This window comes from Balaenoptera acutorostrata, chromosome 17 (genome assembly GCF_949987535.1).
Source record: "Balaenoptera acutorostrata chromosome 17, mBalAcu1.1, whole genome shotgun sequence".
In the NCBI taxonomy this organism is placed as follows: Eukaryota; Metazoa; Chordata; class Mammalia; order Artiodactyla; family Balaenopteridae; genus Balaenoptera; species Balaenoptera acutorostrata.
This window is the reverse complement of record NC_080080.1, coordinates 50,158,226-50,230,314: the sequence shown is the minus strand read 5'-3', so window position 1 is coordinate 50,230,314 and position 72,089 is coordinate 50,158,226.

Genomic DNA, 72,089 nt, shown 5'->3' with positions numbered 1-72,089 from the left:
CTAAAAGTTGGTTCTTTGAGAAGATAAACAAAATTGATAAGCCATTAGCCAGACTCATCAAGAAAAAGAGGGAGAGGACTCAAATCAATAAAATCAGAAATGAAAAAGGAGAAGTTACAAAAGACACCACAGAAATACAAAGCATCCTAAGAGACTACTACAAGCAACTTTATGCCAATAAAATGGACAACCTGGAAGAAATGGACAAATTCTTAGAAAGGTATAACCTTCCAAGACTGAACCAGGAAGAAACAGAAAATATGAACAGACCAATCACAAGTAATGAAATTGAAACTGTGATTAAAAATCTTCCAACAAACAAAAGTCCAGGACCAGATGGCTTCACAGGTGAATTCTATCAAACATTTAGAGAAGAGATAACACCCATCCTTCTCAAACTCTTCCAAAAAATTGCAGAGGAAGGAACACTCCCAAACTCATTCTATGAGGCCACCATCACCCTGATACCAAAACCAGACAAAGACCCTACAAAAAAAGAAAATTACAGACCAATATCACTGATGAATATAGATGCAAAAATGCTCAACAAAATACTAGCAAACAGAATCCAACAACACATTAAAAGGATCATACACCACGATCAAGTGGGATTTATCCCAGGGATGCAAGGATTCTTCAATATACACAAATCAATCAATGTGGTACACCATATTAACAAATTGAAGAATAAAAACCAAATGATCATCTCAATAGATGCAGAAAAAGTTTTTGAGAAAATTCAACACCCATTTATGATAAAAACTCTCCAGAAAGTGGGCATAGAGGGAACCTACCGCAACATAATAAAGGCCATATATGACAAACCCACAGCAAACATCATTCTCAATGGTGAAAAACTGAAAGCATTTCCTCTAAGATCAGGAACGAGACAAGGATGTCCACTCTCACCACTATTATTCAACATAGTTCTGGAAGTCCTAGCCACGGCAATCAGAGAAGAAAAAAAAATAAAATAAAAGGAATACAAATTGGAAAAGAAGAAGTAAAACTGTCACTGTTTGCAGATGACATGATACTATACATAGAGAATCCTAAAACTGCCACCAGAAACTGCTATAGCTAATTAATGAATATGGTAAAGTTGCAGGATACAAAATTAATGCACAGAAATCTCTTGCATTCCTATACACTAATGATGAAAATTCTGAAAGAGAAATTATGGAAACACTCCCATTTACCATTGCAACAAAAAGAATAAAATACCTAGGAATAAACCTACCTAGGGAGACAAAAGACCTGTATGCAGAAAACTATAAGACACTGATGAAAGAAATTAAAGATGATACCAACAGATGGAGAGATATACCATGTTCTTGGATTGGAAGAATCAACATTGTGAAAATGAGTATACTACCCAAAGCAATCTACAGATTCAATGCAATCCCTATCAAATTACCAATGGCATATTTTATGGAGCTAGAACAAATCATCTTAAAATTTGTATGGAGACACAAAAGACCCCGAATAGCCAAAGCCGTCTTGAGGGAAAAAAATGGAGCTGGAGGAATCAGACTCCCTGACTTCAGACTATACTACAAAGCTACAGTAATCAAGACAATATGGTACTGGCACAAAAACAGAAACATAGATCAATGGAACAAGATAGAAAGCCCAGGGATTAACCCAAGCACCTATGGTCAACTAATCTATGACAAAGGAGGCAAAGATATAAAATGGAGAAAAGACAGTCTCTTCAATAAGTGGTGCTGGGAAAACTGGACAGCTACATGTAAAAGAATGAAATTAGAATACTCCCTAACACCATACACAAAAATAAACTCAAAATGGATTAGAGACCTAAATATAAGACTGGACACTGTAAAACTCTTAGAGGAAAACATAGGAAGAACACTCTTTGACATAAATCACAGCAAGATCTTTTTTGATCCACCTCCTAGAGTAATGAAAATAAAAACAAAAATAAACAAGTGGGACCTAATGAAACTTCAAAGCTTTTGCACAGCAAAGGAAACCATAAACAAGACGAAAAGACAACCCTCAGAATAAGAGAAAATATTTGCAAATATTTGCAAATGAATCAACGGACAGAGGATTAATCTCCAAAATATATAAACAGCTCATTCAGCTCAATATTAAAGAAACAAACACCCCAATCCAAAAATGGGCAGAAGACCTAAATAGACATTTCTCCAAAGAAGACATACAGACGGCCACAAAGCACATGAAAAGATGTTCAACATCACTAATTATTAGAGAAATGCAAATCAAAACTACAGTGAGGTATCACCTCACTCCTGTTAGAATGGGCATCATCAGAAAATCTACAAACAACAAATGCTGGAGAGGGTGTGGAGAAAAGGGAAACCTCTTTCACTGTTGGTGGGAATGTAAATTGATACAGCCACTATGGAGAACAATATGGAGGTTCCTTAAAGAACTAAAAATAGAATTACCATATGACCCAGCAATCCCACTACTGGGCATATACCCAGAGAAAACCGTAATTCAAAAAGACACATGGGGCTTCCCTGGTGGCGCAGTGGTTGAGAATCTGCCTGCCGGTGCAGGGGACACAGGTTCGAGCCCTGGTCTGGGAGGATCCCACATGCCACGGAGCAACTGGGCCCGTGAGCCACAACTACTGAGCCTGAGCGTCTGGAGCCTGTGCTCTGCAACAAGAGAGGCCGCGATGGTGAGAGGCCCGCGCACCGTGATGAAGAGTGGACCCCGCTTGCCGCAATTAGAGAAAGCCCTCGCACAGAAACAAAGACCCAACACAGCCAAAAATAAATAAATAAATAAATTTATAAAAATAACAAAAAAAAACAAAAAAACCCCAAACAATTCTCAGGAAATAAAAATAGAACCTGGGTAATAAAATAAGACCTGACCTTTAAAAAAAAAAAAAAAAAAAAAGACACATGCACCTGAGTGTTCATTGCAGCACTATTTACAATAGCCAGGTCATGGAAGCAACCTAAATGCCCATCAACAGACGAATGGATAAAGAAGATGTGGTACATATATACAGTGGAATATTACTCAGCCATAAAAAGGAACGAAAATGAGTCATTTGTTGAGACGTGGATGGATCTAGAGACTGTCATACAGAGTGAAGTAAGTCAGAAAGAGAAAAACAAATATCGTATATTAATGCATGTATGTGGAACCTAGAAAAATGGTACAGATGAGCCAGTTTGCAGGGCAGAAGTTGAGACACAGATGTAGAGAATGGACATATGGACACCAAGGGGGGAAAACTGCGGTGGGGTGGGGATGGTGGTGTGCTGAATTGGGCGATTGGGATTGACATGTATACACTGATGTGTATAAAATTGATGCCTAATAAGAACCTGCAGTATAAAAAAACAAAGAAAACAACTAATACTAAACTTTCATTGGGTTATTTGTATGGAAATATGTTAATATAAATGTTTCAGACATTACATGAAATTTCTAAAAATCTTATATTTGTATTTGTATGGAAATATGTATGGAAATATGTTAATATAAATGTTTCAGACATTACATGAAATTTCTAAAAATCTTATATGTTCTGGTATAATGTTATAAGTAATAATCCTAGTTATTACTTTAAAATGTATACCTCAGAAATATAGAAAAAAAAACAAAAAAAAAACACAATGAGGTATCACCTTACACCAGTCAACGTGGTATCATCAAAAAGTCTACAGATACTAAATTCTGGAGAGATATACATATACATACATATACATACATATATATATATATGTATATATACATACATATATATATATATATGTATGTATATACAATGGACTATTACCCGGCCATAAAAAGAAGGAAATATTTCCAATTGCATAAACATGAGTGGACCTGGAGAATATTATGCTTAGTGAAATAAGTCAGAGAAAGACAAATACTATATGGTATCACTTGTATGTGAAATCTAAAAATAATAAAAATGCAACTATATACAAAACAGAAACAGACTCACAGAGATAGAAAACAAACTCATGGTTACCAAAGGTGAAAGGGTGGTGGTAAGGACAAATTAGGAGTATGGGATTAACAGGTACAAACTACTATACATAAAATAGATAATCAACAAGGATTTACTGCATAGCACAGGGAATTATATCCAATATCTTGTAATAACTTATAATGGAATATAATCTGAAAAAATAAAACTGAATCACTATGTTGTATACCTGAAACTAATGCCAATAATGTAAATCGACTATAGTTCAATTATAAATCTTAAAATTTATGAAATGCAAATACCCAAAATAGCAGATATAATCCTGCAAAAGAACAAAGCTGGAGTCATTAAACTTCCAGATTTCAAAGTATACTACAAAGCTACAGTTATATAAACAGTATGGTATGGACAGAAAAACACACATAGACAAATAGCACACAATCGATAGCCTAAAAATAAATGCATACCTGTACAGTCAACTAATATTTAACAAGGAAGCCAATACTACTTAATGGGGAAAAGATAGTCTCTTTAAAAAATGGCATTGGGAAAACTGGGTATTCACTTGCAAAGAATGATATTGGACACCTACCTTACACCACTCACAAAAATTAACTCAAAATGGATTAAATACTCAAATGTAAGAATCAGACTGTAAAACTCCTAGAAAAAAAATAAAGAAAAAGCTTCTTGACATTGATTTTGAAAGTAAGTTTGTGGATATAACATCAAGAGCAACAAAGATAAAAATAAACTGGTGGAAATACATCAAAATAAGAAGCTTCTCAACAGCAAAAGAAATGATCAACCAAATGAAAAGCCAACCTGCACAATGAAATATATATATATTTGCAAACTACATACTTGATAAGGGGCTAATATCCAAAACATAAGGAACTCATACAACACAGACTTGACACCAATAGCATAATGCTAAGAGGAAACATTGTGATCAAAACATCTACTAAGAGAATGAAAAGATAAGCTGTAGACTAGTATACATTTATTACAAACCACATACCTGATGAAAGGCAAACGTGATAGTTAATTTTACATGTCAACTTAATTGAGCCACGGGGTGCCCAGATATTTGGTCAAACATTATTCTGGGTGTTTCTGTGACAATGTTTTTGGATGAGATTAATATTAAATTGGTAGAATGAGTAAAGCAAATTTTCTTCCCTAAGGTGGCCTCACTCAATCAGTTGTAGATCTGAACAGAACCAAAAGCCTGACCCCTTCCCCATGTAAGAGAGAATTCCTCCTGTTTGACTGATTTTGAAATGGGACATCTGTATATTTCTGCATTTGGGCTTGAGCTGAAACATTGTCTCTTCCCAGATCTAGAAACTGCTAACCTTAGGACTGGAATTACAGCATTGATTTTCCTGGGTCTCCAGCTGTTTGTCTCACCCTGCAGATCTTGGGACTTGTTAGCCTCTGTAATCATGTGAGATGATTCCTTTAAATAAACAAACAAACAAACAAACAAATATGTATATATATACACATTCTATTCATTCTATTATTCTAGGGAACCCTAATACAACAAATATATAGAACTTAAAAATAGCTTTCAAACTCAACAATAAAAAAAAAAAAAAAGATGGACAGAGACATGAACAGACTTTTCACCAAAGAGGACATACAGCTTTCCAAGAAGCACATGAAAAGATGTCAACTCATTAGCAATTAATAAATTGCAAATTAAAATCACAGTGAGGTACCACTACATGCCCATCAAAATGGATAAAATAAGAACTAATAACACTAAATGGTGGTGATAATGTGGAGAAACTAGATAACTCATACATTTTTGGGAGAATGTCAAACTCTGAAACAGTTTGGGTGTTTCTTTAAAAAGTAAACCTGCAGCTATCATAAAACCTGGCAATTGCACTGTTGAGCTTGAAAATTATGTTCACACAAAAACCTGTTTAATTACATGAAACAACCTGGATGAATCTCCAGAGAAGTCTCCTAAGAGAGAATACCCAATTCCAAAGGTTACATACTATACGATTCCATCTATATAACAATCTTGAAGTGACAAATTATAGAAATGGAGAATTAATTAGTGGTTGCAAAGAGTTAGGAACACGAGAATGGAGGTAGACATGCAGGGGATGGCTATAACAGGGCAACATGAGGGGTCCCTTTGGTGTGACAAAAGTTCTATATCTTACCTGCATCATTGTTAATATCCTGACTATGATACTGTACTTTAGTTTTGAAAAATGGTTTGAGTTACATGTACACAGGGTCTTATTTCTTACAACTGCATGTGAATCTATAATTATCTTAAAAAAATTAATTTTTAAAAGAAAGTAATTTTGATTTCTAAATCACATGAAAACAAAAAGTTATTTTCAGATGGATTATAGATTTAATGTAAAAAGTAAAACAATAAAACCTCCACAAGATTAATTGCAAAATATTTTTATGTTCTTGAAGTAGGCAAAAAAATTTTAAACAGGCACAAAGAGCAATAATCACCAAGGAAAAATTGAAACTCTAGACTTGTTAAAATGAAAGATTTTTGTTGAGCAAAAGAAGCCACTAAGAGTGAAAACGAAAGCCATGTAGTAGGAGAAAATAGCTGTAGAACATATAGCTGATGAGGATTTTTCTTCAAGAACAGCACTGACCAATTGAAATATAATGTGAAACCTCAGTTCAGAGAAGCCATTTTCAATTGCTCAATAACCACATGTGGTTAGTGTGCACCAAGTCAGACGGCACAGATCCAGAATATAAAAAGAACTCCTCAAGCCAACAAGATAGAGACAGACAATCCTATTTTTAAATACTGATAAAAGAATTTATCAGTACAAAATTTAAACAACAATGAGTTATAACTACCCATGCACCCAAATGGCAAAAGTAAAAACTATGAAAATTATTAAATCTCAGCAAGGCTGTGAAGCAACTGGAGCTCTCAGGCTCTGCTGGCAGAAAAATAAATATTGAGTTGGCCAAAAGTTTCGTTCAGTTTTTTCCGTTAGATGGCTCTGGTAAGCATGTAGTTGTCTTTAACTTCATTCAAAACAATGACAATGTGACAGCTGTCGTATCAGCTGCATTTAAAAAAAGACTTATCAAAATTGGTGAATTTTTGTGTAGCCATTTTAATATTAAAGATGGAAGAAAAAAGCAACATTTTTGGCATATTATGCTTTATTATTTCAAGAAATGTAAACACGCAACTGAAATGCAAAGAAAAAAATTTGTGCAGTGTGTGGAGAAGGTGTTGCGACTGATCAAACATGTCAAAAGTGGTTTGAGGAGTTTTATGCTGGAGATTTCTCGCTGGACGATGCTCCACAGTCAGGTAGATCAGTTGACGTTGATAGTAATCAAATCGAGACATTAATTGAGAACAATCACCATTATGCCAGGCGGGAGATAGCCAACATACTGAAAATATCCAAATCAAGCGTTGAAAATCATTTGCACCAGCTTGGTTGTGTTAATCACTTTGATGTTTGGGTTCCACATAAATTAAGTGAAAAATACCTTCTTGACCATATTTCCACATGAGATTCTCTATTTAAACGTAATGAAAACATTCCGGTTTTAAAACAAATTGTGACAGGTGAGGAAAAGTGGATACTGTACAATAATGTGGAACAGAAGAGATTGTGGGGCAAGCGAAATGAACCACCACCAACCACACCAAAGGTGGTCTTCATCCAAAGAAGGTGATATTGTGTACATGGTGGGATTGGAAGGGAGTCCTCTATTATGAGCTCCTTTCGGAAAACCAAACGATTAATTCCAACAAGTACTGCTCCCAATTAGACCAACTGAAAGCAGCAGTCGACAAAAAGCATCCAGAATTGGTCAACGGAAAACGCATAATCTTCCATCAGGATAGTGCAAAACTGCATGTTTCTTTGATGACCAGGCAAAAACTGTTACAGCTTGGCTGGGAAGTTCTGATTCATCTGCTGTATTCAGCAGACATTGCACCTTTGGATTTCCATTTATTTCTGTCTTTACAAAATTCTCTCAATGGAAAAATTTCAATTCCCTGGAAGACTGCAAAATCACCTGGAACAGTTCTTTGCTCAAAACGATAAAAAGTTTTGGGAAGATGGAATTATGAAGTTGCCTGAAAAATGCCAGAAGGTAGTGGAACAAAACAGTGAATATATTGTTCAATAAAGTTCTTAGTAAAAATGAAAAATGTGTCTTTTATTTTTACTTAAAAAACAAAGGCACTTTTTGGCCAACCCAATAGTATATAATTTTGGAAGTATTATGTGGCAGAATTTCTTAAAACTGAATGTCCTTGTAACCTGTTAAGAAACAATTCTCCTCCTAAAGATGACTAATGTGAGCTGCAAGAGATATATATGAAAAGGTTGATGCCAGTATTTATAATTTCCCCAAATTGAAATAACCAAATAACCTGTATGCCCATTAACTGTAGAATGACTAAATTAATAATGGTATATTCATCCAATTAAACACTACATAGCAATGAAAATAAATTGCTACTATATCATAGCAATTTGTAGCAATTGTTACTATCATCATTTATTGTGCAATAAATTGCACAATATCATAATGTTGAGTGAAACAAGTCAGCAGAATGGTACTTATTATAATTTCCTTTTACACAAAGATCAAAAATGAGCAAACTAATCTATTTTGATATAAAGCACAATGGTAGCTATATTAGGTGGGGATAATAACTGGAAGAGTTCAGGAAAGAGGTTCCTGGGTAGTAGTAGTGTTTTACTACTTGAACAACCTGGTTATTATATAGGTGTATTTACCTGTTAAAATTCATTGAGTTATACAGTATGATTTTTACATGTATTTGTTTTTATGCTGTATTTCAATAAAAGTTAATACAGTTAGAATTTATATGACTTTAATGGATTTCTACAATGGCTTCTTTCTTATATTTCCTAATTTCCAGTGGTATAATTTTCCAAATCACTCAGTCCGTTGTTGCTGGGACTTACTGCACTGACCTGCAATCAAGCTTGTCAGTGTTCAATTAAAACCAACAAAGAATACAATGGCTAAGCAAAAGCAAAATTGCCAAGATCTTATTATTGAAATAAAATACTTTTAAAATTATGTACTAAATCTCCCAGACTGCATTATTGAAATGTTTGCTAATTTTCAGCACAATTTACCAGAAACTGCTGAAGAGGAACTTAATGAAATTGCGGCTGAAGTTAAATCTAAAAATCCAAAGCACTTCTCAGAGTGAAAGAAGAATTCTCCCCAGCTGACAAAGAGCTTTGACCATATTGATGTTCAGAGAATTCTCAAAGCCTAACTTCAATTTATTTTACCACAGGCGTGCCAGAAAATCATCTCTCTCAGACCTCAGCAACTTTAAAGAGACTTAAGACATTAGATCTGGGGCAGGGGAAAGATAAGTATATGTTTTGGTGAGAGAATAAGAAACAGATTTTCTTGAGAAAAAAATTTTAGTCAGCTTTTCAAGTTATATTGCAAATCATAATCATTATATTACACTCTTACCTGCCAGTGCAACTGCAATGTTCTTCCACCTTAATTCTGATGTATTACTCTTTCTATGGTTCTTTGGAATGTATCAAGCAATTCAAATCATGCATTCCTTTGTTCATTCACTCATCAATTTATTGGTGCTTCCTGAGGTATAAATATGTGCCAGATTCTAGAATGTATATCATTATATACATTTGTATAAATGAGCACAGTTATAAGAGAAATAGAGAAAAGAAAGGAGGTGAAATGACAGCTAACAATAGGGTTAGGAAACTGCAGAGTGTCAGAGAAAATTTCACTGAGATGAAATTTAAGTCAGGACATGAAGGATGCCTATGAAGCCATAGATAAGGTGGTAGAAAACAGTAGGAAGACAGAGTTGGAAAGGGAAGGGGGAATATTCCAAGCAGAGAAAACAGACAGGGAAAAAAGTTTTTGCAATGAAGGGAAGCCATAAGAAAAATAGAAGGGAAAATTTAGTAGGAAAATAAAATAAAAACAAAAAAAATCAGAACGAAAAGGTGGAATATAGTCCTAAAATTATAAACATCATACATTAATTTTATGAACAATTGTGGTTGGAGTTATAAATGTGTTGGATGGATGAAGATAGGGAAAGTAGAATGGGGGACTGTAAGTGTTCTAAATCCTGGTGATGGCTCAAGAAAGCAGAACAAATACAATTTTGAAATATGAAATGAAAAGCCTCAAGAAACAGCTTTGAACATGTCAACATAACACACTATTAATGAATTAGATGTGTTTATCAAAACTATTCTGCATCATGCCTCAGAATTATATTATCTGCTTTCTCTCCTAATATTATAATCAGTGATTTCCAATGCTGCTTTTGCAAGTTGATGCCATTTGACTCTTGAATCATTAGGCCATATCTATTAATGCATTTTTAATAGTTATTGATGAGTCTGAATCATACTTCTACCACTTAGTAACTGAGTGACATTGAGCAAAGTATTCAGTTTCTTCAAACCTCAGTACCTCATCTTTAAATTTGATATGATATTACTTCTTAATTCATAAATGTCATTAAAATTATGAAACATGATGCAAAGAACTGTGTTACCTAGTGTATACATATATATATATGTATATATATATATACATATATATATATATATGTATACACTAGGTAACACAGTGTATATATATAAAACTCATATCTTTTCTGATAAAGCATCTACCGATATTTTATAATTTCCCTCCAAGCACTATTTTAGCTAAATCCCACATCCATCTTAGCCTACTCAGCCCTTAATATTACAAATAAATAAAATTTAAAAACCAGTAGTATTGTAAAAACTACAACAAAGGACATACTAAAAAGAAAATTCTAGTTCATAATAATACAGAAAATGATAATGAAATATGAATCTTTGATCAGAAAAATATCTTATTCTCATATGACCAATACTGTTCAGTGACTTAATTAAGACCAACTCTATTATATAACATGGTAAAACAGCTCAGGCTTCATTAAAAACATATCAAGACAAATAAACTAAAGATAATATGGCAAGCCTGAAATTAAACCACAGTTGTTAGTACTGAATCAGCTTGAACAATCTGTGTGCCTATTTCTCAGGAGAGTCTTTTTGTATGTTTCTCTGAAGCTATTCTTCGTATCAAAGTAAGAGCAAATGGAGAACTAGGACTTGTACCACACCGTGGTGTGTGATGTCCATTTGGCCCACATTCTAATAACCCAAGCACTTCAGAGAAAATTCCAAGTCAGCTTATGATCAACACCTGCCGGGAATCCAGCCCAGCTGTGACAGAGCTGCAGATGCTGCCGAGGAGCCACCAAAATATAGAAAAAGGAGCCAGGGGCGGAGAGGAGGTGTTCAAACTTGTTTTACTTAATGTCAAGAGACTATAGATGGAAGGAATATGAAGAAAATTTGAGAATTAAATGAAGAGATCAGTAATATGTTAAACGAATTTTGATAACTGTATATTTAGGAACTGTACAAAACTATATATATGTTTCATGCTTATTTTAGGTGCTTTCTTATTAAACACTTATGAAGCAGTGATTTTAGCAAATACATGATTCACCTGATTACACTGGCAAATAAAATGGAAAGCTGATGTGGTAGTTTAGTTAATAAAGTCTCCAGTAAAGCTAGCAATAGATGTTTTAGGTGAAAATTTGGGGGGGAGTTTTCTTCCCTGGCCAAAATGTTCTCAGCATTATATCAAAGGAAATGAAAGTTGTTCCCAAAGGATAACCTTGCATAACTCAATTAAGATGGAAGATAAAGTATTCTGAAAATTTCAGATAATATCCCCCTTCCTCGGTGCTCTATGTGTACTCTATAGCACACTCTCTTTTGCGATGTGCTGTAGATCTCCCATTTAAGATCACAAATTTCTTTAGGACAAGTGTATGTTTTCTTTGTGTTGATAACCTTAAATTTCCTACCTACCTACTAACCACAGTGCTTAGCTTCCTATAGTATGCTTTCCAAATAACTTACTGAATTGTACTGCTCAATACTGCTGTAGAGCTGGACATCTAAAATACCATTAAAAATATTTACAAACAAATATGTTCAAAAGCACCTATGCTGCTTAAGGGAAAAATAATACTATTACTGGTTAGTTAACCACATTAACCGAGTCCACTATATATAATAAATAGATTCACAGTTTTAGGCTTATACATCATATCACTACAATTATTTGACAGGTTCTTAAAAATCTCTGATAGGTACTTTCTGTTCTGCCTGAAAAGGATTGAATCATACACAAAAAACAAATTCACATCATTTCAACTGTCAAGATAATTTGTTCAAATTATCTTCTCTGTTCAATGACCTCATTATCCAAGAGCTGAAGCTGGCATTTCACTTACCATATCTTCAGAACATTCCCAGTTTTTATGTATAATGTATAATTTAAATGCATGAAGGTATATTATCCTCCTAGAAAGCTTCTGAAGTTGAATATACAAATATTGAAGCATCCTTAAACAATTTTCTTTTACTATATCAACACTCATAAATTGAAGTAGAAACATTTTGTTAAGTGGTCAGCTATGTATATTTTTAATAACATTTAAAAGGACTTTTCAAATGTGGAACAATGTCCTTTATCCCATAAAGTGTTTCTCTAAGAGCAAAGGCTGCCTTTAAGAAAGGATATATATTTTTCTCTAGAACATTTTAGAAAAGTCACCATAACTTCAGTTCAGGGGCTAGCTTTACTGTTTGGGAAAAGATTGTGACTGGAATGTGCAAGTTGTATTCATCTCGAGTGATTTTTATGCTTATAACAAATGACACTTATCTAAATGTGACATAATCTTTCAATGCTAAAACAACTTTACTGTGTGAGTCACTGTCACTACCCCTCAGAGGCAGCTAATTAGAAGCTCAGAAGAAAAGGATGATCTACAAAATGTTCAAAGAGGTAATCAGTCCCCAATAGATTGCACATTGGTTAGTAATTAACAAAGATGTGTTTTCCTTCAGTCTTAAATAAAACTTACCCTAAATTCTCCATTTAATATTGTCTTACACAACTTTTACAGTTGGATTGACACAAATCCTTAAAGAAAAACAATTTTTTAAATGTATCTACCTTTTCAATTGTTTGGGTTGCTGTTGCTCTCATCTGAAAGCAAAGACGGCAAAGTCAAACTGATAATTCTGAAGTACATTATGTATAAGAGTTTGTACTCTATTTGGCATGATTTTTTTTCCTTCCTGCAGGTTCATTAAAATGACCAGTGTCACCAAAACAGCAAATTTGCAGATGCAGCTTTTCTACATAGCAACACAAGTGAGTTTGGAATACTAATAGCCTCTAACCATTGTGGGTAGGATGACATAATCCCAAGAAAACTTTTTTTTTTTCTCCCCATAAGAATGTGGTCTTAGGTTTAGGTCTTTTAAGAAACCTTCAATGTATTCAGGACACCATCAATGGCAAAATGTCAATAGGTGCTTTTTATACTTTTCTAGGACACTTTATTCACCAGGTCAGGTTCTAGTAAGCAAAACTCTATATAGAATGCTTTATGTATCTGGGAGACACAGAAGTGGGAAATGGAATTCTTCTTTTCACTTTATACTCAAGGCAAGTAGAAAAGATCAATACATATGTATCAGAAGTTAGTTATGCAATATTCTTAATATAAAGACCATATTAGCAAGTTCTTGAAGCAACAGGATCTCACAGAGGGAGATTAGCTTCATCATTAACTTCACCAAGTCCTGAGATTTTGTTTAGGATTGCCTGCCATTAATAAAGATGATTAACCATACCTAACCACTGCTTACCTTCCTTGTGTACATACATACAGAGTCAGGCAAGCAGCACTGAAGATTCTCAAAAGGTATAGTGTTGGTCAATTCCTCTAATATACAGATTTCTCTCTAATGACTTTTCTTCACATCCTTTGGTGTGGATGAATATCATTATGTACAACATCACTTTCTTAAAATATTAGAAATCTTTACACATTTTTATATGTTCCAGGGTACAGCCATCAGCCACAATTTTGTAAAGCACAATGTTGAAGTTTAAGATATGTTAGATGAACTGGTAAATCAGGCCTTACAAAAGACCACACAGTTCCTGAAATGACTCCAGAGAAAAGTTGCAAAGTAGCCAGATATAACCTAGGTATGACTGTCAACACTGTCCAACCAAAGTCTCTTTCCAATTTTTTTAGAGGGTGGAGAAGGTTAGGCATGGGATGGAAGGGATTCTTGGGACATAACCATTCATCTTTAAGTAGAAAACGATCCAGACATAAACAGCTTGTCTCAGGAACAAAAAAGAGGAAGTGGAATTCAGAGCCAGAAAGATTCTGTTTACCTAAATCGGTCCCCAGAACTTTGATCTCGACTCTGAGTGTTTTAGGAAACTGCAACACATTGGGGCACGAACTGCCACCTCAAAATCCCTCTAACAAAAGTGGAACTCAAAAGGGAGAAAGTCACTTTTCCAGTCCCAGCACACATCATTATCCAGTACAGCATCCAGAGAGCTCAGCCACCAATACCAACCAGTCTGCTGTGCAGCAGGTGACCTACAGCACCTGGGACAGCACACAGAGAGGCCATGCTTCTGTGACCAGGGCAACAGCCACCAGTAGGCCAAACATTCTGCCCTCAGAACCTCAAAAATAATGTGTCAGCAAAAAAGCTGTGGACCTTAAAAATAATCAGAGTAAGTTTTAAATTTCGCAAGTGATGACACTTTCTTCAGGAGCTGACTGAGACCAATATGTAGGTAGAGTAATAACAACTAATATTATATTGTGTTGTCTACTGTTTCATATTTCACAAAATATTTTTATATGTGCTGTTTTATTAAAACAGTCTATAGAAATGAGCATTGTCACCTTCTCCAGTTTTACCAATGAGTAAGTATTCAGCATGGTATGAGTATGATAGAATTGCCTGGCTTTCTCATTTAAGCCAAGAATCATGAGGCTTCAGAGTGTCTCCCCAGGAACAGAACTGGATTCTCCTGTCTCATGCCTCCCATTCTCTGACACTGCTGCCTGCCCTCTATCCCTGCACTAATCAGGCTCCAGAGATTTGTCTGCCTTTGATGTGAGGACAAAATTCACAGAGATTCAGCCTCAGTGAGTGGGGTATAGGAGACTAATGGAGAACAGCTGCATTCCAAATTTATTTCTTTATGGTGAGCTAATAAAGAATAGATTGTTCACAGGGTGAAATGAAGTGTGAAAACACATCTGCATCTTTGAAACACTGCCACAGATGACAGCAAAACAACACCAATAAGCTTTGGAGACACATTTCAACCTATGCCACTCTGGCCCTCTCTGTATGAAAACAGCACACAATTACAGAAGTTAAATAACATTCATTTAACATTTATTAAACTCTTACTGTGTACCAAGCTCTGTGGTAAACTTTGGAGATTGAAAACAAATAGAGCATGATGCCTCTCCTTCAGGAGCACACATTCCATCAGGGGAAACAGACAATTAAGCAAACAATTACAGTAGTGTGGTAAGTGTTATAATGAAATCATTTACAATGGGTTACAGAAACACAAAGGAGAAAGCCCCCAAATCTGCTTATCTTTCCAAAAACAGAAGAGCCACCTCTAAAAACCCTTCCAAATAAAAATTCATAAAAAATAATTATAAAAAACAATATTAATTTATTGTTTGGTCCACGCACAGTGTTAATCACTTGAGTATTATTTCATTGAATCCTGATGTGTGAGGTCCTACTAGCTCCATTTTGCAATGTAAATAATGTGTTATAAATCACCATAGAGGTTTAAGCAGTGTTAGTATTCCCATGGTCTCATAGCTCTTTTCCTTTTTCTAAAAAAATAGTATAATATTTATCTCAGTATATCTTAAATCAGAGTTTTTATTTTATGATATAACTCCCCATTATAGTTTATACTCCTAGAAGGCGATGACTTGTGTCTAATTTTAAATGAATGCAATGACACAGTAGGCCCTCAATAAATGTTTCAAGTTTAACAGAATCACTTAAAATGGCACAAACCAATGCTGTATATGGTTGTTATATAATCTTAGGTCTGAGATGCTGAAGGAAGAGTGAACAAGGACTAGAGTAATAAAACTTGAGTATAATGTCATTAAGATCCACTCTGACATGGGCATCAGACACTGCAGAGAGACAGTGATAATGAAAGGGGCCTGTCTAATAAAACCTTGTCTGATTTTCTCAGTACTCACATTATTCTCTGGCCTTGCCACACTTCAGCTTTATCCTGGGGATATGTTCATGTATACATATTGTATTTCCCAAATTTACTTTGTGATATCTTGTCTGTGTACATAGACCCCCATCTCAGAACCTAGGTTTACTTCTCTGGACCACAAAATCCCTTTTAGAAATGCTTCTTCTCTCCTACATTTCCATGCCCTGGCCTTGTGTTCATACAAGGTAACCTCAGATAAGCCAGATAAATCGCATTCCTGGGTTTCAGACTCGGAGACCTTTTGACACTTGTACAGCCTGCCCCTGGAAAGTGCCATCCAGGACCTTGAACTTCCTCTCCAGCTCCACAACCCCTGAATTGTTCAAGAAATTAGAATATTAAAGGACAGGGTTGATATCATGACGCTGTTTCCTGTTCTGCTTTCCTGGGAGTGGAGGAGAGCAATGAAAGGAAAAGCAAGAGTCTTTTGACACATCTCTCACTCTTAAGATCAGTTAGAGTCACAAAAGGAAAGCTATTTTTTTAAAATTAGAATTGGTATATATGACTATGCTTACTTTCAATGGAGTTCCAGTTTTAACTATGAGGTTGAAGTTTTTAGAACCAAGAGATTGCTTACTTCTTTCAAACTCTACCCTCCAGTGGGTAGCTGAAGACCATAGGGAAATGGCTAGAGTAATCTTGTCAGAGAAGTACCAGTGCTGAAAGCCTCACAGAGAGCTTCCAGCCAAGCAAAGAAGGATTATTTTGAAAAACTAAATCTCTGAGGAAAGTGGATGACTTGTCCTTGAATGTCCCAGAACAAATAGAAATTATTTGTTCCAGTTTCAAGCATAACTCTTATTTTTTACAGAAAATGCTCTAAGCAATGGTTAATTTCCTTCTTTTTAATGAAAAACATAAGAAAAATATATTAGTTTTATCATTTTTCAAAATAACCTCCATTCCCTTTCTGTATATTTAGTGTTCATTATGCAGAGATTTTTATTTAATTATAAACTCACTTTGTCTCTATGATATCCTATAGCCTCATTTACTCTCTAATAACCTTTTTTTTATACTGATACAGTACTCAGAATCTTAAGTTCTTTTTTTACAGAAGAGTACCAAGTTCTGTGGAAAGTAACGTGCCTAATGTCATACAGACTTAGTGCTCAAGTCAGAAGAAGAATTCAGTAGATGCAAACTATTACATTTAGAATGGATAAACAACAAGGTCTTACTGTATAGCACACGGAACTATATCCAATCTCCTGGGATAAACCATAATGGAAAATAATACTAAAAAAGGAATACATATATGTGTAAAACTGAGTCACTTTTCTGTGTAGCAAAGATTGGCACAACATTGTAAATCAACTATATTTCTATTATAAAAAAAGAAGAATTCAGGTCTGACATTGATTTCTAGCCTTCTCTTCTTCCTATCATACTGATTCACACTGGATAAGATTAAGAACAATGTTTTAATTGAGTAGTTCGGAGTGAACGTATCTGTTATGGACTGCATGTTTTGGTCACCCCCAAAATGTATATGTTGAAACCCTAACACCAAATGGGATGGTATTAGGAGGTGGGACTTTTGGGAGGTAATTGTGTAGACAGCATCATGAGGGTGGAGTCCCTATGATGGGATTAGTGTCCTTATAAGAAGTAAAAGAGACTAGAGCTCCCTCTCTCTGCCATGTGAGGAAACAACTAGAAAGCAGGAAGAGGGCCTTCACCAAGAACCTGATCATGCTGACATCCTGATCTTGGACTTCCAGCCCTCAGAACTGAAATAGAAATGTTTGTTTTTTAAGCTTCCCAGTCTATGATATTTTTGTTATATGAGCCTGAACTAAGACAGTATCTCACAGTGATTAAGGAATGATGGTGGCATAAAGACATGGAATGAACTAGACAAAGTTTGTCATTTGAAAAGTTTATTATAAAAGAAAAAAATTGAACTTAGATTGGTAGCTAGATCAAGTTGTGTGTGTGTGTGTGCACATGCACATTCCCCCCCCCCCATTTTATCCTCAAGAGAAGGTAATTCTTTATAGATTTTATGGCAGAGGGCAATAGGTCAGTGAAGGAGAAGAAAGGTGATAGTTTCTTGAGAAACTACATTGAGGGTAAGGAGTTCGACATAAAGTAGTGAGTATATATAAAAGCACAAGCTTATTTATCAGAATCTGGAGGACAACTGAGGCTTCAAGAAGCCATTCATTTCATCTCTACTTCTTAAGAGCATCTCATACATTTATTAAACAGGACAACAAAACATTTATTACAGTCTCATGTTGGTGGGTCCTTTTCCAAGTCATTAAAAAAAAGAGGTAAGTAAGCAAAAGGGCTCACTGCTGTAATTTATTCCATAGAAATTCACAAACTTATTGGTCAGGACTAACCACCCTAAGCTCATGCATAGTTAAAACAGAATCAGTAGAGTGACTTAATCCTTTAAAACGTTGACAATATTTTCTTTTCCAATATACAAATAAAAGACCATATGTTCTACTCTCTTTTCAAGGATTCCATAATTCCAGGGAGGAGCTGAAAAATTCAAAATGCAAAGAAAAGAACTTTTCTTCTTCTAGCAAAAAAATTCATTTAGATATACTAGATGAACCTCAAATTTAATATATTAAAAATTGAATTTATTTACTTTCAGTTTCAGCTCTGACCTGTAAAGAACTTAGAAGTCATCATTCCCATCATTACATAAGAAAAAGCTAAAAAAACTTGAAAACCAATGATTTTTCTAGTACCCATTAGAAAACTGAGATTATAGGGCAGACCTTCACCCTTAAATCTGAAGAAGAGAAGACAACCCAGAGGGTAATAGCCAAGATTTACTTACATGGAGTACAAGCTACTGGAACCATTAGCTGGTAGGAGCACTTAAATGCTAATTTTGACAAATTCCTGGAGATTGAGTGTGGACTAACATGAGAATGAGAACTTCCTAGGGACAGTCTTACTGAGGAAAAAATATTCATGGGCTTTACATCCAGGAATGCCACAAGATTCTTAAGGTGAATTTCTCAGGCAACCAAAAGATAAGAATAATTTTTGTGGAATAAGTACAGAACAGTTTTCATAACAAGTACCTAGCCTCCAGGAGTAAAGATTTTACCAGAACCTTAACCCACCTGGGGTAAGGTCATTCCTCCTTCTCCAGCCCCCTCTGATCTTCTTGTCTCATCTAAGGGGAGAAAAGCTATGCTACTGGATAAACACTTGTGATTGTCACAGCTCTAAAAACAGGCTCAATCAAATTTAATCTTAAAATTATACAATACTTCCCCTATCTCACACCTTACCAGCATCAAAGAGGGCTCCAGTATAACAACAGTGGATTACAGCTGAAAGAGCTTCAAGATGCAGATTCCTTCTGAGGAGTACAAAGGGAAGTCCAAAGTCAAGAGAGAGACAAAAACAGGACCATAGATGAATTTGAAATCTCCAACATAACAGCTTTAGCAAACATTAAACACAGCCCAACTCCTAGACAGATTAACTTAAACTCTAACACTAAATCCTATTTATCTATTACCCAGCACCACATGACTCACTTTCTGAAACATATTGCAAGGCATGACAAAAGGCAGGAAAAAAAGCAGTCTGAAGAGACAAACCAATCATTAAAACCAGATTCAGATATGAGAGAGAGGTTGGAATTATCAGAGAAGGAAGGTAAGATCACTATGATTAATATGTTAAGAGCTGTAATGAAAATATTTGACAACATGCAGAAATAGATGTGCAATGTAAGCAGAGATTTGGGAACCTTAATAAAGAACCAGAAGGAAATGCTAGGAATCAAAAACACTAACAGAAATGAAGAATGCTTTTCATGTGCTCATCAGTAGACTTGAAATAGCTGAGGAAAGAACCAATGAGCCTGAGGCTATGTCAGCACAAATTTCCCAAAGTGAAATACAAAGAGAAAAAGGAATGAAAAATAAAAAGGCAAAAAACAGAATGTTCAACAACCATGGGAGATTTTCAAAAGGTGTAACATGTGTACAATATGTGGTTTTTGTTTTGTTTTGTTTTTAAATATATGGTCTTATTATTTTCTTTTTTATATATTTATTTTTTATTGGGATATACTTGCTTTACAATCTTGTGCTAGCACCTTCTGCACAGTGAAGTGAACCAGCCATATGTATACATATATCCCCTCCCTTTTGGATTTACCTCCCATCCAGGTCACCACAGAGCACTGAGTAGAGTTCCCCGAGCTATAGAGTAGGTCCTCACTAGTTATCTATTTCATACCCAGTACTGTATATATGTCATTCCCAATCTCCCAATTCATCACACACCCCCTTTCCCCCTCTGGTAGTCACACGTTTGTTCTCTACATCTATGTCTCTATTTCTGCTTTAAAAATAGGTTCATCTGTACAATTTTTCTAGATTCCACATATATGCATTAATATATGATATTTATTTTTTCTCTTCCTGGCTTACTTCACTCTGTATGACAGTATCCAGGTCCATCCATGCCTCTACAAATGACCCAATTTTGTTCCTTTTTATGACTTAATAATATTCCATCATATAAATGTACCACATCTTCTTTACACAGTCATCTGTTGATGGACATTTAGGTTGCTTCCATGTCCTGGTTATTGTAAATAGTTCTGCAATGAACATTGGGGTGCATGTGTCTTTTTGAATTATGGTTTTCCGAAGCAGGATTTTCCAGAAGCAGGATTTCTGGGTCATATGGTAGCCCTATTTTTAGTTTTTAAGGAACTTCTGTAATGTTCTCCATAGTGGCTGCATCAACTTACTTTCCCACTAACAGTGCAAGAGGGCTCCCTTTTATACACACCCTCTCCAGCATTTATTGTTATTAGATTTTTTGATGATGGCCATTCTGACTGGTGTGAGGTGATACCTCATTGTAGTTTTGATTTGCATTTCTCTAGTAATTAGTGATGCTGAGCATCTTTTCACATGCTTCTTTGCCATCCATATGTCTTCTTTGGAGAAATGTCTATTTAGATCTTCTGTCCCTATCTTGATTGGGTTATTTGTTTTTTCATATTGAGCTGCATGAGCTGTTTGTATACTTTGGAGATTAATCTCTGGTCAGCTGCTTCGTTGGCAAATATTTTCTCCCATTCTGAGTGCTTTTTGTCTTGTTTATGGTTTCCTTTGCTGTGCAAAAGCTTTTAAGTTTCACTAGGTCCCATTTGTTTATTTTTGGTTTTATTTTCATTAATCTAGGAGGTGGGTCGAAAAAGGTTTTGCTGTGATTTATGTCAAAGAGTGTTCTGACTATGTTTTCCTCTAAGAGTTTTATAGTGTCCAGTCTTACATTTAGGTCTTTAATCCATTTTGAGTTTATTTTTGTGTATGGTGTTAGGTAGTGTTCTCATTTCATTCTTTTACATGTAGCTGTCCAGTTTTTCTAGCAGCACTGTGGAAGAGACTGTCTTTTCTCCATTGTATATTCCTGCCTCCTTTGTCATAGATTGGTTGACCATAGGTGTGTAGGTTTACCTCAGGGCTTTCTACCCTGTTCCATTGATCTGTATTTCTGTTTCTGTGCCAGTACCATACTGTCTTGATTCTGTATCTTTGTAGTATAGTCTGAAGTCAGGGAGCCTGATTCCTCCAGCTCTGTTTTACTTTCTCAAGATTGCTTTTGCTATTTGGAGTCTTTTGTGTTTCCATACAAATTGTAAAATTTTTTGTTCTAATTCTGTGAAAAATGCCATTGGTAATTTGGGAGGGATTGCATTGAATCTGTAGATTGCTTTGGGTAGTATATTTATTTTCATGATAGTTATACTTCCAATCCAAGAACATGGTATATCTCTCCATCTGTTTGTGTCATCTTTGATTTCTTTCATCAGTATTGTATAGTATTCTGAGTAGAGGTCTATTGCTACCTTAAGTAGTTTTATTCCTGGTATTATATTTTTGTGTTGCAAAGATAAATGGGATTGTTTCCTTAATTTCTCTTTCAATCTTTCATTTTTAGTGTATAGGAATGCAAGAGATTTCTGTGTATTAATTTTATACTCTGCAGCTTTACCAAATTGATTAATTAGCTCTAATATTTGTCTCGTGGCATCTTTAGGATTCTCTATATATACTATCATGTTATCTGCAAACAACGACACTTTTACTTTCTCTTTTCCAATTTGGATACATTTTATTTCTTTTTCTTCTATGATTACTGTGGCTAGGACTTCCAAAACTATATTGAATAATAGTGGTGAGAGTGGACACTCTTGTCTTGCTCCTGATCTTAGAGAAAATGCCTTCAGAATTTCACCATTGGGAATGATGTTTGCAGTGGGTTTGTCATGTTGAGGTAGGTTCCCTATATGTCCACTTACTGGAGAGCTTCTTTCATGAATGGGTGTTGAAATTTCTCAAAACCTTATTCTGCATCTATTGAGATGATCATATCATTTTTATTCTTTAATTTGTTAATATGGTGTCTCACATTGATTTTCATATATTGAAGAATCCTTTCATCCCTGGTATAAATCCCACTTGATCATGGTGCATGATCCTTTAAGTGTGTTGTTGGATTCGTTTTGCTAGTATTTTTTGAGGATTTTTGTGTCATGTTCATCAGTGATATTGGTCTGTAATTTTCTTTTTTTATGATATCTTTGTCTGGTTTTGGTATCAGGGTGAGGGAGGCCTTGTCGAATGAGCTTGGGGGTATTCCTTCCTCTGTAATTTTTGGGAAGAATTTGAGAAGGATAGGTGTTAGCTCTTCTCTAAATGTTTGATAGAATTTGCCTGTGAAGACATCTGGTCCTGGACTTTTGTTTGTTGGAAGATTTTAAATTAAAGTTTCAGTTTCATTACTTGTGATTGACCTGTTCATATTATCTATTTCTTACTGGTTACATCTTGGAAGGTTGTAGCTTTATAAGAATTTGTTCATTTCTTCTAGGTTTTCCTTTTTATTGGCATATAGATGTTTGTAGTAGTCTCTTATGGTCCTTTATATTTCTGCTGTGTCAGTTGTAACTCCTCTTTTTTCATTTCAATTTTTGTTGATTTGAGTCCTCTCCCTTTTTTTTTCTTAATGAGTCTGGCTAAAGGTTTATCAATTTTCTTTATCTTCTCAAAGAACCAGCTTTAATTTTATTGATCTTTGCTATTGTTTTCCTAGTTTCTATTTCATTTATTTCTTCTCTGATCTTTATGATTTCTTTCCTTCTGCTGACTTTGGGTTTTGTTTGTTCTCCTTTCTGTAGTTGCTTTAGGTGTAAGCTTAGGTTGTTTATTTGAGATATTTCTTGTTTCTTGAGGTAGGATTGTATTTCTATACGCTTCCCTCTTAGAACTGCTTTTGCTGCATCTCATAGGTTTTGGGTCATCATGTTTTCATTGTCATTTGTTTCTAAGTATTTTAAAATTAACTCTTTGATTTCTTCAGTGATCTCTTGATTATTTAGTAGCATATTGTTTAGACTCCTTGTGTTTGTTGTTTTCACATATTTTTTTTCCTGTAATTGATTTCTAACCTCATAGCATCATCAGCAGAAAAGATGCTTGATATGATTTCAATTTTCTTCAATTTACCAAGGTTTGATTTGTCATCCAAGATGTGATCTATCCTGGAGAATGTTCCGTGTGCACTAGAGAAGAAAGTGTATTCTGCTGCTTTGGATAGAGTGTCCTATAAATATCAATTAAGTCTGTCTGTTATAATGTGTCATTTAAGGCTTATGTTTCCTTATTAATTTTCTGTCTGGATGATCTATCCATTGGTGTAAGCAGGGTGTTAAAGTCCAGCACTATTATTGTGTTACTGTTGATCTCCCCTTTTATGGCTGTTAGCATTTGCCTTCTGTATTGAGGTGCTCCTATGTTGGGTGCATAAATATTTACAGTTGTTACATCTTCTTTTTGGATTGATCCCTTGTTCATTATGCAATGTCCTTCCTTTTCTCTTGTAACACTCTCTATTTTAAAGTCTATTTTGTCTGATATGAATATAGCTACTCCAGGTTTCTTTTGATTTCCATTTGCATGCAAGAACTTTTTCCATCCCCTCAGTTTCTCTCTGTATGTGTCCCTAGGTCTGAAGTGGATCTTTTGTAGGTGGCATATATATGGGTCTTGTTTTTGTATCCCTTCAGCCAGTCTGTGTCATTTGGTTGGAGCATTTAATCCATTTACATTTAAGGTCATTATCAATATGTGTGTTCCTATTATAATTTTCTTAATTGTTTACCATTTGCTTTTGTAGGCCTTTTTCTTCTCTTGTGTTTCCCACCTACAGGAGTTCCTTTAGCATTTGTTGTAGAGCTGGTTTGGTGGTGCTGAATTCTCTTAGCTTTTGCTTGTCTGTAAAGCTTTTGATTTCTCTGTCAAATAGGAATGAGATCCTGTCTGGCTAGAGTAATCTTGGTTGTAGGTTTTTCCTTTTCATCACTTTAAACATATCCTGCCACTCCCTTCTGGTCTGCAGAGTTTCTGCTGAAAAATCAGCTGCTAACCTTATGGGGTTTTATTGCTTGTATGTTATTTGTTCCTTTTCTCTTGCTGCATTTAATGTTTTTTCTTTGAATTTATTTTTTGTTAGTTTGATTAATATGTGTCTCTGCATGTTTCTCCTTGGGTTTATGCTGCGTGGGACTCTCTATGCTTCCTGGACTTTGGTGGCTATTTCCTTTCTCATGTTAGTGAAGGTTTCAACTATAATCTCTTCAGATATTTTCTCAGACCCTTTCTCTTTCTCTTCTTCTTCTGGGAACCCTATAGTTCGAATGTTGGTGCATTTATTTTTGTTCCAGATGTCTGTGAGACTGTCCTCATTTCTTTTCATTATTTTTTCTTTTTTCTGTTCCATGGCAGTTATTTCCATCATTCTATCTTCCAGCTCATTCATCCATTCTTCTGCCTCAGTTTTTCTCCTATTGATTCTTTCTAGTGTATTTTTCATTTCAGTTATTGTGTTGTTCATCACTGTTTGTTCTTTATTTCTTCTAGGTCCTGGTTAAACATTTTTTGTATATTTCCAATTATGCCTCCATTCTATTTCTGAGATCTTGGATCATCTTTACTATCATTACTCTGAATTCTTTTTCAGGTTGTTTGCCTATTTCCTCTTCATTTATTTGGTATAGTGAGTTTTTACCTTGTTCTTTCATCTGCAATCTATCTCTTTGTCATCTTATTTTGTTTAACTTCCTGTGTTTGAAGTCTCCTTTCCACAGGCTGCAGGTTTTTAGTTCCTCTTGTTTCTGGTGTCTGCCCCCTCATGAGTGAGTTTGATCCAGGGACTTTTGTAGGCTTCCTAGTGGGACGTATTGCTGCCTGTGATCTGGTGGCTGGAGCTGAGTCTTGCTCCTCTGATGGGCCAGGCCACATCTGGTGGTGTGTTTTAGGGTATCTGTGAGCTTAGTACATCTTTAGGCCGTCTGTCTGCTGATGGGTGGGGTTGTATTCCTGTCTTGCTAGTTGTTTGGAGTGAGCCATCCAGTGCTGGAACCTGTAGGAAGATGGATCAAGCTGATCTTGGTGTCGAGATGGAGATTTCTGGGGGAGCTATCACCAATTAATATTCCCTGTGGCTAGAGATTCTCTGGCACCCCAGCATCTTGGACTTGGTGCTCCCAACCGAGACGCTCAGACCTGACCCCTAGCTGCAGAACAAAGATGCTGCAAGCCGCACAGTGAGGAGAAAAAGAAAAAAAAAAAGTGTGTGGGGGGAGGAAAAAACAGACAAATAAAACCCAAGACAAATAACAAGACCCAAACAAACAGAAACAACAACAATAAAAAAGGAAAAGAAAACAAAGAGACAAACAAAACCTAAGACAAATGGTAAAAACAAAGCCAAATAAACCAAAACAAACCAAAACAGAGAAACACACACAGAAAAAAAAGGAAAGAAAAATAAAGAAAACAAAAAACAAGAACACTACCAAACAAACAAATTACCCCAAAACAAAAACAAACAATAAAAAACTAACAAAAGCAAAAAACATAAAAAGCAGAATGCAAATTTTAAAAATGCAAAAAAAAATAAAACAAACACACAAAAATGGTCAAAGAAGAAAAAGGTCAAAACAAAACAAAACAGAGAAAAAAAGGAAAAAACCCAAAGCAATGAGAAAAGTAAAGTAAAAATAGAAAAAAATATTTTACAAAAGAAAAGAAAAAATAAATAATAATAATAAAACAACAACAAAGAAACAAAACAAAACAAAAATAGTAATAATATTTTCCTGGGGCCTCAGTTGTCAGTGTCCTTGCCTCCACAGTGAGTCACGGCCACCTCCTGCCTCCCCAGGAGGCCCTCCAATACCTAGACCTGCTCTGGTCACTGTGGGAGTAGCTCAGACTCTGACCTGGTCCAACTCATGCATGTACTTGCCTCCAAAGTCCACAGCTCTTAAGGCTAGATCGTTTTCAGTTGTGGGGCTTTAATCTGCAGCTTTAGCAGCTGCAAGGAGAGATTTCCATTCCTCTTCCTTAGTCCCACCGCCCCTGGGGCTCAGCTTTGGTTTTGGCCCCACCTCTGTATGCAGGCCATCCTCAGTGTGCCTGTTCCCTGTGCAGGTGAGAGGGGGCTAAAGCAGCAGCTGATTGAGGCACACTTACTCATTCAGGCCAGAGAGGGATAAGGCGGCCACAGTTGGCATATGCTTGTGGCTGCAGAGGCCAGCAGGAAGATGCAACAGACTGGGGTGCATCATGTGCTCTCCCAAGGAAGTTGGCCCCAGATCACAGGACCCTTGGCAGTGGTGGGCCGCACAGGCTCCCGTGAAGGTGTGGGCTGTGACCTGCTCTCACTCACAGGACCCTCAGTGGCAGCAGCAGCAGTGGTAACAGTCCTTGTTAACCTCTGGGGTCCGAGATAGCAGCCGGGGCTCATGCCTGCCACTGAAGCTCCTGTAGGCAGTGCCCTGTCACCTGTGAGCACACAAAGAAGCTTCTATGTCAGGCCAGGGTCTCTCCTTGTGCATCCCCCAACAATGATCCCTTGCCTCTCTGGAGGGCCCAGACTTCTTCTTGGACTCCCTCAGCTGTGGCACACTACACTCTGGTCTCCTCAGGCTGTCTTCACACAGCCAACCCCAATCTCTCCGTGAGGTCTGACCTCCAAAGCCTGAGCCGCAGTACCCAGCGCACACCTGCACTGGCAGTCGAGTGGGCAAGCATCTGAGGCTGGGGAGTGTTCGTCAGCACTGACCTTCTGTGTAGGTCTCTCTCCATTTCACCCTCCACACACCTGCTCTTGTGTTCTCCTCTGAGGCTCTGAAGTTCACCCCTTCCCCATCCCTGACAGTGAGGGGACTTGCTCACTGTGTGGAAACCTTTCCTCCTTCATAGCTCCCTCCCAGAGGGCCAGGTCCTATCCAGGTTCCTCTCTCTCTCTCTCTCTTTCTTTTTCTTTTTTCTTTTACCCTACCCAGTTATGTGAAGATTTTCTTGCCCTTTTGGAAATCTGAAGTCTTCTGCCAGCATTCAGTAGATGTTCTGTGAGAGTCGTTCCACATGTAGACGTATTTTTGATGTATCTGTGGGGAGAAGGTGAACTCCACATCCTACTCCTTCACCATCTTGATCTCTCTACAATATAGTGAGTTTAATTTCTGTTTTGCAGATAAAAAACTGATACTTTAAAAAGTTAGCAACTGGACAAAATTTACAAAGCAAGTGAGTGGTGAGGCCAGGATTTGGGTTCTGACAACCTGTGGAGTCACAGCTCATGGGAGTGCTTTTGCTGGTGGAGAATGCACTTTACAACTCAGATTTCTGACTTTAAAACTTATAAAAACTAGATAACAAAGTAGATATAAAGTAGATTCAATGAAAAAGAACATGAATTATTTCCTGTACACTGATTTTCTAATATTTGCCATCTACAGATCACTTCAATGCAGAAGATATTTCTATGCTTTTTAAAATTCATTCATTCATGCATTTTTTCCAACAAAAATTAATTGAGCACCTATTATACCCCAAGCACTATTATATGTGCTAGAGATAAAGGAGGGAACAAAACAGACAAATAAATCTCTGCTGTTATAGATCTTAAATTGGAAAAACAGATAGTAAAAAGATAAATAACATATACTATATTAGAAAGTAGTAAGAGCTAAAAGAAAAAAATGAGGGTTCTGGTTCAAGAAAGAAACATAGGAGGATGCTGTCTCACATTCTCCCACAAGCACACTGACTCTACAGCTACATATGGAACAATATCCTCTGCAAAACAAAACAAAAGCAGCTAAGTGACTCCTACACATCAAGCACCAAGAAGATCTACATTGAAGTGGATAGGAGAGATTGAAACACAACCTCTTCATCGATCCCACACCCAATGCAGGAATCCACAATTGGGTGGGATCTCAAAACCCCAAGTTTCTCCCTGAGGAGCCAAAGCCTTGAACCTCACAGCTGGAACCCCAACTTTTAAGACTTAAACATGAGAGACGAGCTCCCAAAATATCTAGCTTTGAAAGCCAATGGGGCTTGCATGTAGGAGACCCACAAGGCCATAATAAACCGAGAAATGGTTCTTAAAGGGCTTGGGCATGAGGGAGTTGCTGAGCACAGAGGCAGCTGACAAAAGGGGCCCAGAATTTCTGGGAAATAGGCTTATTTGTTTATCTTAAATCATCTAATTTAATACACATCTAAGGGCCTACTGAAATACTCTCTAAAGAAAGAGGACAGTGGACACCATCTTTGCCTTCTCCCTCTGCCTGGCTCCAAGTCATTGGTATCTCATGGAAAAGAGCTTTTACACTCTCCTGGTACCACAAATTTTGTGGCTGCCACCCAGAGGAAATCTGGATTTTGTAGACAATGGGGCTTATGCTCAAGGGTCCCACAGATATATAACAAAGGAAAAAGTTTTATTAGTTGGCTGTCACCTGCTGGGCATAGCAAAAAATAATCAAGATGAAGTGCCTAGTCTCAAGGAAATAAAAAAAGAACAAATGATGCACAAGTGAGTAGAGGAAATGACAAAGATCAGATGGGAAATAAATGAAATAGAGACTAAAAAGAAATAGAAAAGATCAATGAAACTAAGAGAGGGTTTTCTAAAATGATAAACAAAATTCGCAAACCATTAACTAGACTCACCAAGAAAAAGAAAGAGGACTTGAAATCAGACATGAAAGGGGAGATGTTACAACTGATACAACAGAAATACAAAGTTTCATGATATTACTATGAACAATTGCATATCAACAAATTTGACAGAAGTGGATAGAAGTGGATAAATTTTTAGAAACATACAATCTACCAAGGCTGAATCATGAAGAAATAGAAAATCTGAACAGAACAATTACTAGTGAGGACATTAAATGAGTTATCAAAAGTCCAGGACTAGATGGCTTCACTGGTGAATTCTACCAAACATTTAAAGAAGAATTAATATAATTTCTTCGCAAACTCCAAAATTTGAGAGTTTTTATTTATTCCAAAAAATAAAAGAGGAAGGAATAATTCTACACTCATTTTAAAATGCCAACTTTATCTTGACACCAAAACCAGACAAGGATTCCACAAGAAAAAAAATTACAGGTCAATATTCCTGATGAGCATACATGCAAAAATACTCAACAAAATATTAGCAAACCGATTTTAACAATACCTTAAAAGGATCATACACCATGATCAAGTGGGATTTATTCCAGAGATGCAAGGATGATTCAACATCCAGAAAAATCAATCAGTGTGATAAACCACATTAACAAAATGAAGGATAGAAAATATATGATCATCTCAAAAGATGCAGATAAATGGAAAGATATTCTGTGCTCATGGATTGAAAGAATCAGTATTGTTTAAAATGCCCATACTACCCAAAACAATCTACAGATTCAATGCAATCCCTACCAAAATTCCAATGGCATTTTTCACAGATATGGAACAAATACTTCTAAAATTTGTATGGAATCACATTAGAGCCTTAATAGCCAAAAAAATATCGAGGAAGAAGAAGGTTGGAAACAACACACTCCCTGATTTCAAACTATATTCCAAAGCTATACAAAACAGTAAGGTATTGGCATAAAATCAGACTCATAGGTCAGTGGAACAGAATAGAGAGTCCAGAAATAAACTCATGCATATATGATCAATTAATTTTGACAAAGGATCCAAGAGCATAAAATGGGAAAAGAACAATCTCTTCAATAAATATTTTTGGGAAAACTGGACAGCCAGGGGCAAAAGAATGAAACTGAACCAAAAATTTACTCAAAATAGACTAAAGGCTTGAATGTAAGACTTGAAACCATAAAACTCCTAGAAGTAAACATAAGCAGAGAGCTTCTTGACATCAGTCTTGCTGATAAATTTTTGGATTTGACACCAAAAGCAAAGGCAACAAAAGCAAAAATAAATAAGTGAGACTATATCAAACTAAACATTGTATGCACAGCAAAGGAAACCATCAATAGAATGAAAAGGCAACCTAGTGAATGGGGGAAAATATTTGCAAATCATATCTCTGATAAAACTCAGCTCTGTCAGGGAAAGACTGAAACCTGGAACTGCTCATCACTGCATCTTATAAGACACAGCAGTATATTTGGGGTAAGTGGTGTTTAATTAATCTCTATTTTTATGAAAAAAATGCATAAGTGTATAACTGAAGTGGCTGGTTCTGTTTCTAGAGTATCAGAAATTGGATATGTTGCAAACACAGCCATCAGAATTCAGGAATCATGCCAAGTAATTAGAAAGTTTTCTCTTAGATTTCAACCAAAAGACAAGAAAGACTATGTTATTTAAGGAATAATATATATTCAAATGTGGGGTGATAGTATGATCTTCTAAGGACAATCATGAAATCAATTATTAAACCTATCATGAAATAAATCATTTTTGGAATGATTATTCTTTCAATAAACAGAAATCTGAAGAATCTTATGTAGGTATGTGTGTGTTATTTTTGCTTATAGTATATCAGCTGAGAAAAGCTTGGAGAACAATGAATGAAACTAATACCTGGTTACGTAGTTTTGGGGAGTGTCCCTATGCAATCTGTGTGTGCCCAAAGGCTTTGGTGCAGAACAGAATCTGGAGTGGTCATGGATTACGTCTTCTAATATGTTGTGCTGGCAGCTATCGCCTTGGTGGGAGGTAGGGGTGGAGATGGAATGGCTAGAGCCATATCTAGGTGTGAGTTGGAGCTTCTCCTATGCTCAGTGGCTGTCACCACACTTTTGGGTGTAGAGTTGGTTCCTAAGGCACTGGAGCAGAAGCTCTGAGGTTTGGGTCTGAGCTGTTAATGTCCCCTCTAAGTGTGAGTTTCCCCTTCCCAGAAATGGCACTTTGTCCCACAAGGGAGCAGCATAGAAGCAAGAGAAGCCAGAGAGAATTCCTGCCCTGGCTGGCATGTATGTTGGGAGGGTTCTGTATGTCAGTCAGAGCTCCAGACAGCTCTCAGTCTTCTGCCTCCATGAGCACCTGGTCAGATGAATTGCCAGGTTCTGAGTGTTTTTATCTCCACTGTGTGTGCAGTTTCCTCTGCAATGGTAGCATTTGCCTTAATGGGGAGCTGCACCAGAGCTAGATGGTCTGGATTTGGTGCTTGATGTGGGCTGGGATGTGCACTGGGGTGGCCTCAGTAAATCAGCCAGAAACCTGGGAAGTTTCAATTTGCTTTCTCTGCCTTTTTCCTGGGAGTAAGTAAGAATGTATCTGCATTCTTCACGAGCAGAATCTTGGTTCCTTATAGCTCTGCTGTATGTCCTACTGATTTTCAAATCAGCTAAGGAGATTGTCTTCCTGGTGTCAGACCCCAGGCCTGGGGTGCCCAGTAGTGGTTTGAACCCCTTGCTACCAGTGAAGATTCCCCAAGCCCTTGATATCCCCCTCCTGTTCTGGTCCTGACCTGACTGCTTCTCTTCCCTTCCTACCAGGCTCTGTGTGAATGTTTCTTTACACCTTGATTCTATGAGTCTTTCTGCCAGTCTCCAGTTTGTTTTCAGTGAGAATTACTCCACATGTAAATATATTTTTGATTTGTTCATGGGGGGTGGCAGTGGTGAGCTCCACTTCCTCCTACTCTGTCATCTTGATCTCTTTGTCAAATTCTTTTTAACAAGGTTCAACAATAACAAGACCTTGTTTTTTGACTCACCACTTCTCACCATGTAGTAACAACCACTTACAAAGATCTTGGTGGTTTTAAGGTTTCTGTGTTAAAACTGGTCTCTGTGTCACTTATGTTGAACTCCTTTGTCAGATAATGGTGGTTTATTAAGCATTTATATTTCTAAGTCAAAGATTGACAAGTGTTAAAGTGTGTTTGTTTAAATCATAGTTGTCTGAGCATGTTTAGAAATACTATTCTAGGTTGGGCCCTCACTCTAATGTGTTAGTTTTTTAGTAAAAGTTCTGTGAAGCCTTGCCTGACTAGTTAGAGCACACACAGAGCAAGATTAGAGGAACCAAGTACATTGTATTAAATTAATAGTAATCCCATTTCTAGTTCATACCTATTCTTAGAAAGAAAACACATTTGGAGAAAATAGTAGATTTTATCATTAAATAAATAATTAACTTAATATCTAAAAATAATAGCAGAGGTGATAGACTTAAATCAATTTAAAGAACTGATCAATATAAACAAGAAATCTATGATCCTGAATTATAGCAAGAAAGGCTTTAAGGAGATAACAACTGAAATAAAAAACACACTAGAAGGAATGAACACCAGACTAGATGATACAGAAGAATGCATAGGTGATCTGGAAGATAGAAAAATGGAAATCACCCAATCAGAACAACAAAAGGAAAAACAAATTTTAAAAAATGAGGACAATTTAAGGGATCATTGGGACAACATCAAGCTTAATAACATTCACTCTACAGTGGTCCCAGAAGGAGAAGAGAGAGGAAAGTGTAGAAAATATGTTGACAAAATTATGGCTGAAAACTTCCCAAACCTGAAGAAGGAAATAAATATCCATGTACAGGCAGCACAGAGAGTTCTAAACAAGATAAACATAAAACAACCACACCAAGACATATAATTAAAATGGTGAACATTAAAGATAAAGAGAGAATTCTAAAGGCAGCAAGAGAAAACAACAACAACAACAAAAAACAAAACACAAAGAACCACATACAAGGAAACCAGCATAAGGCTATCAGGTGATTTTTCAGCAGAAACTTTGTAGGCAAGATATATTTAAAGGGCTGAAAGGGAAAATCTACAACCTAGGATATTCTACAAGTTTATAATTTAGAACTGAAGGAAAGATAAAGAACAAGAAATAAAAACTAAAAGAAATCATCAATGAAAATCCAACCTTAAGAGAAGTGTTAAAGGATGTTCTCTAAGTGGAAAAGAAAAGGCTACATTAGGAAGTAAGAATTTATAGAAAAGGGAAAATCCCACTAGTAAAGGAAAATATGTACTAAAGGCTATAAATCAACAACTTAAATAAGCTAGTACAAAGAGTAAAATAAAAAAAAAAGTAAATTAAAATAAAACTACAATATACAGTTAAGGGATAAGCATGAAAATGTAAAATATAATATAAAAATACAAAATATTTGGGAGGGGAGTAATAAATGTAGATCTTTAAGAATGTGTTTACACTTAAATGACTATCAGTTTAAAACAAGTAGATAGGTCAACATACATGAACCACGTGGATACCACAAAGAAAAAAACTACAATAGGTACCAAAAAAATAGAGAGAAAAGAGTATAAGCATTACACTAAAGATAGCTATTGAACCACAAAAGAAGAAATTAAAGAAGAAGAAAAGAACAGAGAACTACAAAATTAACCAGAAAACAAGTAACAAAATGGCAGTAAGTACACACCTATCAATCACTTTAAGTGGCATAAATGCTCTAATTAAAAGACACAGGGTGGTTGATGGGATAAAAAGAACAAGACCCATTTACATACTGCATTCAAGAGGCTCACTTCTGAGCTAGAGACACACAGAGATTGAATGTGAGGGGATGGCAAAAATATTTCATACATTTAGAAAGGAAAAGAAAGGCAGGATAGCAATATTCTATCAGAACAAGTAGACTTTAAAAGAGTCTATAACAAAACACAAAGAAAGGCATTATATAATGATAAAGGAATCAGTACAAGAATAGTTTATAACATCCATTGTTAACACCGATGCACTTAATATAGGAGCAACTAAACAGATAAGGCAAATATTAACAGACATAAAGAGAGAAGTTAACAGTAATACAATAATAGTAAAGGACTTTAACACCCTACTTATATCAATGGACAGACCATCCAGACAGAAAATCAATAAGGAAATACTGGCCTCAAATGATGCATTGGACCATTTGAACTTAATAGATATCTACATGGCATTCCATACAAAAACAGCAGAATACACATTCTTTTCAAGTGAACATGGAACATTCTCCAGGACAGATTACAAGCTAGTCCAAAAAACAAGTCTCAACAAATTTAAGGGGATGGAAATTATATCAAGAACTTTTTCTGAACACAACAGTATAAAACAAGAAATCAATTACAAGAAGAAAATTGGGTAAAACACAAACATGTAGACACTAAACAAAATCCTTCTAAAAACTAATGTGTCAGTGAAGAAATCAAAAAGGAAATTAGAAAACACCTCAAGACAAATGAAAATAAAAACATGACTATCCAAAATCTATGGAACACAGCAAAAGCAGTTCCAAGAAGGAAGTTTATAAACAATACAGGCATACTTCAAGAAAAAAGAAAAATCTCAAATAAACAAGCCAACCTAACGTCTACAGGAATTATAAAAAGAACAAACAAAGTCAGAATTCAGCAGGAGGAAGGAAATAATAAAGGTCAGAGTGATAATAAATAAAATAGAGACAAGAAAAAAAGAGAAGATCAATGAAACCAAGAGCTGTTTTTTGAAAAGATGAACAAACTTGACAAGCCTTTAGCCACGTTCATTAAGGAAAAAAAAAAAAGAGAGAGAGAGTGAACCTAAATAGACAAAATAAAAAATGAAAGAGGAGAAATTATAACTGATATTAAAAAGATCCAAAAAATAATAAGAGAATTCTATAAAGAGTTACATGTCAACAAATTGAACTAGCCCAGAAGAAAAATGGATAAACTTCAAAGACGGAATCAGGAAGAAAGAGAAATCTGAACACAACAAACACTAGTAGCAAAATTGAATTAGTCATCAAAACACTTTGAGAAAACAAAAGTTTAGGACCTGATTTCACAGGGGAAATAACCCAAACATATAAAGAAGAGCTACTGCCTATCCTTCTCAAACTATTCCAAAAAATATAATAGGAGGAAACACTCCCAAATTCATTCTATGAGGTCACCATTACCTTTATATCAAAACCAGATGAAGACACTACAAAAAAGAAATTACAGGCAAGTATCTCAGCTGAATAGAGATGCAAAAATCCTCAATAAAATATTAGTAAACCAAAATTAACGGTACATTAAAAGGATCATACATCATGATTACGTGAGATTTATTCCAGGGATACAAGGATGGTTTGATATCCACAAATCAATCAATGTGATATATCATACTGACAAAAGGAAAGATAAAAATCATGTCAATAGATGCACAAAAAGCATTTGACAAATTCAACATCTGGTCATGATAAAAAAACTCTCATCAAATTGGATATAGATGGAGCATATCTAAACACAATGAAGATTAATTATAACAAATGCAGAGCTAACATCATACTCAATGGTGAAAAGCCAAAAGCTTTTCCTCTAAAATCAGGCACAAGACAAGGATGCCCAATCTCAACACTTCTATTTAACTTAGTACGGCATGTCCTAACCACAGCAATCAGACACGAAAGAAAATAAAGGCATCCAAACAGGAAGGGAAGAAGTAAAACTGTCTCTATTTGCAGATAGCATGATATTACATATAGAAAACCCTAATGTCTCCATCAAAAAAACACTATTAGAACTAATAAATGAATTAAGGAAAGTTGAAGGATAAAAGATTAATATGCAGAAATCTATTGCTTTTCTAAGTTAAAAAATGAACTTTAGTAAGAGAAAGCAAGAAAACAGTCCCATTTAAATTGCATCAAAAATAATAAAATACCTAGGAATAAACTTAATCAAGGAGGTGTAAGACCTATACTCTGAAAACTATCAAACATTGATGAAGCAAATTGAAGATGATCCAAAGAAATGGAAAGATATCCCATGTTCATGGATTGGAAGAATTAAGATGGTTAAAATGTCCATACTACCCAAAATAATCTAAGGATTTAAGGCAATCTCTATAAAAAAAAAAGACATTATTCATAGAGCTAGAACAAACAACCCTATATTTTATATGAAACCATAAAAGACCCTGAATAGACAAAGCAGTCTTGAGAAAAAAGAACATAGCTGGGGTTATCACACTCCCTTAGTTCCGAATATGGTACAAAATAACAGTAAACAAAATGGTATATTACTGGCACAAAAAGAGACACATAGATTAATGGAACAGAATAGAGAACCTGGAAATAAACCCATGAACTTATTGGTCAATTAAGCTATGACAAAGGAGAAAAGAATATACAATGGAGAAAAGATAGTCTTTAATAAGCAGTGCTTATTGATCACACCATATACAAAAATAAACTCAAAATGGATTAACAACTTAAACGTAATATGGGAAACCATAAAATCCTAGAAGAAAACATAGAATGTTCTTTGACAAAATCATAGCAATATTTTTTTCATCTTTCTCAGTCAAAGAAAATAAAAGCATAAATCAATGAATGGTACCTAATTAAACTTAAAAGTTTTTTCACAGCAAAGGAAATCATCAACAAAATGAAGAAACTTGCAGATTGGGAGAAAATACTTGCAAATGGTATGATTGGTAAGCCCTTAACATGCAAAATATATAAAAAGCTAATACAACTCAATTTCAAAAATTCAAGCAACCTGATTTAAAAAATGGGCAGAAGACCTCAATAGACATTTTTCCAAAGAAGACATACATATGGCGAACAAGCACCTGAAAAGATGCTCAGCATCATTAATCATCAGGGAATTGCACGTCAAAACCATAGTGAGCTATCACCTCACACCTGCCAGAATGGCTATCATAAAGAAGACCACAAATAACAAATATTGGTGAAGATGTGGAGAAAAGGGAACACTAGTACAATGTTGGTGGAATGTATATTGGTGCAGCTGCTATGAAAAACAGTATGAAGGTTCCTCAAACAATTAAAAATTGAACTACCATATGATTAGAAACTCCACTCTGGGTATATATTTGAAAAAAATAAAAACACTAATTCAAAATAAATATGCACCACAATGTTCATAGCAGCATTATTTATAATAGCTAAAATATGGAAACAACTGTAGTGTCCATGAAGAGATAAATGGATAAACAAGTTTTGGTATATTTATACCATGTAATATTACATAGATATTAAAAAAATGAAATGTTGCCATTTGCAAAAACATGGATTAACCTGGAGTGTATTATGCGTAGTAAAATATGTCAGACAGAAAAAAAAATATGTCATACAAATACTGTATGTTGTCAATTTTATGTGGAATCTAAAAAAAATAAATAAAACGAATGACTCTAACAAAATAAAAACCAACTAACAGATATAGAAAACAAACTGGTGGTTACCAGTGAGAAGAGGTAAGAGGGGAGGGGCAAAAGAAGAGTATGTCATTAAGAGATATAGACTACTGTGTATAAAAATAAGCTACAAATATATACTGTACAGCACAGAAAATATAGCAAATATTTTATAATAACCTTAAATGTAGTACAACAGATAAAAATATTGAATCTCTATGTTGTACACCTGAAACTAATATAATATTGTAAATCAACTGTAGTTCAATTAAAAAATAAAAATTTGACAAATAGATTTCTTTTTAATTTGAAAGAAGTAATATTACAATTCAGAAGGAGGCAAGGCTTTGCTTAATAATATTATATAAACCAATCATTTAGAGAAACTTAAAATAAATAAATAAATTATTACTGATAAACCTTATTGTAGAAAGGTAGCATGTGTAATCACATGGTTAAGCCTATTCAGTTCTTTCTGTCACTAATTATCAATTAGTACTGCATGAACAAAATATGGCTAACCTAGTATTAATGTAACATATTACTAAAATGTTTATAAGTGATAAAGAAAAATTATTTTTTCTTTACCCTCTATTTTATCATATGATCATATCATTTTCTTCTCATTTCCCTACAAACTTCAGTCCATGTGACATGAGTATGTAGGTAATATTTCTATAGAAAATAAGGAAAGTTTGAAAAAACAAGCCAGAAACTACAGAATAATCATTTTAATGCATAATCTAAAGGTGATGCATAAGAAGAACTATCTTTCCAAAGAAATTTTGTCTAGTCAACAAATTCCAGCCCTGAAGACACTGGTAAAAATAGCAAATGAGCCAGGTAATATGAGTTCAAACTCTGGAAGAGAAAATGGCATCATGAATCAAAGTACAAATATTCGAGATGAGGGAGAAGATGGCGGAAGAGTAAGACGCGGAGATCACATTCCTTCCCACAGATACAGTAGAAATACATCTACACGTGGAACGGCTCATACAGAACACCCACTGAACGCTGGCAGAAAACGTCCGACCTCCAAAAAGGCAAGAAACTCCCCCCGTACTTGGGTAGGGCAAAAGAAAAAAGAAATAACAGAGACAAAAGAATAGGGACGGCACCTGCACCAGTGGGAGGGAGCCGTGACGGAGGAAAGGTTTCCACGCACTAGGAGCCCCTTCGCGGGCGGAGACTGCGGGGGGTGGAGGGGGGAAGCTTCAGAGCCACGGAGGAGAGCGCAGCCACAGAGGTGCGGAGGGCAAAGCGGAGAGGTTCCCGCACAGAGGCTCGGCGCCGAGCGGCGCTCCCTGCTCCCTGCTCGCAGGGAGAGGACTGGGGCTGGCGGCGTGAACACAGCCTGAAGGGATTAGCGCACCACAGCTAGCCCGGAGGGAGTCCGGGAAAAAGTCTGCAGCTGCCGAAGAGGCAAGAGACTTTTTCTTGCCTCTTTGTTTCGCTGCGCGCAAGGAGAGGGGATTCAGAGCGCCGCCTAAACGAACTCCAGAGAAGGGCGCAAGCCACGGCGATCAGCGCGGACCCCAGAGACGGGCATGAGACGCTGGGGCTGCTGCTGCCGCCTCCAAAAAGCCTGTGTGTGAGCACAGGTCACTCTCCACACCTCCCCTCCCGGGAGCCTGTGCAGCCCGCCACTGCCAGGGTCCCGGGATCCGGGGACAACATCCCCGGGAGAACGCACTGCGCGCCTCGAGCTGGTGCAACGTCACGCCGGCCTCGGCCACCGCAGGCTCGCCCCGCCTCCTCCGTACCCCTCCCTCCCCGCGGCCTGGGTGAGCCAGAGCCCCCGAAGCAGCTGCTCCTTTAACCCCGTCCTGTCTGGGCGGGGAACAGACGCCCTCAGGCGACCTACACGCAGAGGCGGGTCCAAATCCAAAGCTGAACCCCAGGAGCTGTGCGAACAGGGAAGAGAAGGGGAAATCTCTCCCAGCAGCCTCAGGAGCAGCGGATTAAAGCTCCACAATCAACTTGATGTGCCTGCATCTGTTGAATACCTGAATAGACAACGAATCAGCCCAAATTCAGGAGGTGGACTCTGGGAGCAGGAGATATTAATTTTTCCCCTTTTCCTTTTTTTTGTGAGTGTATATGTATATGCTTCTGGGTGAGATTTTGTCTGTATAGCTTTGCCTTACAATAGCTTTATTTTACTTCACTATATTATAGCCTCTTTCTTTCTTTCTTTCTATTTTTTCTCCCTTTTACTCTGAGCCGTGTGGATGAAAGGCTCTTGGTGCTCCAGCCAGGCATCAGGGCCGTGCCTCTGAGGTGGGAGAGCCAACTTCAGAACACTGGTCCACAAGAGACCTCCCAGCTCCACATAATACCAAACGGCAAAAATCTCCCAGAGATCTCCATCTCAACATCAAGACCCAGCTTCACTCAACGACCAGCAAGCTACAGTGCTGAACACCCTATGCCAAACAACTAGCTAGACAGGAACACAACCCCATCCATTAGCAGAGAGGCTGCCTAAAATCAAAATAAGGCCACAGACACCCCAAAATGAACCACCAGACGTGGACGTGCCCACCAGAAAGACAAGATCTAGCCTCATCCACCAGAACTCAGGCACTAGTTCCCTCCACCAGGAAGCCTACACAACCCACTGAACCAACCTTAGCCACTGGGGACAGATACCAAAAACAACGGGAACTACAAACCTGCAGCCTGTGAAAAGGAGACCCCAAACACAGTAAGATAGGCAAAATGAGACGACAGAAAAGCACACAGCAGATGAAGGAGCAGGCTCAAAACACACTGGACTTAACAAATGAAGAGGAAATAGGTAGTCTACCTGAAAAAGAATTCAGAATAATGATAGTAAGGATGATCCAAAATCTTGGAAATAGAATAGACAAAATGCAAGAAACATTTAACAAGGATGTAGAAGAACTAAAGAGGAACCAAGCAATGATGAAAAACACAATAAATGAAATTAAAAATACTCTAGATGGGATCAATAGTAGAATAACTGAGGCAGAAGAAAGGATAAGTGACCTGGAAGATAAAATGGTGGAAATAACTACTACAGAGCAGGATAAAGAAAAAAGAATGAAAAGAACTGAGGACAGTCTCAGGGACCTCTGGGACAACATTAAACGTGCCAACATTCGAATTATAGGGGTACCAGAAGAAGAAGAGAAAAAGAAAAGGACTGAGAAAATTTTTGAAGAGATTATAGTTGAAAACTTCCCTAATATGGGAAAGGAAATAGTTAATCAAGTCCTGGAAGCACAGAGAGTCCCATACAGGATAAACCCAAGGAGGAACACGCCAAGACACATATTAATCAAACTGTCAAAAATTAAATATAAGGAAAACATATTAAAGGCAGCAAGGGAAAAAAAAAACAAATAACACACAAGGGAATCCCCATAAGGTTAACATCTGATCTTTCAGCAGAAACTCTGCAAGCCAGAAGGGAGTGGCAGGATATACTTAAAGTCATGAAGGAGAAAAACCTACAACCAAGATTACTCTACCCAGCAAGGATCTCATTCAGATTCGATGGAGAAATTAAAACCTTTACAGACAAGCAATAGCTGAGAGAGTTCAGCACCACCAAACCAGCTTTACAACAAATGCTAAAGGAAATTCTCTAGGCAAGAAACACAAGAGAAGGAAAACACCTACAATAACAAACCCAATACATTTAAGAAAATGGGAATAGGAACATACATATCGATAATTACCTTGAATGTAAATGGATTAAATGCTCCCACCAAAAGACACAGGCTGGCTGAATGGATACAAAAACAAGACCCATACATATGCTGTCTACAAGAGACCCACTTCAGACCTAGGGACACATACAGACTGAAAGTGAGGGGATGGAAAAAGATATTCCATGCAAATGGAAATCAAAAGAAAGCTGGAGTAGCAATTCTCATATCAGACAAAATAGACTTTAAAATAAAGACTATTACAAGAGACAAAGAAGGACACTATATAATGATCAAGGGATCGATCCAAGAGGAAGGTATAACAATTGTAAATATTTATGCACCCAACATAGGAGCACCTCAATACATAAGGCAAATACTAACAGCCATGAAAGGGGAAATTGGCAGCAACACAATCATAGTAGGGGACTTTAACACCCCACTTTCACCAATGGACAGATCATCCAAAATGAAAATAAATAAGGAAACACAAGCTTTAAATGATACATTAAACAATATGGACTTAATTGATATTTATAGGACATTCCACCCAAAAACAACAGAATACACATTTTTCTCAAGTGCTCATGGAACATTCTCCAGGATAGAGCATATCTTGGGTCACAAATCAAGCCTTGGTAAATTTAAGAAAATTGAAATCGTATCAAGTATCTTTTCCGACCACAACGCTATGAGACTAGATATCAATTACAGGAAAAGATCTGTAAAAAATACAAACACATGGAGGCTACACAATACATTACTTAATAACGAAGTGATTACTGAAGAAATCAAAGGGGAAATCAAAAAATACCTAGAAACAAATGACAATGGAGACACGACGACCCAAAACCTATGGGACACAGCAAAAGCAGTGCTAAGAAGGACGTTTATAGCAATACAAGCCTAGCTCAAGAAACAGGAAACATCTCGAATAAACAGCCTAACCTTGCACCTAAAGCAATTAGAGAAAGAAGAACAAAAAAACCCCAAAGCCAGCAGAAGGAAAGAAATTATAAAGATCAGGTCAGATATAAATGAAAAAGAAATGAAGGAAACAATAGCAAAAATCAATGACACTAAAAGCTGGTTCTTTGAGAAGATAAACAAAATTGATAAACCATTAGCCAGACTCATCAAGAGAAAAAGGGAGAAGACTCAGATCAATAGAATTAGAAATGAAAAAGGAGAAGTAACCACTGACACTGCAGAAATACAAAAGATCATGAGAGATTACTACAAGCAACTATATGCCAATAAAATGGACAACCTGGAAGAAATGGACAGATTCTTAGAAATGCACAAACTGCCGAGACTGAACCAGGAAGAAATAGAAAATATGAACAGACCAATCACAAGCACTGAAATTGAAACTGTGATTAAAAACCTTCCAACAAACAAAAGCCCAGGACCAGATGGCTTCACAGGCGAATTCTATCAAACATTTAGAGAAGAGCTAACACCTATCCTTCTCAAACTCTTCCAAAATATTGCAGAGGGAGGAACACTCCCAAACTCATTCTACGAGGCCACCATCACCCTGATACCAAAACCAGACAAAGATGTCACAAAGAAAGAAAACTACAGGCCAATATCACTGATGAACATAGATGCAAAAATCCTCAACAAAATACTAGCAAACAGAATCCAACAGCACAGTAAAAGCATCATACACCATGATCAAGTGGGGTTTATCCCAGGAATGCAAGGATTCTTCAATATACGCAAATCAATCAATGTGATACACCATATTAACAAATTGAAGGAGAAAAACCATATGATCATCTCAATAGATGCAGAGAAAGCTTTTGACAAAATTCAACACCCATTTATGATAAAAGCCCTGCAGAAAGTAGGCATAGAGGGAACTTTCCTCAACATAATAAAGGCCATATATGACAAACCAACAGCCAACATTGTCCTCAATGGTGAAAAACTGAAACCATTTCCAATAAGATCAGGAACAAGACAAGGTTGCCCACTCTCACCACTATTATTCAACATAGTTTTGGAAGTGTTAGCCACAGCAATCAGAGAAGACAAAGAAATAAAAGGAATCCAAATCGGAAAAGAAGAAATAAAGCTGTCACTATTTGCAGATGACATGATACTGTACATAGAGAATCCTAAAGATGCTACCAGAAAACTCCTAGAGCTAATCAATGAATTTGGTAAAGTAGCAGGATACAAAATTAATGCACAGAAATCTCTTGCATTTCTATACACTAATGACGAAAAATCTGAAAGTGAAATTAAGAAAACACTCCCATTTACCATTGCAACAAAAAGAATAAAATATCTAGGAATAAACCAACCTAAGGAGACAAAAGACCTGTATGCAGAAAATTATAAGACACTGATGAAAGAAATTAAAGATGATACAAATAGATGGAGAGATATACCATGTTCCTGGATTGGAAGAATCAACATTGTGAAAATGTCTCTACTACCCAAAGCAATCTACAGATTCAATGCAATCCCTATCAAACTACCACTGGCATTTTTCACAGAACTAGAACAAAAAATTTCACAATTTGTATGGAAACACAAAAGACCCCAAATAGCCAAAGCAATCTTGAGAACGAAAAATGGAGCTGGGGGAATCAGGCTCCCTGACTTCAGACTATATTACAAAGCTTCAGTAATCAAGACAGTTTGGTATTGGCACAAAAACAGAAATATAGATCAATGGAACAGGATAGAAAGCCCAGAGATAAACCCACACACATATGGTCAACTTATCTTTGATAAAGGAGGCAAGCATATACAGTGGAGAAAAGACAGCCTCTTCAATAAGTGGTGCTGGGAAAATTGGACAGGAACATGTAAAAGTATGAAATTAGAACACTCCCTGACACCATGCACCAAAATAAACTCAAAATGGATTAAAGACCTAAGTGTAAGGGCAGACACTATCAAACTCTTAGAGGAAAACATAGGCAGAACACTCTATGACATACATCACAGCAAGATTCTTTTTGACCCAGCTCCCAGAGAAATGGAAATAAGAACACAAATAAACAAATGGGACCTAATGAAACTGAAAAGCTTTTGCACAGCAAAGGAAACCATAAACAAGACCAAAAGACAACCCTCAGAATGGGAGAAAATATTTGCAAATGAAGCAACTGACAAAGGATTCATCTCCAAGATTTACAAGCAGCTCATGCAGCTCAATAACAAAAAAACGAACAACCCAATCCAAAAATGGGCAGAAGATCTAAATAGACATTTCTCCAAAGAAGATATACAGATGGCCTACAGACACATGAAAGAATGCTCAACATCATTAATCATTAGAGAAATGCAAATCAAAACTACAATGAGATATCATCTCACACCGGTCAGAATGGCCATCATCAAAAAATCTAGAAACAATAAATGCTGGAGAGGGTGTGGAGGAAAGGGAACACTCTTGCACTGTTGGTGGGAATGTAAATTGATACAGCCACTATGGAGAACAGTATGGAGGTTCCTTAAAAAACTACAAATAGAACTACCATACGACCCAGCAATCCCACTACTGGGCATATACCCTGAGAAAACCATAGGTCAAAAAGAGTCATGTACCAAAATGTTCATTGCAGCTCTATTTACAATAGCCAGGACATGGAAGCAACCTAAATGTCCATCGACAGATGAATGGATAAAGAAGATGTGGCACATATATACAATGGAATATTACTCAGCCATAAAAAGAAATGAAATGGAGGTATTTGTAATGAGGTGGATGGAGTTAGAGTCTGTCATACAGAGTGAAGTAAGTCAGAAAGAGAAAGACAAATACAGTATGCTAACACATATATATGGAATCTAAGGGAAAAAAAAAAAAAAAAGGCCATGAAGAACCTAGTGGCAAGACGGGAATAAAGACACAGACCTACTAGAGAATGGACTTGAGGATATGGGGAGGGGGTGGGGTGAGATGTGACAGGGTAAGAGAGTGTCATGGACATATATACACTACCAAATGTAAAATAGATAGCTAGTGGGAAGCAGCCGCATAGCACAGGGAGATCAGCTCGGTGCTTTGTGACCACCTAGATGGGTGGGATGGGGAGGGTGGGAGGGAGGTAGATGCAAGAGGGAAGAGAAATGGGAACATATTGTATATGTATAACTGATTCACTTTGTTATAAAGCAGATCCTAACACACTATTGTAAGGCAATTATACTTCAATAAAGATGTTTGGAAAAAAAAAAAAAAAGTACAAATATTCATGGTAAAAATGCAAATACAAATATAGTTACTGACATGCCTGGCACAACAGAGAAGAATAAACAAGACTCATTCTCATATTCCAGGGTGAAATAATAGGCACAGGGCAACAATTCACTATGATCATCTTTATATTAAAATTAAGCATTTTGACAAATCCTTGATTCTGATGGAAAAGACAAACCTAAGAGAGTACCTATGCTCCACAAAATTGTAACACAAAGTTGAAAGTATTTCTATTTATTGTGTTTCTACTATAGGGTTAAACATGGGGATTTACAAATTAAACTTTATTTAATCGACTCAAAAATCTCATGAAGTGGAAATATATTTTTCAATTTACAAATTGATGACATTGGACTCATTATTTATAAGGGAGTATCAAGAAAATTTATGAAATACGATGGATAGTGATGTCATTCACTAAGATACAGAAGACTGAAAGAAATGAGTTTTAGGAGACAAGATCATCTAAAGTGAGTGAGCTTTATTTAGGACAATTCAGTCATTGAGCTAAATGAAACATCATGCTTCACAGATTGGTATGTAAAAAGTACCTTCAGCAGCTGCACATGCTCATCATGTACAGGAACAGTCTTGTTAAAATAAATAGCAACTTTTGACATATATATTGATGATTCTTCAGCAGATTTCTGTCTTATTTTTATAGGGTTTGTAATATTACTTTGATGATTGCAGATGGCAAATGATGAATACTATGTGCAAGTGGAATATTCTGCACAAAATTTCTTGAGAAAGTAAATTCAGTAGTTACTTTTAATTTAACATGCAATTTTAAAAAATTTCATTGGTGTCAAGAAGTTCATTCCAAAATGGAACAGAATTATTAATAAAAGTTAAATAGTTATTGATTTATGCCATGCAATATGTAAATAATAAAAGCATTAAGACTATCTTCTATAAGCTGTGCAATGAAATATTTCCTCCACAAACTTCACAGATGTTTAGCCTATAATTTATAGTGTTTCCAAAGAACTTCACTCACTGATATGCCATTCTGCTTTTTGCAACTCAAAGCATGAATCATAGCCCAACCAACTGGTATACCAAGTGTTCCTACTGGGAAGAAATTTTGATTCTTTTCTTACTCAGGTTCCATTGCCCTTTGTTTTATCCAAGGCAGCCAGTATGCTTTTATTGAAAGGTAGGTGTTAAAATACTTGGCAGAATTTTACTTTTTATAACTTTAACTGTCTTAAAATTTTATTCATGAATGTTGCTTTATTCGACATACTATTACAAATATCCCCTTACTGAGAACTTACTGTCTTCCCCTTTTCCCTAATCTCCAGTCTATTTAGCACCTTGAATTACACAGAAACCAAGTCCTGGAAGCACTAATGTGGTGAGCAAATTTTATGAGTGCAAAGATGGTAAATACAGAAGAAAATTAAGAGGAAGTCAACTGAAAAACTGCCTTCCAAACTCTTGTAGTCACAGAAATGACCACAAAGTGAATATTTAAATAGGGATAAAAATCATCCGGGGTTAAATTGAGGTAAACTACTAAAAACAAACCACAATTTCAATTAATACAGATGGCATAACACAAAATGAAGTCATAATTCACAAAAACAGTTCCCTTTCTGAAGAAAGCCATGTAATGTTGAATGAAATGAAAAAAGGGTATTCTAGCAAAGCACCACAAAAACCTAAACTGAAGAAATGAGAGTGGGGTCAGGCTGAACCAGGAGAGATGAGAAACTCACACCTAGTGTATATTAATTCAGAGAGAAGAATAAGCATTTGATAATAATTGAAATTCTAAGGGCAATATTCCTTTATTCTGATCAAATTTTGAAGTAAAGTGGCTTATTCCACATTTTAATGCGTAATGAAAATATACCACATGTATGGTGTGTATACACACACACACACAGACACACACACACACACCTCTTACAGACATATAGAAGAATAGTTTAGAACAACAGTAAAACTCTATTAATTGAACATAAAAAAGCCTCAGGTAAAGAGCTCAATCATCTTCATTGCAGGGCTGGGTGTGGAGAGAACTGAAGTAGAAGCTTCCTCCTCAACATTTCCTGAGAGGGTAAGGTGATAACTTACCTGAATTGTGAGAAAAGGGAAATAGTGCCATCTCTACACAAATCAGAGAATATTAAAAGTTTCTACAACAGAAATGGAGAAGATAAATGACAAGCAAAAAGATAGTTAAAACATGATTATTTGTGAAGTGCTAAAACCCCTGTTACAAAAAGTGTACTACTATAGCAACACAGCAAAATAAACTATGTGTCAACCTCTCTTAGAAACTAGATTATACAATATAAAATTTGAAGCTTCTCTATAACAAAAATACCATAAACACAGGTATAAAAGTGGAAAATATATTGATTTCCCAATTATTTGGGATAAGATTAATGTGTACAATATATAAAGAGCTTCTAAAAGAAAGAAAACAATGCATTAGCAAAGAATGGCAAAGGATACGGACGGACTGCAAGCAGAAAATACATATATAGTCAAAAAACATATGAAAAATGTTCAACTTCTTTAATAGTAAATTGAAAATAAAATTATCATTTGCTCAGTTATTAATCTAGTGTCAAAAATACAATTGGTGAGCATAAGCTGGCTATCATTTATAGATAACTAAAATTTTGTACCATATCTTTTTACCAAACAATTATTATCCTGTGCACATCCTCCCATATACTTTGAATCATTTCCAGATTACTTATAATACCAAATATAATGTAAATGCTGTATAGTTAGTTGCCAGCACACAGCAAATTCAAGTTTTGCTTTTTGGAGCTTTCTGGAACTTGTTTTTTCCAAATATTTTGATCTGTGTTTGGTTAAATCTGTGAATGAAGAACCCATGTAAATGGAGGGCTGATTGCAAAATCAAAAGGGTAGTATAACAACAACATTTTTTTTAAAGTAAATACAAGTACAAAGTTATCATTTATATGATAAAGTATATCAGGTTTGGTAATATGTACTTTCTGATTGCTTTATTTTCTCCTTATGAGAACTCTATGAAGAAAATACTGTTATCCTCATTCAATAAGAGAGGGTAGGTTGCTCACATGAAGTTGCTTACTTAATAAGTAGTAAAGTCAAGATTTTAACCAGGGACAGACTGAACCTTAGCTTTACTTGCTATACCACATAATTTCAGGTGTTTAAGTTCAATTCCGTTGTAATCAGATCAAGTAACACAGATTAAGGAAGAATACTGAAAAGGATATAGAAAATGTATGATTACAATTGCATGACTACTCATGGGGAGTTTCAATGTTCAAACATCAAACAAACCCTTTCAACTGCAGGTATAGTCAATTTTAAAAAGTTAAGCAACCCATATACACACATAAATTGCTGATCACTTGGTTCACACTGAAAACTCTATGGATGACCCTGGCTCTGTAATAATACTGATTATCACCCATCCATAATGCTGTATTCAGAGTCCTAAAATAAGTAAGGACTTTTGGGATTTTCTTATTTTTTCATCAGGCTGAAGGGTATGCATCATGGATACATGAGGGGATATAGAGAAGACGGATAGATCTAGAAACAGGTGCTTCAAGTGAGAGATAAGCAAACATAGAAAAATATGAACCTTAATGAATAATTAAAGCAACCTTGTATGTGAATGGATAATTTTAAATGGCATTCTAAGTGAGAGGTCCCACAGAATGCATTCAATTTAAGAAATAGCCAGGAAAGACAGACAAAAGCAGTAATAACATCAGCACACTAAACCTGAAGCTTAACACCAATGCCTATACAAATCTAGCCCTGAAATAAGACTCAGTTCCAGGGAACACTTTTCATTTCTGCTATAAATCATCCATACTTGCAGTAGAAAAAAGGTACTTTTCAACAGAATAAGGAAGGCATTCACCAAGTCTATGGCATACAACTCAAAAATTATTTCAGTAAACTATCATAGGTGTTCTGATTCACTATTTCAGTAATTTTACAAAGTTTGAGTATCAGGTACTAAATATATTCCCAGTTCTAGGTTAAATACTGCAGAGGTTCAAAGGTGTCTTAGTCAGGGCCTCTGCTCTCAAAGGGCTTCCAACTTGTAGAAATAGATAAGATAACTCTACAAATCATTATAGCAGACAAAATGAAAAAATTCATGCAGGGGTTCACTGAAGAAATCATGAAGAAATTACAGGAAAAGTTTTCCTGAAGGAAATGTAATATTACTGGGGCACTGAAATATAAGTAGATTTCACCTTGTAATGTTTTGGGGAGAGGTTGGAGGCATCCAGGCAGAAGAAAATGTGTGCCCAGAAAAAAGTTGGAAATAGTAATGCAAAGTCTGCTGGGTTTACTTTGTTAGTCATTAAAGGTCTGTGTACATTGGATGGATATGATGATAATTATACATTAGAAAGAGTCACCAGACAGCTATGAGTAGGTCAGATTAGAGAAATAAAAACAGTTATTGTGATAATCCATACAAATATTCATAGGGACTGAACTTGGGTGGAGAATGCCTAAACCTTGCAACTAAATGGATTATGACCATTAAATCTGAAGGTATAAGTAAAGATATCTGTAACATTTGAAGCCTGTAAAATTAAAATAATGTTGGATCCTTTAACCAAAAATTATGTGGAGATAACTAGATGAGTTGGTTTAGCAAGAAAGAAAATTTTGACAATTGATTTTGAGAGCTTGGGAAAAACAAATGTGTTCAGTTTAAAGATTCAGATAGGTTTGGAGCTTGGGAAAGAGGTAAGGTATGAGTTGACGGTTTGGAGTACATCACCTGAGACAACACGTCAAGTTGTGAAAGTGGGCACATTCATGAAGGGAAAAGGTATTGCAAGAAACTTTAGAACTTCTTTTAAACTTCTTGCAAAGAAGAAACTTTAGAAATATTTATATTTAAGGACCCAGAAAGAGGAGGACAGCTAGTAATAAAGCTTGTAGACCATCAGGTAAGTAAGACTAAATTCAGCACCATACAGGATAAATAGAGAAACAAGGAGGCATAAAATCTAACAGCTTTAACAGGGATTTATATGTTTCAAATTAATTAATACCCTGAACCATACTATGTTCTCTTTGAGCAATTTAACCTTAGGCTAAACCTTCTATGCTTTGAATTCCTTATCTGTAAAAAGTGAAGAATAATAATACCAAACTCATGAGGCTGTTAAGAATATTAAATAAATTAATATAAGTAAAATGCTTAGAATAGTGCCTGGAACATTGTAATATCTGCTATTTTTACCATTTTAATTAATTTTGTTTTACAGATGATGAAACAGGCAAGAAACAAAAAAAAAATCGGTAAGTGAAAAAATGAGTGTCAAAGAGGAGTTGAGGTTCAACAGTATCAAATGCTGAAGATTAGAATTTAAAAAAAATACAGGAAGGGGAGAACTGGCCAAGATGGTTGTGAAGGAAGACCCTGAATTCACCTCCATCCATGGGCACACCAAAATTACAACTATTTCAGAGCAACTATTGATGAGGTAGACCAGAAGACTAACAGAAAAGAGCTTCCATAGCTAAAGATATAAAGAAGGAACCATAATGAGATGGGTAGGAGGACTGGAGATATATTCAAGATTCAAAGACCCAAGTGAGTGGCCCACATATAGGAGGATAATAACAATTGCAGAGTTTCTTCCCAAGGAGTGAGGGGTCTGAGTTCCACATCAGGCTCCCCAGCCTGGGGTCCTGCACTAGGAAGACAAGACCCCAGAATGCTTGGCTTTGAAGGCCAGTAGGACTTACTTTCAGAAAGGCCAAAGGACTGTAGAAAATAGACACTCTATTCGTAAATGTCACACACAAAATCTCACCTGCTCCAGGATCCAAGGCAGAAGCTGTAACTTGAAAGGAGCCTGGGTCAGACCCACCCGATGATCTTGGAGAGCCTCCTGGAGTGGAAGGAGACAACTGGAGCTCACTCTTGGGACATAGACACTGGCAGCTGCCATGTTTGGGAGCTTGTTCTACTAAAAGGACACTGGCTCTGGCAAGCACCATTTTGGAATTCTCCATCTAGCTTGTTAGCCCTGGAACCCAGCCCCACCCTGGAACCCAGCCCCACCCTGGAACCCAACCCTGAGACTGATGCAGTTAGCACCAGTCCTGGGATGACCCAAGCTAAGTAGTTAGCTGGATGAGGACACAGCCCACCCACCAACAGACCAGCTGCAGAGGGACACCCTGAGCCCCCAGCTCCCTTGGGAACTGACCCCAACTATCACAGGGCCCAAGATCAGGCTCCACTCACTACTGAGTCTGCACTATCCTCTGGGCCCCACAGGCAACCATGGCTACCCAGCCCTGCCCACCATTGTCCAGCAGCCTTTACACAAGGTAGGGTCAGGTAACCAACTGGACACCTACCAGACCACCAAGAGTATTCAACCCACCACAACAGAAGGACCCATGAAGTCCAAATAGGGGCAGCCCTAAGGCATATAGCTCTGGTGACCAGGAGTGCAATACTGAGACACATATGATGATTCCTACAAAAGGACACTTCTCTAAGTTTGGGAAACACAACCAACTTACCAAATAAATATAAACAGCAAATTAGGCAAAATGAGGTGACAGAGGAATATGTTCCAAATGAAAGGACAATGTGAAACCTCAGAAGAAGAACTAAATAAAGAGGAAATAAACAATTGACCTGATGAGAGTTCAAGGTAATGATCATGAGGATGTTCAAAGAACTTAGGAGAGGATTGAATGAACATAGTGAGAAGTTTGAAGTTTTTAACAAAGAGTTAAAAAATATAAAGAAGAACCAGGCAGAGATGAAGAATGCAATAACTGAAATAGGAAATACTCTAGAAGGAATCAAGAGTATATCAGACGATACAGATGAAACAGATCACAGAGGTGGAAGACAGTAGTGGAAATCACTGAAACTGAAAAAAAGAAAAAAAGAAAATTAAAGACAACTAAATCACCTTTTATATATGTATAAGAAAGTTTTATATGTCTCTCTTTTTTTTACAGAACTAGTGATTTTAAATCAATTTGTCTATGACTTTAAGCTACAAAATACCACTTTGGTTACAGCTTGAATCAGACATTAAATTCTAATAGACGTGTATGCTAGCAAAAAATACCATGGAAATAAAAACAGTACCTGAATGAGGTCTGTAATTTGACATGTGCAATATCATTGTAATGTTTTGTTTGTTCGGGTTTTGGGTTTTTTTTTTTGTTTGTTTGTTTTGAGTTGTTTTTAATTTTTATTTTATATTGCAGTACAGTTGATTAACACTGTTGTGTTAGTTTCAGGTGTACAGCAGACTGATTCAGTTACACATATATGTGTATCTATTCCTTTTCAAATTCTTTTCCCATTTAGATTACTACAGAGTATTGGACAGAGCTCCCTGTGCTATACAGTAGGTCCTTGTTGGTTATGTATTTTAAATATAGTAGTGTCTACATGTCAATCCCAAACTCCCAATCAATCTCTGGCCCCAAGCTTCCCACCTGGTAACCATAACTTTGTTCTCTAAATCTGTGAGTCTGTTTCTGTTTTGTAAGTAAGTTCGTTTGTATCTTTTCTTAGATTCTACATATAAGTGATATCATGTAATATTTGTCTTTCTCTGTCTGACTTCACTTAGTATGATAATCTCCAGGTCCACCCATGTTGCTGCAAGTGACATTATTTCATTTTTTTAATGGCTGAGTAATATTCCATTATATGTTGTAACTGCTTCTTCTTTATCCATTCCTCTGTTGATGAATATTTAGGTTGCTTCCATGTCTTGGTTATTGAAACAGTGCTACAATAAATATTGGAGTGCATATATCCGTTTGAATCATGTTTTTCTCCAGATATATGCTCAGGAGTGGGATTGTGGGATCATATGGTAGCTCTATTTTTAGTTTCTTAAGGAACCTCCATACTGTTCTCCATAGTGACTATACCAATTTACATTCTCACCAACAATGTAGGAGGGTTCCCATTTCTGCACACCCTCTCAAGCTTTCATAGTTTATAGACATTGTGATGATGGCCATTCTGACTGGCACGAGGTGATATCTCATTGTAGCTTTGATTTACAGTTCTGTAATAATTAGCAATCTTGAACATTTTTCATGTGCCTACTAGCCAGCTTTATGTCTTCTTTGGAGAAATGTCCATTTAGGTCTTCCGCCCATTTTTAGATTGGGTTTTTATTTTTATTTTTTTGATAATGTGCCACATGAGCTGTTTGTAAATTTTAGAGTTTAATCCATTGTCATTCATATCGTTTGCAAATAATTTCTCCCAATCTGTGGGTTGTCTTTAAGTTTTGTTAAGTCTTTGCTATTCAAAAGTTTTTGAGTAACTAGGTCCCATTTGTTTATTTTTGTTTTCATTGTCATTACCTTAGGAGATGGATCAAAAAAGATATTGCTACAATTTATGTCAAAGAGTGTTCTGCCTATGCTTTCCTCTAAGAGTTTTATAATATCCAGACTTATATTTAGTTCTTTAATCCATTTTGCATTAATTTTTGTGTACGGTGTTAAAAAATGTTCTTATTTCATTTTTTACATGTAGCTGTCCAGTTTTCCAAACACCACTTATTGAAGAGACTGTCTTTTCTCCATTATATAGTCTTGCCTCCTTTGTCATAGATTAATTGACCATAGGTGCACAGGTTTATTTCTGGACTTTCTATCCTGTTCCATTGATCTATATTTCTGTTTTTATGCCAGTACCATACTGTTTTGATGACTGTAGCTTTGTAGTATAGTCTGAAATCAGGGAGCCTGATTCCTCCAGCTCCGTTTTTATTTCTCAAGATGGCTTTGGCAATTTGGGGTCTTTTGTGTCTCCATACAAATTTTAAGATTTTTTTGTCCTAGGTCTGTGAAAAATGCTATTGTTAATTTGATAGGGATTGTATTAAATCATAGATTGCCTTGGGTAGTATAGTCATTTTGAGAAAATTGATTCTTCCAGTCCAAGAGTATGGTATGTCTTCCCATCTGTTTGTGTCATTGATTTCTTCCATAAGTGTCTTATAGTTTTGGGAGTACAGGTATTTTCCTCCTTAGGTAGATTTATTCCTAGGTATTTTATTCTCTTTGATGCAATGGTAAATGGGATTATTTCTTTAATTTCTCTTTCTGATCTTTTGTTGTTAGTGTATAGACATGCAACATATTTCTGCATATTAATTGTGTAGCCTACCACTTTACTGAATTCATTGATGAGCTCCAGTAATTTTCTGGTAACATCTTTAGGATTTTATAGTATATAAAATATGTATGTACATATGTAATTATGTATCTTTCTATATATAGTATCTTGTCATTGCAAACAGTTAAAATTTTACCTCTTCTTTTTCAATTTGGATTCCTTTTATTTCTTTTTCTTCTCTGATAGCCATGGCTAGGACTTCCAAAACTATGTGGAATAAAAGTGGCAAGAGTGCACATCCTTGTCTTGTTCCAAAATTTAGAGGAAATGCTTCCATCTTTTCACCATTGAGTATGATGTTAGCTGTAAGTTTGTAATATATGTCCTTAATTATGTTGAGGTATGTTCTCTCTATGCTCACTTTCTGGAGAATTTTTAACATGAATGGGTGTTGAATTTTGTCAAAAGGTTTTTCAGCATCTATTGAGATGAACACATGGTTTTTATTTTTCAATTTGGTGATATCTATCACACTGATTGATTTGTGGATATTGATAAATCCTTTCATCCCTGGAATAAATCCCACTTGATCATGGTGTATGATTCCTTTAATATATTTTTGGATTCTGTTTGCTAGTATTTTTTTGATAATTTTTGCACCTATGTTAATCAGTGATATTGGCCTCTAATTTTCTTTTTTTTTTGTGGTAGCTTTATCTGATTTTGGTATCAGGGTGATGGTGGCCTCATAGAATGAGTTTGGGAGTGTTCCTTTCTCTGCAATTTTTTGGAAATATTTTCAGAAGGATAGGTGTTAACTCTCTTCTCTAAATGTTTGATAGAATTCCCCTGTGAAGCCTTTGAGTCCTGGGCTTTTGTTTGTTGGGAGTTTTTAAATCACAGTTTTAATTTCAGTACTTGTGATTTATTTGTTCATATTTTCTATTTCTTCCTGGTTTATTCTTAGGAGATTGTACCTTTCTAAGAATTTGTCCATTTCTTCTAGGTTGTCCATTTTATTGTCATATAGTTGATTGTAGTAGTCTCTTATGGTCCTTTGTATTTCTGTGGTGCTGGTTGTGACGTCTCCTTTTTCACTTCTAATTTTATTGACTTGAGCCATCTCCCTCTTTTTCTTGATGAGTCTGGATACAGGTTCATCAATTTTGTTTTTCTTTTCAAAGAACCACCTTTTACTTTCATTGATCTTTTCTATTGTTTTTTTTTTTTTTTGTCTCTATTTCATTTATTATTGCTCGGATCTTTATGGTTTCTTTCCTTCTACTAACTTTGGATTTTGTCTGTTCTTTCTCTAGTTGCTTTAGCTATAAGGTTAGGTTGTTTATTTGAGATTTTTCTTGTTTCCTGAGGTAATATTGTATTGCTATAAACTCCCCTATAGAACTACCTCTGCTTCATCCCATAAATTTTGAATCATCATGCTTTCATTTTCACTTTTCTCTAGGTATTTTTTAATTTCCTCTTTGATTTCTTCAGTGATACATTGATTGTTTAGTAGTATATTGTATAGCCTCCATGTGTTTGTGGTTTTTGAAGTTTTTTTTTTTTTTCCTGTAGTTGATTTCTAGTCTCATAATATTTGGTCAGAAAAGATGCATGATATGATTTCAATTTTCTTAGACTTATTGAGGCTTGCTTTCTGTCCCTTCATGTGATCAATTAAGTTAATCTGGTCTAATATGTGATTTAAGGCCTGTGTTTCATTATTTATTTTATGTCTGGATCATCTTTCCATTGATGAAAGTGGAGTGTTAAAATTCCCCACTCTTATTGTGTTACTGTTGATTTCTGCATTGATGACTGTTAGCATTTCCCTTATATTTTGAGGTGCTTCTATGTTGGGTGCATATATATTTACAATTGTTATATCTTCTTCTTGGATTGATCCCTTGATCATCATGTAGTGTCCTACTTTGTCTCTTGTCATAGTCTTTATTTTAAAGTCTATTTTTTCTGATATGACTATTGCTACTCCAGCTGTCTTTTGACTTCCATTTGCATAGAATAACTTTTCCCATCCCCTCACTTTCAGTCTGTATGTGTTCCTACATCTGAAATAAGTTTCTTGTAGACAGCATATATACGGTCTTGTTTTTGTATCCATTCAGCCAGTCTAGGTCTTTTAGTTGGAGCATTTAATCCATTTACATTTAAGGTAATTATCAATATTTGTGTTCTTGTTGCCATTTTCTTAATTGTTTTGGGCTTGTTTTTGTAGGTCTTTTTTCTTCCCTTCCTCTTTTGTTCTCTTCTCTTGTAGTTTGATGAAAATCTTTAGTGTTGAGTTTGGGTTGCTTTTTTTGTGTGTGTGTATCCATTGTAGTTTTTGGTTAGCATTTCCCATGACATTTTGGTTAAGCAGTCTATATATATACAGGGTTGTTTTAAGTTGCTGGTTTCTTAATTTTAAATGCATCTCCAATATCCTGTATTTGTGCTCTCCTCTTCTCACAATTACTTGTTTTGATATCATATATGTATGCAGATGATTTCCTACATTGACTGTACATTTGTCTTTTCTGGTGAGCTTTCCATTCATAATATTTTTGTTTCTACTTGTGGCCTTTTTTTTTCTGCCTATAGAAGTTCCTTTAGCATTTTTTGCAAAGCTGATCTGGTGGTGCTGAATTCTGTTATCTTTTGCTTGTCTGTGAATTTTTTTATTTCTCCATCAAATCTGAATGAAACCCTTCCTGTGTAGAATATTCTTGATTGTAGGTTCTTTCCTTTAATCACTTTAAATATATCATGCCACTCCCTTCTATCATGAAGAATTTCTGCTGAGAAATCAGCTGATAACCTTACAGGATTCGCTTGTATGTTGTTATTTTTCCCTTGTTGCTTTTAATATTTTTTCTTTGTATTTATTTTTGTCAATTTGGTTGCTATGTGGTTTGGTGTGTTCCTCCTTGGGTTTATGCTGCCTGGTGCTCTCTGTGCATCCTGCACTTTGGTGATTGTTTCCTTTCTTATATTAGGGACGTTTTCAGCTATTATCTGTTCAAATATTTTTTTAGTTCTTTGTCTTCTCCTTCTGGGACCCCTATAATGTGAATGTTGGTGTATTTAATATTGTCCCAGAAGTCTCTTAGACTGTCCTCATTTCTTTTCATTCTTTTTTCTTTATTCTGTTCTGTGGCAGTGATTTCTATCATTCTGTCTTCCAGGTCATTTATGCATTCTTCTGTCTCAGTTATTCTGCTATTGATTCCTTCAGTTATTTTATTGTTCATCTCTATTTATTTGTTCTTTATTTCTTCTAGGTCTTTGTTAAATATCTCTTGTATTTTCTAGATCTGTGCCTTCATTCTTTTTCTGAGATCTTTGATCATCTTTACTATCATTACTCTGCATTCTTTTTCAGGTAGATTGCTTATTTCCATTTCATTGAGTTGTTCTTTGGGGGTTTTATCTTGTTCCTTCATCTGAGACATTCTCCTCTGCAGTCTCATTTTGTTTAAATTTCTGTGATTGTAGTTTCCGTTCTGTAGGCTTCACAGGGTTGTAGTTCTTCTTTCTTTTGCTGTCTGGCCCTGGTAAATGAGGCTGTCTAAGAGGCTTGTGCAGGCTTCCTGGTGGGAGGGTCTAGTACCTGCCCACTGGTGGGTGTAGCTGGATCTTGTCCCTCTGGTGTGCAAGGCCATGTCATGGGATGTGTTTAGTGGGAAGCTGTGGGCTCAGGAAGACTTTAGGTAGCCTATCTCCTTATGAGTGTGGCTATCTTCCTGTCCTGTCAGTTTTTTGGCCTGAGGGTTCAGGCCTTGGTGAGAAAATGGTGGCCTCCAAGAGGACTCACCATTAAGAGTACTTTCCAGAAGTTCTGCCACCAGTGTCCTTGTCCACACAGTGAACCACAGCTGCCCCCCAACTCTGCAGGGCACCCTCCAATATTAGCAGATAAGTCTGGCCCAGTTCTTTATGAGGTCACTGCTTTTTTCCCTAGGTCCTGGTGCACACAAGACCCTGTGTGTATCCTCCAAGAGTGGAGTTTCTGGAAGTCCTCTGGAATTTCCAAGAGTCATCTGAAATTCCTGTGACCATACCCTGCTGTCTTTTAAAACCAGATTCTCTGGGGGCTCCTCCTCCCATTGCCAGACCCACAGGCTGGGGAGCCTGATGTGGGGCTCAGAACTTTCCTTCCTGGGGGAGAACTTCTGTGATACGATATATTTCCAGTTTGTGGGTTGCCCACCTGGTATGTATGGGATTTGATTTTATCATGATTGCACCCCTCTTACCATTTCATTGTGGCTTCCTCTTTGTCTTTGGATGTAGGGTATCTTGTTTGCTAGGTTACAGCATTTTTTTCTTGGTAGTTGTTCAGTGGTTAGTTGTGATTTTGGTGTTTCTGTAAGAAGGGAATAACTTATGTCCTTCTACTCTGCCATTTGTCAAACCACTGCTAGCTGAACCCAGGCCACCAGCCTGCAGTACCTCCCCCAGACTCTGTTTCTCTTTAAAAATGAAGGAGGGAGATGCAAGAGCGAGGAGATATGGGGATATATGTATATGTATAGCTGATTCACTTTGTTATAAAGTAGAAACTAACACACCATTGTAAAGCAATTATACTTCAATAAAGATGTTTAAAAAAATGAAATTTAAAAAATGATGTCAGTTCAAGAGACTCTGGGACATTATCAAGCATACTAACATTCACATCATAAAGATTCCAGTAGGAGAAGAGTGAAAGAAAGGGGCAGAGAACATATTTGAAGACATCATAGCTGAACGCTTCCCTAACCTGGGAAAGGAAGCAGACATCTAGGTCCAGGAAGCACAGAGAGCTCCAAACAGGATTAACCAAAACAGGATCACATGTAGACATGCTGCAAATAAAATGTTGAAATTAAAAATAGAGAGAATATTAAAAACATCAAAGGAAAAGCAACAAATTATGTACAAGGACACTCCCATAAGGCTATCAGCTGACTTTTCAGCAGAAACTCTACAAGCCAGAATGAAATGTCATAATATATTTAAAGTGATAAAAGGGAAAACCTATAACTGAGAATACTTTATCCAGCAATATCTTATTTGTATTTGATTGAGAGATCAAAAGTTTGACAGACAAGCAAAATCTCAAAGAGTCCAACACCACCAAACCAGCTTTATAAGAAACGCTAAACCAACTTATCTAAGTGAAAAAGAAAAGGCCACAACTAGAAATATGAAAAAATTATGAAAGGAGAAATATCACTGGTAAAGGAAAATATACAGCAAAAGCAATAGATCAGCCATGTTTAAATTTAGTAGGAAGGTTAGAATTCAAAAGTATTAAAATCATCTATATCCACAATAAGTAGTTTTTGCAAGGCAAAAATATAAATTATCATGTCAGTAACAGTAAACATGTGTGTGAGTGGGTGTAGTAAAATTGCAGGGTCGTTAAAATAAATTTGAAATAAAGAGATCAGAAACGTACAATAATCACGTATATATGGAAACCACAAACCAAAAATCTATAATACAAACACAAACACAAACACAAAGTGGAAAGGAATCCAAATATAACACTAAAGGTAGTCATCAAATTACAGGGGAAGAGAACAAAAAAGAAGAAAGGACAAAAAATGAGCTACAAAAAAAAAAAAAAAGCCACCACCAAAACAATTAACAAAATGGCAATAAGCACATATCTGTAAATAGTCACTTTAAATATCAATAAATTAATGTTCCAATCAAAAGACATAGAGTGGCTGAATGGATACAAACACAAGACCTATACATATGCTGCCTGCAATGGATTCACTTCAGATACAGACATACACACAGGCTGAAAGTGAAGGGATGATAAAAGATATTTTGTGTAAATGGAAATGAAAATAATGCCAGGGTAGCAATACATATATCAGATAAAATAGGTTAAAACAACTTCTGTAAAAAGAGACAAAGAAAGACATTACATAATGAATAAGGGACTAATCCAAGAAGATATAACAATTATAAATATATATGAACCCAACATAAGACCACCTAAATCATAAAGCAAATATCAATAAGCATAAGGGAGAAATTGACAGTATAACACATATATGGGAGGGAATTTTAACATCCTGCTTACATCAATGGACAGACCAACCAGACAGAAAATTAACAAAGAAACACTGGCATTAAGTGACACATTAGACTAGATGGGGTTAAGATATATATATATATATAATATTTCACCCAAAAGCAGCAGAATACAATACTTTTTGAGTGCACATGGAACATTTTTCAGAATAGATCACATGCTAGGCCAAGAACCAATTCTCAGTAAATTTGAGAAAACTGAAACCATATCAATCATCTTTTTTGACTACAACACCATGACACTAGAAATCAACTACAAGGTAAAAAAATTCTGCAAAAATTGCAAACACATGGAGGCTAAACAATATGCTACTAAACAACCAATGGATCACTTAAGAGTTCAAAGAAGAAATCAAAACATACCCAGAGACAAATGAAAATGAAAACAGAATGACCCATAATATATATGTAGAGGCAAAAGTTCTAAAAGGGAAGTTTATAGTGATATAATCCTACCTCAGGAAACAAGAAAAATCTCAAATAAACAGCCTAACCCTACACATAAGGGAACTAGAAAAATAAAAACAAACAAAACCAAAAATTAGTAGAAGAAAAAACTCATAAAGATGAGAGCAGAAAAAATGAAATAGAGCCAAAATACCCAATAGAATAGACCAATGAAAGTAAGAGCTGGTTCTTTACAAAGATAAACAAAGTTTATCCTTTAGTCAGACACATCATGAAAAAATAGACAGTGAACAAATTAATAAAATCAGAGATTTAAAAGGAGAAGATACAGCTGACACCACAGAAATGCAATGAATAATAAGAGATTATTAAGAACTGTTATATGCCAATAAAATGAACAACCCAGAAGAAATGGACAAATTTCTAGAAATGTACTTCCTCCTAAGACTAAATCAGGAATTAATTGGGGGACTAAGAAATAGAAAATAGCTCCCTCCTTGGGTCACAAGCCCCATCACGATTCCTTCTTTTCCTGTTTAGCACAGGGGATTTTACTCAATACTATGTAATGGTCTATACGGAAAAAGAATCTAAAAAGAAAAAAAAAAAAGAAAAAGAGTGGACATATGTCTATGTATAAATGATTCACTTTGCTGTACACCTGAAACTAACACAACACTGTAAATCAACCATACTCCAATAATTTTTTTTTTTTAATCTACAAATAATAAATGCTGGAGAGGGTATGGAGAAAAGGGAACCCTCCTATACTGTTGGTGGGAATGTGAATTGGTACAGTCACTATGGAGAGCAGTATGGAGGGTCATAAAAAACTAAAAATAGAATACCATATGACCCAACAATTCCAATCCTGGGCATATACCTAGAGAAAACAATAATTCAAAAAGATATATTCACCCCAATGTTCATTGCAGCACTATTTACAATAGCCAGGACATGGAAGCAACCTAAATGTCCATCAACAGAGTAATAGATAAAAAAAGATGTGGCACATATACAGAATGGAATATTACTCAGCTATAAAAAAGAACAAAATAATGCCATTTGCAGCAACATGGATGGACCTAGAGATTGTCATACTGAGTGAAATCAGACAGAGAAAGACAAATATCGTATGATAGCACTTATGTGTGGAATCTAAAAAAAATGTGGTACAAATAAACTTATTTACAAAACAGAAGTAGAGTCTCGAATGTGGAAAACAAACTTATGGTTACCAGAGGATAAGAGTGGAAGGACTAAATTGGGAAGTTGGGACTGACATATACACAGTACTATATATAAAATAGATAACTAATAAGAGCCTGCTGTATAGCACAGGGAACTCTACTCAATACTCTATAATGGTCTATATGTGAAAAGAATCTAAAAAGAAGAAAAGGTGGATATATGTATATGTATAACTGATTCACTTTGCTGTACACATGAAATTAACACCACTTTGTAAATAAACTATACTTCAATAAATTTTTTTTTTAAAAAAGAGATAGAAAATATGCACAGAGCAATGACTAATAATGATATTGAATCAGTAATTTAAAAACTGCCAAAGAACAAAAGTCCAGGAAGAGTTGGCTTCACAGTTAAATTCTACCAAATATTTAGAGAAGAGTTAAGACCTGTTATTCTCAAACTGCTCCAAAAAACTGCAAATCAAGGGACATTTCAGAACTCATTCCAAGGCCAGAATCACACTGATACCAAAATCACACAAAGAAACCACAAAAAACAAAATTACAGGCCAATATCACCAATGAACATTGATGCAAAAACCAAAACCAAAATATTAGCAAACAAAAATCAACAATACATTAAAAGGATCATACACCATGATGAAGTGGGATTTATTCCAGTGATTCAAGAGTGGTTCAGTATCCACAAATCAATGTGATATACCACATTAACACACTGAAAAATAAAATTATCTCAATAGATGAAAAAAAAAAAAAAAACTTCTGACAAAATCCAACATCCATTTATGATAAAAACTCTGCATCGTTTACAGGGAAGCATTCCTAAAACATAGATCTTATTTTAAAAGCTAAAAATCCCTTGCCACTTCGAGAGAATAAAACACCTTCTCACCTTCTTAGGATGACATACAAAGCCCTCTGTGACCTGACTGCTGGCCACTATGCCATTGCCACTTCCCAACTGTGTATGTGTGTGTGTGAAATATATTTATATGTATAATGTAATTCTCTATCTCAATAGATAGATAAATATAGCTATAATGTATTTATATTTAATATCTATAAAACCAGGAGATATATCTCCTGGTTTATCCCAGGTTTAACATTTTAAAATGAGTCAATTTAATTCTCAATATTAATAAACTGAAAATGATAAACCATATGATCATCTGTACAAAAAGCACTTGAAAGAAGTCTAACATCCACTCATAACAACAACAACAACAAAACTCAGCAAACAAGAATAAAAGTAAACTTCTCAATCCGATATACAGCGTTAGTGAAAAACCTACACCTAATATCATACTTAATGGTGAGAAACTCTTCTAAGTTCAAAAACAACGCTGTTCTCACAACTTCTATTCAACGTCATTAAGAGTTTCTAAATGCTGAATAAGGGGAGAAAATAACATCACTCAAACTGGAAAATTAGAAGTAAAAATATATATTTGCAAACAACATGATAGTCTATGTAGAAAATACAAAGGAATCTGCACACACACAAAGACAAAGCTACCAGAACTAAAAAGTAAATTTAACAAGACTGCAGAAAAAAGGTCAATGTACAAAAATCAACTGTATTTCTATATATTAGCAAGGAGCAGTTGGAGTTTAAAATTTTAAAACGATACCATTTATAATATCATCAAAAACTGAAATTCTATGAGAGAAATCAAGAAAAATGTGTAAGATATTTACATAGAAACCTGAAAGTGTTGCTGAGAAAAATTAAGATCTAAAGAAATGTGAAGATATAATTTCTTCCCGGCTAGAAGACTCAATATTGTTTAGATGTCAATTCTCCCAATTTGGTCTGTAGCTCCCACATAATGCTAGTCAAATCTCAACAGGATTTGTTTTTGATGCTGACAAGACGATTCTAAAATGTTTATGGAAATATGAAGGAATTTGATCTGAAATAGTCAAAACACTTGAAAAAAGGAAGCATAAAGTTGTGGGATTAATGGCAACCAATCCTAGAATTTATTATAAAATTACACTAATGAAAACAGAGTGGTGTTTACTTTAAGATAGACTAATATATCAATTGAAAAAAAAAAATGTGAGTCCAGAAATAGCCTCTCATATCTACGGAAAATTGATCTTTGACAAAGGTGCAATGGCATATCTGTACAGAAAAAAATGGTCTTTCTACAGAGGCTATCAGAACAATTGGATAATTGTATGCAAAAACATGTTCATTTATGCATTATGCCATTGACAAAAAATCTCAGATTTATCAGAAACCTAAAAGTAAAACTGAAAAGTATAAAACTCCTGGTCAATAAGTTACAAATAACCTTTGTGACCTTTAGCTTATGATACCAAAACATAATTCAAAAGAGTTAAACATTGATAAATTGGACTTTATAAAATTTAAAACATTTGTTCTTCAAAAGACAGCATTAAGAGAATGAAAAGATAAACTATAGATTGAGGAAAATATTTACAAACATGTCTGATAAGAATTTATACACAGCATATATAAATAATTCTCAAACTCAACATTAAGAAAACAATTATCTAATTCTAAAAATTGGTTAAAAGATATGGAAATGCACTTCACCAGAGAAAATACATGAATAGCAAAGAAGTACATTAAAATACACTCAAGTCATTATTAGTCATCAGTAAAACACAAATAAAAACCGAACAAGATACCACTGTAGACATTGTAGAATGGCTAAAATGAAAGACTGCTCATAGCAAGTATTGGTGAAGATATGGAAAAACAAACTATCAGACAGTGCTGGTAGAAAAGTTGAATGGTACAATGACTCTAGAAAACAGTTTGGCAGATTCTTTAAAAAGTTCAGCATAGATTTACTATATTATCTAGCCATTACAATCCTGTGAGAAGTTAAAGCGTGTGTTCATACTAAGAATTGTATATGAATATCTGTAACAGATATTGGAACACCTAAAAGATGGAAATAATCAATATATACCTCAACAGGTGAATAGATAAACTAACTGTGATATTTCCATACATGGACTACTACTCAGCAATAAAAAAGAAAGAACTATTGACACACACAAAGATGTGGATAAATCTCACAATAATTGCTCTGAGTTAAAGAATCCAAAGGGGAAAAAGGGTACACTGAATTAGTTCATTTATATAAATTTTAGGAAATGCAAAATAGTATCTATTGATAGGAAGCAGATATGTTTCTTCCTAGGGTTGGAGATATGACCATAAGAGTCAGGGAGAGTTGCGAGGAGGGAATTAAAACAGGCATAAGGAAATTTTTCAAAGTAATGCATATGTTCATTATCTTGATTTTGGTGATGGTTTAACATTGTATACATAGTTCAAAACTTGTCAAACTGTACAATGTAAATCTGTGCTCTTTGTTGTATGATGATTATACCTCAGTAAAGCTGTTAAAAAAATAGAACAGGGTCCTAGTGAATAAAAGTGACAATATTTAAACCAAATGATTCATGGGGATAGAAGACTTTAGAAGAATGGAAAGTGAACTATAAACAGAGTTTTGATTGTGCAAAAAGGGATAACCAACTGCCCCTTCGCTCTTATTTGGTTATAAAAGTGGTAAGAAGTATATGTTTCATAGGTGAGAGTAATTGGAAATATAAGATCTTTCGTGGGACACAGAAGGAATAGATTTTTTTTTCTGAGGCAAAACTACAGTTATGGTTTTTTGTAAAGAAAAATTTCGAACAAAATGGACTTATAAGCAAGTGAAGTGCAGTCAGAAAAGAGAAGGGGTTTTACAGTATTAAAGACCTGAATTTGAATGTTTTGGAAACTAGTCAATTTACCTAAACCCAAGCCTCAACTTTGTTATCTGAACAATTACGATAGTAATAATCATCTCATGAGGCTGCTGTGAAAATTTTTAAATTATTATTGCTTTTCTTGGCCAGAAAAGAAAGTTCTGATGAGCAATAGCTATAGAATATAATCAAAGTGTTGAAATAGTCCACAACCAATTACAGAGTCATCCTGTGATGAATTTGAAGGTACATTAAGAGCTCATCTCCTGCCATGAATGGTATTTAGAATTTGCTTTGCTCCTTTACGTGCAGTATCTTGTGTTCTTGACGTGTGTACCCTGTATCCAATAAGTTGTAGTTCCTGTTCCAGCCCCACATGACCATCTCCATTCTATCAGCAATTTGCACTACAATTTAACACTCAGAGGAGAATCTGCCAGCAGCCATCACAAACTCCCCTTCTTTGGATGCTGTCTTTGTCTTTGACTGATGCCATGGCTCAAACTAAAAGGACTTCCTTTACTTTTCTCAAATGCTACAAGCAAGCTAAGTATGATCACTGTTAATTACTATCATACTTGTAATTACTAATTACTATCATACTTCTCCAACCAGAATGAACTCATAATATACATAAATTTACAAAAGAATTATGAAGTAGGAACACAGTCCACAACTGAGTTAATAATCTTTGTTCCAACCCATGCTTTCTTTGTACACATCTTACCACCCACTGACAGGCCTTGAAGTAAAAACAGCCTCATAGCAACTGAGCTGAACTCGTGGGTCTAAGAGAGATCTGGCATGAGGAATCTTCTAGGGTCTTTCTAATGTTATGCTGTAGCCTTGAGTCGATTTTCAGGGTCAGACACTGGGGACTTTTTCTTGTTCTTCAGCCCTGGTTCCAAAGACTAAATCTGCTGCCACATAGTCTATTTCTTGGAGGTCTATCTTCATGACTAGTTGAAGACTAGGACATAGTCTTCCCTATTAAGTACTTCTTTTACTCTCTCAGACCTTTCTTTTCTCAGGTCTTAATTCTAATCAATAAATAAAACCAGGTTTGGGGAATTTAACATACATGGGAAAATTACAAAATTACTTAGTCCCAGGCAAGCACATGACTCTCATCCCAAACAGCAACTGGAAACCTAATTAGATTTCTGCCAACTTTTTTGAAACAAGAATTCACCAAACCTCTGGCTCATTGCCCACTTTTCCTTCACCATAGTTTGATTTATCTTCTTTTAACATCCTTCCTTCTGCCACAAAGATAACCATAGAGCAGAAAAGAATGTTCCCTCTGGCCTCAAGTGGTGGATTTGCATCTCTCAGAACTGCCAGTTATGCTTCTTGACTAACAATTTCAGTAGCTTCATACCTTTTCTGGAAATCATCTACTTGGGGCATCTTCTCGAATTAGAAGGACACTAGTTTTGTTCACAGTACTCATCACAGCCAATGTTTTATATTTTCTGTAGGATTGTTTGGTTAAATTTATAGCATGTACATTTTTTACATTTAAAAATTTATTTATTTATTTATTTATTATTGAAGTATAGCTGATTTACAATGTTGCGTCAATCTCTTCTGTACAGCAAAGTGACTCGTATACATAATACACTCTTTTTTATATTCTTTTCCATTATGGTTTATCACAGGATATTTAATATAGTTCCCTGTGCTACACATTAGAACCTTGTTGTTTATCCATTATAAATGTAATCATTTGCAGCTACCAGCCCCAAACTCCCAGTCCATTCCTCTCCTTCCCGCACCCCCACCCCCCTTGGCAGCCACAAGCCTGTTCTGTATGTCTACGAGTCTGTTTCTGTTTTGTAGATAGGGTCATTTGTGGCATATTTTAGATTCCACATATAAGTGATATCATACGGTATTTGTCTTTCTCTTTCTGATGTACTTCACTTAGTATGATAATCTCTTGTTACAACCATGTTGCTGCAAATGGCATTATTTCATTATTTTTTATGGCTGAGTAGTATTCCATTGTATATATGTACCACATCTTCTTTATCCATTCATCTGTAGATGGACATTTAGATTGTTTCCCTGTTTTGGCTATTATGAATAGTGCTACTATGAACATAGAAGTGCATGTGTCTTTTTGAATTATAGTTTTGTCTGGGTATATTCCCAGGATGGGGATTGCAGGATCATATGGTAGCTCTATTTATAGTTTATATATAGAACCTCCATACTGTTCTCCATAGTGGCTGTACCATTTTACATTCTCCCAACACTGTACGAGGGTTCCCTTTTCTCCACACCCTTTCCAGAATTTGCTATTTGTAGACTTTGTAATGATGACCATTCTGACCAGTGTGAGGTGGTACGTCACTGTAGTTTTGATTTGCATTTCTCGAATAGTGATGTTGAGCATCTTTTCTTTTTTTTTTTAAACATCTTTATTGAAGTATAATTGCTTCACAATGGTGTGTTAGTATCTGCTTTATAACAAAGTGAATCAGCTACACATATACACACGTTCCCATATCTCCTCCCTCCCGCATCTCCCTCCCTCCCACCCCCCCATCCCACCCCCCCCAGGTGGTCACATAGCACCGAGCTGATCTCCCTGTGCTATGTGGCTGCTTCCCACAAGCTATCTGTTTTACATTTGGTAGTGTATATATGTCCATGACACTCTCTCACCCTGTCACATCTCACTCCTCCTCCTCCCCATATCCTCAAGTCCATTCTTTAGTAGGTATGTGTCTTTATTCCCATCTTGCCACTAGATTCTTCATGGTCTTTTTTTTTTTTCCCTTAGATTCCATATATATGTGTTAGCATACTGTATTTGTTTTTCTCTTTCTGACTTACTTCACTCTGTATGACAGACTCTAACTCCATCCACCTCATTACAAATACCTCCATTTCATTTCTTTTTATAGCTGAGTAATATTCCATTGTATATATGTGCCACATCTTCTTTATCCATTCATCCGATGATGGACACTTTGGTTGCTTCCATGTCCTGGCTATTGTAGATAGAGCTGCAATGAACATTTTGCTACATGACTCTTCTTGAATTATGGTTTTCTCAGGGTACATGCCCAGTAGTGGGATTGCTGGGTCGTATGGTAGTTCTATTTGTAGTTTTTTAAGGAACCTCCATACTGTTCTCCATAGTGGCTGTATCAATTTACATTCCCACCAACAATGCAAGAGTGTTCCCTTTCCTCCACACCCTCTCCAGCATTTATTGTTTGTAGATTTTTTGATGATGGCCATTCTGACCGGTGTGAGATGGTACCTCATTGTAGTTTTGATTTGCATTTCTCTAATGATTAATGATGTTGAGCATTCTTTCATGTGTCTGTTGACCATCTGTATATCTTCTTTGGAGAAATGTCTATTTAAGTCTTCTGCCCATTTTTGGATTGGGTTGTTTGTTTTTTTGTTATTGAGCTGCATGAGCTGCTTGTAAATCTTGGAGATTAATCCTTTGTCAGTTGCTTCATTTGCAAATATTTTCTCCCATTCTGAGGGTTCTCTTTTGGTCTTGTTTATGGTTTCTTTTGCTGTGCAAAAGCTTTTAAGTTTCATTAGGTCCCATTTGTTTATTTGTGTTTTTATTTCCATTTCTCTAGGAGATGGGTCAAAAAGGATCTTGCTGTGATTTATGTCATAGAGTGTTCTGCCGATGTTTTCCTCTAAGAGTTTGATAGTGCCTGGCTTTACACTTAGGTCTTTAATCCATTTTGAGTTTATTTTTGTGTATGGTGTCAGGGAGTGTTCTAGTTTCATACTTTAACATGTACCTGTCCATTTTTCCCAGCACCACTTATGGAAGAGGCTGTCTTTTCTCCACTGTATATGCTTGCCTCCTTTATCAAAAATAAGGTGACCATATGTGAGTGGGTTTATCTCTGGGCTTTCTATCCTGTTCCATTGATCTATATTTCTGTTTTTGTGCCAGTACCAAACTGTCTTGATTACTGTAGCTTTGTAATATAGTCTGAAGTCAGGGAGCCTGATTCCTCCAGCTTCATTTTCCATTCTCAAGATTGCTTTGGCTATTCAGGGTCTTTTGTGTCTCCATACAAATTGTGAAATTTTTTGTTCTAGTTCTGTGAAAAATGCCAGTGGTAGTTTGATAGGGATTGCATTGAATCTGTAGATTGCTTTGGGTAATAGAGTCATTTTCACAATGTTTATTCTTCCAATCCAAGAACATGGTATATCTCTCCATCTATTTGTATCATCTTTAATTTCTTTCATCAGTGTCCTATAATTTTCTGCATACAGGTCTTTTGTCTCCTTAGGTAGGTTTATTCCTAGATATTTTATTCTTTTTGTTGCAATGGAAAACGGGAGTGTTTTCTTAATTTCACTTTCAGATTTTTCATCATTAGTATATAGGAATGCAAGAGATTTCTGTGCATTAATTTTGTATCCTGTTACTTTACCAAATTCATTGATTAGCTCTAGTAGTTTTCTGGTAGCAGTTTTAGGATTCTCTATGTATAGTATCATGCCATCTGCAAACACTGACAGCTTTACTTCTTCTTTTCCGATTTGGATTCCTTTTACTTCTTTTTCTTCTCTGATTGCTGTGGCTAATACTTCCAAAACTATGTTGAATAATAGTGGTGAGAGTGGAAAACCTTGTCTTGTTCCTGATCGTAGAGGAAATGGTTTCAGTTTTTCACCATTGAGGACAATGTTGGCTGTGGGTTTGTCATATATGACCTTTATTATGTTGAGGAAAGTTCCCTCTATGCCTACTTTCTGCAGGGCTTTTATCATAAATGGGTGTTGAATTTTGTCGAAAGCTTTCTCTGCATCTATTGAGATGATCATATGGTTTTTCTCCTTCAATTTGTTAATATGGTGTATCACATTGATTGATTTGCGTATATTGAAGAATCCTTGCATTCCTGGGATAAACCCCACTTGATCATGGTGTATGATGCTTTTACTGTGCTGTTGGATTCTGTTTGCTAGTATTTTGTTGAGGATTTTTGCATCTATGTTCATCAGTGATATTGGCCTGTAGTTTTCTTTCTTTGTGACATCTTTGTCTGGTTTTAGTATCAGGGTTATGGTGGCCTCGTAGAATGAGTTTGGGAGTGTTCCTCCCTCTGTAATATTTTGGAAGAGTTTGAGAAGGATAGGTGTTAGCTCTTCTCTAAATGTTTGATAGAATTCACCTGTGAAGCCATCTGTCCTGGGCTTTTGTTTGTTGGAAGGTTTTTAATCACAGTTTCAATTTCAGTGCTTGTGATTGGTCTGTTCATATTTTCTATTTCTTCCTGGTTCAGTCTTGCAAGTTTGTGCATTTCTAAGAATCTGTCCATTTCTTCCAGGTTGTCCATTTTATTGGCATAGAGTTGCTTGTAGTAATCTCTCATGATGGTTTGTATTTCTGCAGTGTCAGTGGTTACTTCTCCTTCTTCATTTCTAATTCTATTGATCTGAGTCTTCTCCCTTTTTCTCTTGATGAGTCTGGCTAATGGTTTATCAATTTTGTTTATCTTCTCAAAGAACCAGCTTTTAGTTTCATTGATTTTTACTATTGTCTCCTTCATTTCTTTTTCATTTATTTCTGATCTGATCTTTATGATTTCTTTCCTTCTGCTAGCTTTGGGGATTTTTTGCTCTTCTTTCTCTAATTGCTTTAGGTGCAAGGTTAGGTTGTTTATTCGAGATGTTTCCTGTTTCTTGATGTAGGCTTGTATTGCTATAAACTTCCCTCTTAGCACTGCTTTTGCTGCATCCCATAGGTTTTGGGTCGTCGTGTCTCCATTGTCATTTGTTTCTAGGTATTTTTTGATTTCCCCTTTGATTTTTTCAGTGATCACTTCGTTATTAAGTAGTGTATGGTGTAGCCTCCATGTGTTTGTATTTTTTACAGATCTTTTCCTGTAATTGATATCTAGT